The following is a 71812-nucleotide window of genomic DNA, read 5'->3' as shown; positions in this document are numbered from 1 at the left end:
CCACTGCTCCAGGACGTAAAGGGCTTCCCTCTTTAACACCAGAGGGTGCTGCTCCGCCAAGCAGTTGTGCTGTTCTGGCCTCTGTGGGGTTAATCGGGGCCAACCATTGCTCTGGGGAAAATGATGTCAGAAAGTCAGTGAGGGAGTCGGGTTCCACTTCCTCCTGACTCACTTCGAGCGAACCGTCTCCCGAATTGAAGGATCCCTGGCGCACATGGGCGTCCATCGGGCCCAAGACTCTAGGTAAGGATGGTAGAGGCAATGCTGCTCGCTCCCTGGCCTGATGCTTCCTGCCAGAGTGGGGCATATTTGTTGTGGTCCGGGTCCTGGGAGGAACACCTCAAGCGTGTCTCACACCGTCAGCCATCTTGGATCCTCAGTGGATCCTTATTTCTGTTTTGCAGTTACACCTGTTTCATTTGTATTGTGTCTTTAAAATCATAAATAAAGAGTAAAAAAAAAAATATATATATATATATACACAGCACTAAGCATCCAAGGGACAGAATTTAATAATGCCAGAAAGAAAAGTTACAAAACTTGGCTCCGCAGCAATTAGCTTTGCTGCTAAGAGGTTACATAAGGCATAGAGGAGTGTATGGTGAGTGTCTTCATAGGGAGATTATCCAAAAGATTTAGTGCCACTGAAAATGAGCAGATTTTATTGCATGGCTTTGTATGGTAAAATACAGAATATGCGAAATGTCCATCTTTGGCTTCTGTGTTTGTTTTCAGCCTTGCATCCATTCGTTTCTGTTTGTTTTTACTTCAGTAAAAGGAGGCTGATTACAGCCATTCCAGTCAGTATGCAGGTAAACTCTATAAGCCCAATATTCACACAAGGCTCATTGTCTGATTTAAGGCACCTTATTTAGGAACCTATGTTCAGCCATTTAAAAATTAGACTGAACATAAGCCCCTACAGTAAATTAATTTTAAAGTTCCTACACTCTGGTAGGTATAGACTATCCGAAATTTAGGTGCATTATATAGGCGCCCAGCACTAGGGATGTTTTGGTTTTTTTTTTGGGGGGGGGGGGGATTATTCATTTTTCATCTTCAGGGTTTTTTCTTTTTCTTTTTTTAATTCTTTTGTTTTTGGGGGTGGAAATGGTGCACCCTGTTTGCTAATAGTGCATCTTATTTGCTAGTAAAGCACACTATTTCCTGAAAATGAGAAATTCACAAAATATTTCATTATTTTTTAATTTTTGGTTTCATTTGAAACAAAGCAAAAATGGGTACAAACGAACACACATCCCTACCCAGCACTGGAAAATCAGTGCTGAGCACCTAAATTTGTGCCCACACTCCTGATCACCAGCCCCCTCTAAGGTGCCTAATCTTAAGCGCTGAGCCCAGGAATATTTTTATGTTCAAATTTCTTTTGTTAATTTTCAAACAACATATACAATCTAAACATCTCTGTTCTTGGGGCTTTTGAGTATTGTGATCCCTGTGTCAGCATTGGATGACACATCCTTCCAGGCGACCTCTTTATTTGGTCCCTGAATGAAGGACAATATGTGTTTGCAGAAGGTTTGAGATTTGTTTCACTGGACGTCTGTTTTCTTTCAGGACTGAGCAACTAATAAAGTGCAGTTTGGAACCGATGCCCCCCTCCCACCACCTGTATATGCTGGCATGGGAGGTAGACTGTTGGACATGCCCTCACCAACTTTAAGGGATGCTGAACGTTCCTACTAGAAGGAAAGCAGAATATCGTGCACCAAGGAGTGACGCTGAACATGCACAGTTACCACTCGTCACCATGTCTGCTGAGGCAGGAGGCCCTCTCCAAGTGAAGACACACATCCATCTGTGGAATTTATGCTGCCTTAATTGTGTACATAAAGGTTATTTTATTTGACTTTACTAATGTGATTATGAAGCGAAGGTATTAGTTTGAGAAAACCTTTCAATAACATTTTTTTCATTGATGACAACCTTTTTAAATTAGTGTGTTTAATATTTGTTCCAAGCTTCTGAATTTCTACTGACTGAGTCTACAGTCATTTTAGAAAATAGTATCGCAACCTCATTGAATAAGCTTTCGGTGTCAGGAAGCCGTCTCTGATAGGAACAGCACACTAGGGCTTGCAAGTGAAACTGATTAAATTTTTTTCTGTTAAATTCATGTTTTAAGAGTTGTGTTCACTTCGGTAATGAGCTATACTAATGAGAATTACTTTTGACCTCCATTACATGACCTTACCGTTGACTTGGAAATTCTCAAGACAGTCAGGATGAGTAATTAGCTTGTGCTAGTGTCACTGAAATGGTGACCCATGACAGTTCAAACAGCCATGCAGTGCCCTTCCCACAGATAAAATAGCTTACGTTCCACTTTGGAGCTGCACTTGGTTCTCTTAGGGTTGCCAGCTGGCTCCAGATTTTCAGGATAAGTTGATCCAGTCCTGGCATTACCCCGCTGAAAGCAGTGATTTGTAGTTCTGTAGTCCCTGAATTCAATGGGATAAAACCAGGACTGGATCAACCGGTCTTAAAAATCTGGAACCCTGCAATGAAGAGTCGTAAATCTGGACACTAGCTGTCACCATTGCACGATGACTGGGAGTCTCTCTTGGCAAGAGCTGTGAATGCTGTTTCTGCAAGATGCCCAACCCCCGCCAGCCCAGGAAATGGGAAACCTAAGCCAGGAATCAAACCCAGGTCTCATCACACCGAGAAGCTGGGCCAGCCCTCCAAACTGATGCTTTCTCTTCCAGAGGGAGTGCTGACTGCAGAACCAAGGAAAGCATAACATCTTAAACACAAAAACAAAAAAGTCTTAAAGGGTTGAACTATTACTGTCTGTGTTTATTGTTTGTTAGTTTTAAAGGGTGGTAGTTGTTTGCTACTGTTAAGTATTGTGTGTGTTTAGAAATAGGACTTTGGATTATTTTATGAGCTTGTAGAAGTTAGTGCTTGCTTGTATTAGAATTGTGAGTTTGCAGAGGTCACTTACTAGATCTGAAAAGGTAAGAGTACAGGTTCATGGGCAATTATGTTTGATCCCCACCCATCACCCCCACCACATCTCCCACCAACCTCAGAACTCTTTTCCTGTTAAATAGGTCGTCCCCCCTCCAATTAGGAGGAAAATCTTGAGAATATGAGTCAATTACTGGTTTTGCAAAACATACAATTAACCCTAATTTTAGTGATTGATTAATTTTAGTCTTGTTGCTAGTCATTCACAAACTAACAACAGTCACCTAGTTATCAATTTAAAAACCTTAGGGCCCAATTTTCAAAAGCATTTACATGCTTAAAACTGGGTTTTATATATGTAAATGCACTTTACCCGAGTAAGCGGGCTTTTGAAAATTGCTACAATCTATGCCCTTGAATTGTCCATAGGATTTATTCACAGAAGTTCACTTTACTCAAGTAAATTACTTTTGAAAATTGGTACAATAATAGTTACATTAACACATGTAAATCATTTTGAAAATTACCCCAAAGATTTTAAAAGACACCAAATTATTTAAAACACCTTAAATTGAGAGACATACCTACTCCATAATAAGCTTTAAAACTTCAGCAACTTAATAAAATGAAAATGCAGACAATAGTCCAGCAGCAAGTTGGGGGCTACCCAGATTTTTTCACAGTGCCACATGTACGATTATCTGCCTGCTGGTGAGATGTTGTATGTGTGAACTTGGTGCAAAGAGCTCCTGGCTGTCAGAGAATGAATCTGATCTCTGGAGGCCGGACAACTTGGAGGAGCTGGGGCAGGCAGATAGGTATATTGAGGAGACCTTCAGGGACATTGTAGAGCAATCCCTACTCCAATCAAGCAGCCCTTGTGCTGCTTTGGAGGAGCAAGGTCACCTGACAGGAAGTGATGTGGCAGGAAGTGATCCTGTAGCTAGGACCTGCTCTCCAGGTGATGCATTATCCTCTTGCACCAAGGATGTGTCTCCAGGGCATGTGCCCAGGAGGGAAGGTTTAGAATGGCTGGGGTGATTTGATCATTAAAAGTGTAAATAGCTGAGTGACTGGTGGGCATGAGCATCACTTGGTAATTTGCCTGCCTGGTGTGAAGGTAGCAGACCTCACATGCCACCTAGATAAGATTTTAGAGAGTGCTGGGGAGGAACTGACTGTCATGGTACATATGGGTACCAGTGGCATAGGAAAGTACAGAAGGGAGGCTCTGGAGGCTAAATGTAGGCTCTTAGGTAGGAAAATGAAGTCCAGAACTTCCAGGGTTGCATTCTCAGACATGCTTCCCGTTCCACACACAGGATCCAAGAGGCAGGCCGAGCTCCAGAGTTTAAATGCGTGGATGAGACGATGGTGGAGGGATTTTAGATTTTTTAGGACCTGGAGAACATTCAGAGAAAGGGGGGACTTATTCTGTTGGGATGGACTTCACCTTGTGGAACTAGGCTGCTGGCACTAACCTTTAAAAAAGAGATACAGCAGTTTTTAAAGTAGATGATGAGGAAAAGCCAACAGTAGATCAAAAGCGCATTGTTCGGAAGAATGCTAGCAAAACAGGGATGTTATGGCATCCTGATACAGAGATTTCAAAAAATGCTAAAAAAAAATCCATGTGCATTTAAGTAAAGAGCAGACGGAGCGGAAAGATTCCAAATTCAGCTGATTCCAAATTCAGCTGGTAAGCAGGTTGTTATTTCTTCTACTTTGAAATGTCTCCCTTCTGGAGGAGCTGATCATTAAAAGATTGCTAACTCCTTAACTCGAGAAGTAACAGATAGCTATCTCCACCCCTCGGGGGAGTTGATCGACATCAGATTGCTAACTCCTCCCCTCAGAGAGCTGATCTCTAACAGATTGCTAACTCCTCCCCTCAGGGAACTGGTCGATAACAGTGATTTAACTACTGTGAACAATTTTGTATCATCTGCAAATTTGATTACCTCACTTGTCGTATTTTTTTCCAGATCATTTATAAATATATTGAAAAGTACGGGTCCCAATACAGTATGCGCCGGGCAAAAAGCAATTTTTTGCATTCGGGGTAAAGGCTAATAGTCTCATCTACATGGCATTTACATGCGATGAGTGTTATTAGCTACACGTTTGTTTGGACGCACTAATTCCCTTATTGCATTGGGTGTTAGGTTAACCTGTGTGCTAGCCGAAGCGCATTTTATTGCATTGGCCTGCTAGAGAGTATACTGGTTTACTGAGGATTCGGGGGAGTTTTCTGAAGTATGCTATCATGTCCTGATGAGAAGAATGTTCAGAATATGCCGGGGCTGTGAAAAGATGATCTGAGAGAAGGAATTCCTTCGTTCAGACTGTGATAGCAGAAGAATCTTACAACAGGCCATGTACAATGTATGTCAATGGTTGACTCCAAGTGCAAGTTTGTGATTCAGGTTTCTAAAGCAATACTTTCTAGTGCTAACCACTGCATAATGACTCGCTGTTTCTGTGGCATGTTATTTATGTGCACAGAAGAAAGAATCCCCCATAGCCAATGATCTCATTCATATTTATGGAAATGAAGAATAACAAACAAAAGTGAGACCTTTTTATTGGACTTCATACATTTCTTGACCAGCTTTCGGAAGCAAGTCAAGAAATGGCTTACATTAGTTTTATAAAAAGGTATTTTTTTTGTTTGTTAATCTTTATTTCTGTGCATTTAATTGGAATAATAATTTATTCATATTTACAAAGTCATGTTCCTGGGGAATTAATCCCAAAGAGGAATGCTGGACCAATTACAAGTTAAGGTCAGGAACAACAAAATAACTTATAAAGTAAATGACAAGCAACTCTGACTAGTGGCTGTGATGTGCTTAAGGGGCTAGGATAATGCAGTCGCTGCGGCCTGGAGCTTGTCACTGCACAGTAAAAGTGCATGGTTATCCTTACTCTGTGCTCTCCCTGCTCAAGGCACTGGTAGCATGATTCGTAAGTCGTAGGGGGTTCTGGTACCGATCACAACACCCGTGGCTGAGTCCATGTTATTCCAACCTGCTTAACAAGCAAACTATGCAGGGGAAAAAATGTACCAAACCAATTTCGGTACGATAAAGAGCAAACAAATGGTATGTACTTATCTTTAGCACAGAGATTCTAATCACAAGGTAAGTCACTCACAGTCTTTTTCCACATTATCTTATCTCTCTCTTTTTTTTTTTTTTGCTCAGTGCTATTTTATCTTCCAGAGCCGGAGGACTGCTCTCTCCTGCTCCCCTAACTACCCCAGTAAGGTCTTATGGAGTAGGACAGAGGTGAGGGAGGGCAACCAGAGGTGAACTCTACTGGCCTGCAGGGACCTTTTGTTGGGGAGAGGCTTAGGGAAGAGTGGGACAGGAATGGGAGGCTAATTTGGCCTTTGACTGGACAGGGGGAGAGGGAGGATGTCAGGGAAGGGGAGAAGAGAGAGGCTGCTTTGGAGACCGTTTGCTGTCACTTGGGAAAGGGGGATTTGGGGGTCATCGTGTTCTGCATGGGACTTTGCATGGATTCACTTCCCAGAGGCTAATGCTGATGCTTTGTCAGCAATGGTAATGAGCGAGAGTTAACATGCCCTCATTATTTCCCAGATATCCCTAGATTTAAAACCTTTTACTGTATTGGGTGTTTAACGCGGAGCTTCACTGGAGGTAACATCAGCATCAAAAGGCAGTCATTAGTGTGCATTAACAGGGAGCTTTAACACAGTTTAGTATATTGGCCCTTAGTGACACATATTAAGGGGCAGTCCTCTATATAAACCAATTTCATTCTTTTAGTTTCTTCATGTGTTTAATCAACCTTCGTATCAAGGATTCCTACATTTTATAAAAATGGCACTGGCATTAGCAGAGCCAATGTGACTGGTGTGCAAAGCATGCATTTGCATAGGGCAGCAACTCCATGGGGGGGGGGGGTGGAAGAGTGTCATTGCACAGCTGGACCAGCTGTTGGAATGAGTGCATGCAGCAGCAGCAGAGGTACTGAGGATGCAGCCCGGTTTTCCTTCCAACATCCCTCCCTGCATGTACAGTGTCAACTCCCTTTGTCGCATAGTCTTGTGGTATGAGCCGTGGGATCTATGCGGCTCATCCTGTGAAACTGGTGACCTGTGGCACAGGAAGTTGACACTATTAAGCAATGCTCCTCCTGCTTGTTGGGGAGAAAGATTAGTAGGGTAGACCAGGCTGCACTAGGGATTGGGGGGGGGAGGGGTCCAGATTGCACTGGGGTTTGGAGGAGGGGAAGGCATATAGTATCAAAAAATCTGATCATGGAGAAGAGCTTTCCAGCGGTGAGACATGGGAAGAGCCTCATGAGAGAGAAAACTGAACCTGGAATGGAGAATGGGAAGAGACCACTGAAGATGGTGAGGGGTAGGGGCAACAGAGAAGGAGAGAGAGGGAGGACCCTGGATGGGTGGGATGAGGGAGAGAAGACCCAAGATGATAGCAGAGAGGTTTCATTATTGGGTAGAAGGAGAGGGGAGAAAGGACCCATTATGGGTGAGAGGAGGAGAGAGAATACTGGGGAGAGAGAAGTGGAGATGTGGAGTGAGGAGAGAAAAAGAGAGAAGATCCTGGATTAGGGAGAGGGGAAGGAAACCAGGAAGATAATGGAGGAAGAAGGAGATGGATGGAAGAGAAAGCACAGGAGAAACAGAAAGGGGAGGAGGCATGGGGGAGAGTAACCCTACAGGAAGAGGGAGAATAGACAGAGGAGGCAAGGAAGAAGAAATTAAAATATCCACTATGAAGGAAAGAGACAGAAGAAAGAGAAATGAAAGGGAAAAGAGAGAAAACAAAAGGCAATGAGATGCACAAGCCAGAGACACTAAAAGCTGGCACTTGTATTGCCATCCTGGGGCCACTTCCAAGTCCCCGACACAGACTTCATATCTTGGTATCAGCTGGATTTTGCTGGCTGATTTGACCTTTTCTGGCGCACATTGAATTCTCTTGTAGGCAGACTTTGTTACTGGGTCCAAAATATTTTGTGGTAGCAAAGCTTAGAATGTGCTTTTAGGTACATTTTTGGAGTAGATTACCTCAGTTTTCCATGGGGACCCTTCCCTCTCCCCACCCCCAATTAAACTGCTTGGCTCACTGCTGAGAGTACAAGGGATGAGTGTCCCAGATTTAGGTAAGAGAAATCTGTACGCTCACCCCAAGCCCGCTGCACCCGTCCTCCGGAAGGGATGCTCCAACACTCAGGGTTATTGTCATGAGGAGAGGAAGAGGCGGGGGCCTTTGAAACGGAGAGCGCCAGCCCTTGGCATTTCGCATTAATGCAGCCGAGAAGACCCACATGAGAAGTGCTCATTCTTTCTCTGAATGTCTGGATCCTTGCTTTCTTTCTCTGCTCCAAATTTGGAGCCAGTGTCAGGCTAAACCTTGGCTTGATCGGTAGGGACTTTTCATAACAGTTTTCCAATGAGATTAGTATATTAGTTTCATTTAGTACTTTAGAGAAAAATTCTTAGCACTCTTTTCAACAAGCACGATCGAGCTTACGAGCTATGTGGGGTATCTTATCCTGGCCCAAAAGGTTCAACCTGATTAGGTGAAGTAGCAGGCATCCTGGTCTCTGCGTTTCTGTGCCAATTGACATTCCAAGAACACACTTCCCCTCGCCATGGATTATTCTCAAGGCGCACATAGCTTTCTGCTCTGTGCAGAACGCAAAGGAAAATGCCAGTGACTCAATCTTTCTTCTGTACTGTCTCTACTTCATAGGCAACACTGATTTTTTTTTCTCCTGTTTTGGTAAAAAAGCACTCATTAAGTCACAGAATGTAGCTTATCGTCTCCATAAATGGTATTTCTTGTGCACCGATTTCTGGCTTGATACAGTTTGTTGCCCATGAATCGATTTTTGTTGCCAGTCTTTTCAGATTTTTTTTTTATTGATTCATTAAATAATCTCCACTATTAAAGGTAATACAATAGAGCATCCTGTAATATCTCCCAGGACCTATCTTGATGACAACAGACAACTTCAGTGTCAACAAAAGTATTACATATGGTTGAAGTCATCCATTTGTACCATTAACAGTATATAGCGTTGGATTATTAGAAGGTTTTTCCATAGACACCAAATGATAGATGACCCTTGTGTGTGTTTTTTTTATATAATTGTATTTAATTAAGTTAGCCCCCTTCCCGGTGCAAGCGGTTAGCTGGGGGGCATACTCAATACCAGGTCTCAGTCCCGACAGTCCTACAACCCTGGCATGGATTCTCTGTAAGGGGGAGAGGATTAACCTCCAGTGCTCAAGGCATTTAGATGGTGAAACACCAAGAAGACTTAACACAGGTATGGTATTCCAAACTAAAAGTCTAGTGAAATAGTTGAAAAATAGAAAGTTGCAAATTGTACAGTCTTTAAGCATGGAAATTCAGAATGCAGATACTGAAATTCACAAGGGGCCTTACTGGTGCACTCTCCTGGGATCTCCTCAGTCTTTTTGGGCAGGGAGGGGATTAACGCTCCCGTGAATAGATTCTGTGCTCCCTGCATCCCAGGTACTCTGATGTACCTGATTCTCCCAATGCATTAATCTATCTGCATGCTTCTCCCAGACTCCTTTGGACCCTCTTCTCCCATACGACCGGTTACTTCCAGATAGGCACCTGACTCACTTCTCACTGGATCCTCTGGAGATCTTTGCCGTGAACTCCATCTGGTGAAAACTTCTCTGTTCATGAAAGCCTTTGCTGAAATTTGATTAATTTGGATGATTTTTTTTATGACTTAAAATTTTGTTTTATTTTTTATTATGTCTTTGTATTATTTTAAGAACATAAGAACTTCCCAGACTGGGTCAGACCAATGGTCCATCAAGCCCAGTGTCCTGTTTCCAACAGTGGCCAATCCACGCTACAAGTCCCTGGCAAGTATCCAAACACTAAGAAGATCCCATGCTACTAATACCAGAAAAAGCAGAGGCCATTGAATTAGCTGAAAAGGTACAGAACCTCGGTGTGATAATCGACACGGAACTTAGCCTCAAACAACACGTATCGCTAAAAGTAAAAGAAGGATACGCTAAACTTATGGTTCTCAGGAAACTAAAACCTTTACTATCACCTGAAAACTTTAGAACAGTTCTACAAGCACTAATATTTGCAAGCACCGATTACTGCAACGCCCTCTTTCTAGGTTTACCGTACACAACATTAAGACCACTCCAAATATTACAGAACTCCGCTGCAAGGATACTTACCGGTAAAAATAAAAGAGATCACATTACTGAAACTCTAGCAGAATTACACTGGCTACCTGTTACCGAGCACGCGGAGCGCGGTCGCTTCTATAGCAGGTGGTGAGCCCTTGGGCCATGACAAGACTCAAGGAGGAGCCCCAAGCCACACCGTGGGAGGTGAGCCGGTGCAGGCATGGTGAGGCAGGCAGGAACAGAAGCAGGGGGTAAGGAGCGGAGTCTGACCCTCAGCCGGACCTGCACGCCCATAGCAACCAACACTGGGAAGTTGATTGATGAACGGTCCTCCGACTGTTCCAAGCCCTTTCGGACCTGCCACTGGGTACGGCATAGGGCGGCAGGCTGGACAGAGGCAAGGGCAGACAGAGTCCTTAACATACTGAAGACATCAGACGGGGGCTGAAGCAAGACATCCAAGACAGGGCTGAAGCAAGACATCAAGGCAAGGGCTGAAGCAAGATACGGGCACTGTCTCTCAGGGCGCCCCTACACAGCCAGCACGGCTGGACTGGTCACGGACCACCCTGTCCTACAATCGCGGGAGCGGACACGTGCAGGGAAGAGGAAGCGGTGGGTTACTGCACTCCTGGCAGTCAAGACAGGGTAGGTTGCTGCACTCCTGGCAGCCTAAAGCAGGTTTTGCTGCACTCCTGGCAGCCTAAAGCAGGAAGGAAAGGCGGGAACTGGATCAGGCAGTGGATCAGGAACAGACATCAGGCAACATCAGGAACAGACATCAAGGCAGAGACAGGACAAGGAGCCATCAAAGCAAGCAAGACCACAGAGGACCTGGATCGAGGAAGAGGTACAGACGACTGTAATGCTCAATCCAAAGGCCCACTGGAACTGAAGAGGAAGTCCTTTTATACAGCTGATGTGGGCAACTCCCTGGGAGGAGTTCACTTGGACCGCCCCTCGCTGGCCCTATAAGTGAGGTGGAGAGCTGCGGGCCGGCCCCTAGGGAGAAGGGCGTGGCCGGAACCAGGAAGTCCAAGCGAGCACAAGCAAGCCACAGGCAGGTCTCAGGAACAGCTAGGCCTCCCAGGCCCTGGAGCAAATCCTGGATGGAACACAGGCGAGGCCCTGGCTTCGAAGCGGCCTCCAGTGGAAGGTGAGATACCTCCTGTAGCGCAGCAACAGGGGGGATCGTAACACTACCAATCGAACACAGGGTACAATTCGAAACACTATGCACAATACATAAACTAATTCATGACGAAAAAGCAGAGTGGCTGAACACAGCACTGCGTGTCCATGTCCCACATAGAAATCTGAGATCGGCTAACAAAGCCCTCCTAACCATCCCTTCTGTTAGGACAGCTAGACTAACCCAAGTTAGAGAACGGGCATTGTCCTTAGCAGGACCTACACTATGGAACACCATGCCCTTAGAGATTAGATTACAGACAGATTTCAAACTTTTTAAAAAGGGTCTAAAGACTTGGCTTTTTAAACAAGCATTTTACAAAGAGAACGGAGAATAGTACAGAAGGGTTAAAACAGGCAGTAGAACATCAGCACGAAGCACTTAGCTCAAATGAGCAGATTTTATTATTTACTTCAACGCTAACATAAGAGAAATTATACAGTTCTAAGAGAAATATACATGTAAATAAAACTGATACATATAGAAAAGGACAAGATCTATTATATTCATCAAATAGCCTATTTATGAAATTATGTAACCAAAACTTAATGGCACTCTTACAAAACGTATTAACATATTCAAGTCCTGTCATTACTATTTGTGCCTGTTTGTAAACCGTTGTGATGGTATATAACCGAATGACGGAATAGAAACGCTTTTAAATAAATCAACTTGATTAATAGCAGCTAATGGACTTCTCTTCCAATAATTTATCCAAACCTTTTTTAAACTCAGCTACACTAACTGCACTAACCACAACCTCTGGCAGCAAATTCCAGAACTTAGTTGTACATTGATGAAAAAGAATTTTCTCCGATTAGTTTTAAATGTGCTACTTGCTAACTTCATGGAGTGCTGCCTAGTCCTTCTATTATCCGAAAGAGTAAATAACCGATTCACATCTACTCATTCTAACCTTCTCATGATCTTAAAGACCTCGATCATATCCCCCCTCAGCCGTGTCTTCTCCAAGCTAAACAGCCCTAACCTCTTTAGCCTTTCCTCATAGGGGAGCTGTTCCTCATAGGGTCACCCTTCTCTGGGCCTTCTCCATATCAGAGTTAGCTGGATAACTTGTCTGGCTAATGTAACTCCTCCCTGGAATGCTCTTAAGTTATCTGGCTAACATTTTGCCAGTTAAGTGTCCAAATATTCATTTCAGAGCCATAGCCAGGCAATTTGGCATCTATGGCCAATTGAAAAATTGCCCTCACCCATTACACAACATATGACACCATGAATTGGGAGACTGTTAGATGTTTGCATAGCAATGCCCATGGCCAGTGTAAGGGTATTAAGTGCCCTAGGAAAACTTTACAGCCTTGCACCCCTCACCCCTCACCCTCCTCACACACAATTACAAATTATGCATTTATAATACAGATTTTACATGGAAAAGAACATTCAAAGCACAGTCTTCTGAGATAAAAATATCACTTACAATATGTACATTACATTTATATGCACTGCTATCCTGCCAAGCAGAAAACCCTGCAAAAAAGCAAGAGATACTTGGAACCTGTATGGTATTGGGCCTACTGTAATGCATCTTAGGCATGGGCATGACCTTCAGAGAGCCACTCAAATAGCAACAACCCTACCTATGAAAGTTAATACTACAAATATTACACCAGGCCTAAAATAGTAATACACCCCCTATTAGGGAAGCAGAACAATCCAAGGGGCTCTAGATCCCTACATAGAAAATACACACTAATGGAATAACTCACTTCACTCACACATGCAAAACACAGATAGACCCTCAAATACAGAATAAAGAGACCACACAGTATAAACAGAAATGTACAGACAAAAACTAAACTGGTAACCGCAACAAGCCAAATTCTGTATGCACTGCAACAATGTAAAAACAGAAACATTACCATTCCTCATAAAACAAAATTAGTAAAACCATACCAATAAAAAGAAAAACTCAATACAATTAATGAATAGAATAGCATTCAATAATTAAAAAGTCATATAAAAATCTTCCAAACATCAATAAAATATTTCAAAAACAGACATTTTACATCAAATAACACCCAACAATTAAAATAAGGATTTTAAAAAATTCCCAGTTATCCATAACTTGGACCTTCTTATTTCCAGATGCCCTGAAATTGTCATGGATTAGCAGGCAGAGAGTAACTGTGGTAGTTGTGTACCCACATGCTCCCTCACACACACACACACACACATGCTCTCTGTCACTCCCCCACATACATACACACATGCTCTCTCTTACTCTCCCACACACATGCACACCTGCTGTCTCTCACTATCCCACATACATGCTCTCACTCTCACACACGTTCGCACATGCTCTCTCAATTTCCCATTCACAAGCACACATGCTCTCTCATTCTCCCACACACAAGCACACATGCTTTCTCATTCTTCCACACACAAGCACACATTGTCTCACTCTCCCACATACATGCTCTCTCTCACTGTCCCACACATATGCACACATGCTCCCTTTCACACACACACACACACACACATGCTCTCTCTTACTCTCCCACACACTTGCACACCTGCTGTCTCTCACTCTCCCACATATATGCTTTCACTCTCTCTCACACACATGCGCACATGCTCTCTCTCTCAATTTCTCATACACAAGCACACATACTCTCTCATTCTTCCACACACAAGCACACATGCTTTCTCATTCTTCCACAATATGCACACATGCTGCCTCTCACTCTCCCACACACTTGCACACATGTTCTCTTTCACTTTCCCATAACATGCACACATGCTGTCTCTCACTTTCCCACACACTTGCACACATGCTCTCTTTCACTTTCCCATAACATGCACACATGCTGTCTCTCACTTTCCCACACACTTGTACACATGCTCTCTCTCACTTCCTCTTTGACGTAGCAGGTAGCAGCAGTCTCTTTCTTCAGCCCCGTGGTCAATGGAATGAGTTCCGGCCACGGGACCGAACCAGCTCTAGCATTGGACTAATTCCTGCAGGGCAGGGTGCGCTTCTCCTTCTGCTTTGAAGCATTGTGGCCATGCCAAACTTGACGGAGTCTTAAGTGCATTATTTAAGTGGAAAAGCAGTGTGGCCCCACCAGAATCAGCAGGGTCACACCGACCGTGCTGTCGATTTTGATGGGGCCATGCTGCTTTTTCTCTTGTTGAGGACCCACCGGCCGCACTGCTTTCGTTGAAGCATGGCAGTGCTATGGCGCCTTTTGGTAGCGGTGGCTATGACTGAGGCCATATTGACCATAGGCACGCTATGGCTCTGATTCATTTAGCCATATAACTTCAGAGTTTTCCAGCTAAATGCTTCTGAATATGGACCTCAATGTTTTCAATCTCTTTGTCAATCCTCCATGTCTCCTTATTTTTATTTATTGTATTTATTTAATTTATATTCTTCCTGTCAGGCACTTCAAAGCAGATTACATTCAGGTACTATATTTTCCCCTCCTCTCCCCATTCTCTTCCATCCCACCATTCCCTTTCTGTTCTATCCCTCCATCTTCCCTTTATCTGCTCATAATCCTACATCTCAAGTCTTCACCTCCCCCTTCTATGATTCACTCTTCCAACTCCCAATCCATCCTTTAACCTATATTTTCTTTCGCCCTTCAATGTTTGCTCCTTTGTCTTCCTGTTTGTCACAACCACTCCATTTTCCTTCCATCTATATTCCCTTTCTGCATCATCTCTCTGTCCCCTTTTACCCTTGTACTGAACTCTCTATTTCACCCTCTTCCCCTTCCTTCTTCCATTTTTCATCTGTCTCATCACATCTCCTTTGCTGTCAAATCTTTCCATTCAGCTTTCTTACCTCTCAAACCTTCCCTCTTCTTCATTATCCCCTTGTATTACTTCTCCTCTTCCCTTCTCTCCATGCTCCTGTCTCTTTCATAGAGACATAGAAACATAACGGCAGAAAAAGACTGTAGGGCCCATCCATCCAATTTATTTAGCATCACTTCCTTAGACATCCCCTGTATTTATCCCATGCTTTCTTGAATTCAGATACAATTTTTGTCTCCACTACCTCCACTGGCAGGCTGTTCCATGCATCCACCACCTCCCTTTAAAGAAATATTTTCTAAGATTACCCCTTTCACCCTCATCTCATGACCCCTTGTTCTAGAGCCTCCTTTCCACTGAAAAAGGCTCACCCCCTGTGCAAGGAAATCTTTGATATATTTGAATGTCGCCTTTCCTCTATGGTGTATATGTTTAGATCTTTAAGTCTATCCCCATATACTTTAGAAGGAAGACCACTGCCCATATTAGTAACGACCCTATGGACTGACTCCATCCTGTTTATATCCTTTAGAAGGTGAGGTCTCCAGCATTGTACTCAGTATTGCAAGTGAGGTCTCACCAGGGACCTATACAGGGGCAATATCACCTCCCTTTTTCTGCTGACCATTCCTCTCCCTGTGCAGCCAAGCATCTTTCTGGCTTTTACGGTCATGATTCGCTTTATCCACCTGTTGTCCACCTTAAGATCATCAGCTGCAATTACCCCAGATCCCACTTAGTAGAATTTCACCTCCAATACTGCACCTCTCCCTTGGGTTGTTGCATCCTAAATGCATTGCTCTGCATTTTTTAGTATTAAATGTTAGTTACCAGACCTTAGACCATTCCTCGAGCTGAGCCAGCTCCCTCCTCATGTTTTCCACTTCTTTCTGGCTGTCCACCCTATTACTCATTTCGTATCATCAGCAAAAAGACAAACCTTTCCTGACAACCTTCTGTTATGCCGCTCACAAAAATGTTGAAAAGAACCGGTCCAAGGACTGATCCCCCAGGCACAGCACTAGTAACAACTCTCTCCTGAGAAAAAATTCCATTTATCACTACCCTTTGTCGCCTCTCAGGCAGAAAAAGATTAATTGACCCATCCAGTCTGCCCATTTAATCCTGTCCTCACTGAAAGGATATATCACACCTGCCTGCCATAGATTTTGACCACTTGTAAGATATCTCTTGTTTCTCAAGGTGATTTTTGTTGTCTTTCTTATAGTACTCCATCATCTGAAGCAGATGAAAGTACCAGTACCATCCCAAGGCTATCCACAAAGCTTTCTAATGATCTAAATAGCTACAAGAACTAGTGTGCATGTTGCATGAGCATTTGGCGTCCTAATTCTCCTGCATAGCCTGCCAGACAGACCCAGCTACCTGAATGCCTACGTTTCTGCTAGGACTTTTAATTTTTATTGTGCTTGTAGCCTGCTAGACAAATCCAACTGTCAGTTTAATTCTATTATCACAGCCTAATAACTGTTGCTTGAACATTTGTGCTCCTAGATCCCTTCTGTAGCTTGCCAGACAGACCTGGCTACATGAGCATCTGCCTTTTTGCTAGGACTGTTATTCATACAAGATCCCTTACTTAATCCGATCCCCAGTCCCACTGTGTCTTATCACCAACTTGGTAACAGTTTGAACAGCTACAAAACACTAGTGAGGCTGTTGCCTGAACAACTGGCTTCTTGGGTCCCATGGTCTTGCCGGACGGTGCCTTCTGGGGAGTTGTAGCCTACTAGTACCAACCCAGTAACTCTAAGTTGTTCTCCTTTCTAGGGTCATCGGAAGAAGCAAGCAAGATGCCTTCCAGCTAGTTCTCCTCTGCTTGTCTACAATCTGTATAGTCTCATACTTGTTCACCTTATCAACTCTGGAGTTCGAGGATAAGATTGTGAGATCCCCACTTTTGGGTTTCTCACCACTAGTTGTATTTGTTCCCTGGCGGTGACGGTCCACATCAACTGGCTTACCTCTGCCACCCTGATCCACTGGCTGAAACACCTGCCAATGTATTAAGTTCATTTCTTACCTAAGATCCTTTTTCTTCTCACAGACAGATGTAGACCATCAGCATAGTGTGGCTTTTCATTGTTCCATGTACAGCCGTAAGTCCCAATGTAATTATAGCTCTTTGAACCGTGTTTTGAAATAGCTGATAAAACATAGCCTTTTATCCTTTGTGCATCCTCTCCACTCCTCCATCCCCCTCTTTGTCAGATCTCTCCATATTCATCCCTTCTGTTTCATCCCTCCATACCAGCTCTGTCACATCTCTACATTCCCCTCCTTTCCATCATCCTGTCTTACCTTTTTATTCTTGTTTGCTCTTCTCTGATCCGTACATCATGCACGCCCTCTTCATCATTTTATAATGTTGAATGATTTGAAGTACCTAATTTTATTATGCTTGGAGTCTTTTGCAGTTCAAGCAGATTATAAATTTGTCAAATAAACTCAGATCAGGGTCTTGTTCCCCCCAGGGTGAGAGGTTTACCCATCAGGATGAGGAGCAGTTACTTACAGCACTGAAGATACAGGCCCGTACTGACTCAGGTCGAGAAAATGCTCCTGCTCTCTGTGTTCCCTTTCAGATTCTTCTAAACCTAAAGCCTTGCCTGCTATAAAAATGGACCAAAAATATATGATAACTTGGTCATGTCATTACATGTTATAAAGTCGCCTTAAACTTTAACAATTTTATAATTATTGTGCATTGCACAAGGTTGAAATTATCACACATATTCAATAATTGTCATAGATCTCACAGCATTGGGAAGGAGTTCAAAGAAAATATTGTGAATCTGGGCTGTTTTGTGTGGAAAGCTTTTAGTGTAGCTGCATTGAACAATGGTTTGGACAAGTCCCTGGAGGAAAAGTCCATAAACCATTATTAAGGTGGAGTTGCAGAAATCCACTTCTTATCCCTGAGATAAGCACTAGCATGAAATCTGTCTACCCCTTGGGATCCTGCCAGGTACTTGTGACCTGGATTTGCCATTGTTGGAAACAGGACGCAGGGCTTGATGGACCTTGGTGTGACCCATATGGAAAATCTTAAGTACTTATATAAAGACATTTCACCATTGTAAACTCTATGATTCCTCACGCACTGACTGATGATAGACCCCAGCATTCAGAACAGGACTGTATAATCTAGCCTCTGGGAGACGATAGGATTGCTGAGCAGTGGATGTGCACAGAGCGAAATGGCTGAGAGAAATGCCACTCGGAGGTTGTACATGGCTTCCAATGCAATTGGGATCTGGAAGTCTCCCCAATCCACGTGCGTGTTTAACAATAAAGTCTTAGGATTTGCAGAAGCGGCAATCGGTAGCTGGTGGAAATCTTTACAACTAATGCTTAACGGGTATATAAAAAATTTCCCCCAGGCTTAGATTCTTCTCCTACTTAACATTTCTACAGCGCTACACGACATAGCAGTGCTGCCGGCATGTAAGAAATAGGAGAAGAGGGGACTTACCCAACCCTGGGATCCTACACATTTCTATAGCTTTGAAGTTTTACAGGAGAGCTTTGCAGCTACTGGAGGGGGAGAGATTTAATTATCTGGAGATGGCAGAGATCAAGAGGGCTTTGCTTAAGGAAGCACATTAACAAGGGGTTTATTTCTGAGATTTGCACCGAGGGTTTAGAAGACATCCCATCGATTAAGAATGCGCACTTGGGTGAGATTAGAGATTGTGCCTTTTCTATGGTGGGACCTAATGCCTGGAACAAGATGCCAGAGCAACTAAGATTGCTAACAGGTTAAACAGGCGTCCAAACTGGAGCAGAGTCACCTCTCCTGGGCACTCAATGCAATAAGTAAATGAGCCTCCACGCTAAATTGGACGCGCTAGAGATAAATTGTGCACCCCTAGCATGTGCATGGCATCGGGCAGGCTCAGTTTTAATGAGCATCCATTTTCCTAACCCGCTCATAGCCACGGGTCAGGAAAACGGACGCTCAATTAATGGGCCTCTGTTTTCCTAACCTGACTGCCGGCAAGATTTGGGGGTTTTTTTCCATTCTGCTTCCTGTGGTTCCTCCTACTTAGTATCGGCCATTTTCAAACTAGGAGCCGGCAGGGCAGGAGCGACTGGGGATAGGTAGCTCCTGGCTCTTTGTACATCGGAGACCTCTGCAGAGGGGGTAAGCGTGGTCCGAGGACGGTGGGGAGGCTTAGGGGAAGTGTGTGGAGGCAGAAAATTTGCATCTTTTAAGCTTTTTCTTCAATGATTTTCACAAATGAAAGTCAAGGGGGAAAAAAAAGAATTTGAAGGAGAAGGGGGTTGTTTTTAAATGAAACGTGGTTTATTATGTTTTTCATAAAAGAAAACAAAGAATGCAGAACCCTAACAGCCCAGCTTGACTTCCAGAGGAGGTGAAGGACTGTGCCAGTCCTGCCTGAAAGCCCTTAGGGGCAGGCCACCCTCTATGCCTTCCAGGTGATGCCTTTGTGCTGGTTTGCCAGTTTCCTGGATGCAGCATTCTGTCACACAAGAGTGCAGGAGGCTTCTGGGAGCTGGCTTACGGCCTGGTGTCCTTTGTATGATCAGCCTGTACATGGCCTGACATGACACGCTGCACTTCACAAACAGATCTGGCGGGGGACCGTTTCTTTTTGAGTGAAGGGGGCTGTTAATTTAATATTTATTGCTAATGTAAGAAAACGAAATAAGCATTAAACAAACGGAAATCGAAACCCGTGTTTCTGTGCACATCCCTAAAAGCGGTAAACAACGAATCCCACGAAAGCCCCTGACTTAGCAGTCAGTGCTCTGTTACTCCTACTACTTGTCTATGGATTGTTTCCAAAGACACGCAGGTGGGGAGTGAGCCAAGACACTTGGAGGTTCCTCCCCTTTACCAGGTACCACGCCATGCTCTGCATGGAGGCAGTGTCCGTCCAGGCCTGCCACAAGCTTACGCTATCAGTGATAGGCCTGAGGAGGTTTCTTCAAAACAGCTGTAGAAATTTCAGTATGGATTTGTTTATACAAATATTTATCATCCACCTATAACAAAACTGTGCTATGCAAATAACAATAAAATAAAACATAAAGCAATCAACAAAATACAATTAAAATACAAATAAAACAAACCTAACAAACTGACATTTGGTAGCAGCGCTGTAAACCGACATCATGATCACTTGTGATATTTCTTTTATCAATAACGTGGGGTTTTTTTTTATACAGAGGGCCAGGTTCAAAGCCATTTATCCTGAAAAAGAGTGTTTTACACGAGTAAACTTGCCTGCCTGTAAATTACCCTCCTCTGCCCCGACATAGGCACATGCGGGCTTCCAAAGTGCACACACTTTCAGCCGAGTGAAGAGGAGGTGTGGCTAGAGCCATGTTCAGATCAGGAAAGGAAGACAGTGCAAATGTGTGGGGCTAATTTACCCCACTCAGCCCCCTACACAGACAGCAGGGGCTGAGCTCACAGGCACTTTTAACGCTCACTAATTCTCAAAGGGAGACCACGCAAGCAAGTTCCCTTTGAAGACTGGCTGCAATATCTGCAAGCTAAGGAGTCGATGCAATAAGACGTGCATAGAAACGTTCAGCCAAACTGGGCGCCTGTATTTTTAACGCGCACCCAGCCACGTCTCCTAGACGCCTGATGCAATATTTAAATGAGCTGTTACATGAAAAAGGACATGCCAGGAAAGATTTGGGCAGCCCTAGTATTCAAATGCATCGGGCGCCAGGAAACGTGGCTGGGTACCCACAATTGAAACAGGTTCATTTTATCCCACCTCAGTAGCCTTCGCCCAATATACACGCACAATATGTACACCTGTAGTGTGTATATTGTGCATCCAGAACTTTTTCTTTTTTAGATCAGGTCTTACATTATTCCTTAAATCTTAAACACCACAAGCAGTAGATCAAATATCACAACGATACTTAGAAGGAACCACACAGAACAGTATTTTTTGCATTTCTCATGAGTCCTTGACCTGCGGAATGACTTAATGTCAACTCCGAGGCTGGTGTTAAATTTGCCACGTTAAAAAGTGTGCATTGGGCACCTGGTGATTTACTGAATCGGGGTAATAGCTAATAGTCTCATCTACATGGAATTTACATGTGATGAGCACTATGGGCTGCACGTTTGTTTGGGCTTGCTAATCCCCTTATTGCATCGGGTCTAACAAATCCAAAACATGCGTCCAGCCACGTGTTAACCTGTGCGGACTCATCAGCATCGCCCTTATACAAAAAATGAATGGGCTACACAAGCATTGTTTGTCCTTGACCTTATCATGTAAAACTGGGGTTTTAACTCCTCAAGATCTCAATACAGTGGAAGAGTTTTTCTGTTCATTTGGTTTACTGCTGTGCAAATGTTGAGGTTAGATGCTTCCCTGTGGATGAAGGGAGGGGGAGGCATAGATTGGCCTTCACTTTGTAATATTTCAGGATTCAAAAGGCCAACGGAGGGGCCTGAGAAAGATGTATTCTAGCAGGTGACACCTTCGTCAGTTACCTTTACTTCTAAGTCCTCACCAATAAAAATAGCCCAGACCCAATATTCCGCCATGCGTTCTCCTACACCAGACAGTTGTGTATGTAAAAACCAAGTCCTTACCCAAGCACCCCTTTAGCATATTTCCATAGCAATCTAATTGCATGTGACTGGGCAGACTGGATGGATCATTTGGGTCTTTATCTGCTGTCAATTACCTTGGCACTATGCCTCCGGTTAGCCTTAAACAGTTATGATTTAACCGGCCTGATATGAATACCATTCATGAAGTCCGGTATAGAAATATTTTTAAATAAAATAAATAAATGATGGTTATCCAGAATTTGTTAAGGCAGAGGTTCCCAAACCTGTCCTGGAGGACCCCCAGCGAGTCGGGGTTTCAGAATACCCACAATGAATATGCATGAGACAAATCTGCATGCACTAACCTCCATTATATGCAGATTTTATCTCATGCATATTCATTGTGCTGATCCTGAAAACGTCCCTGGCTGGGGGTCTTGAAGGACAAGTTTGGGAACCTAGGTGTTAATGTTACCTCATCAGTGTTGGCATGGAAACAAAAGACATGATCTAAAAGCAAAATCCTGTCTAGTGAGGACTTGGATGGGAGAGCACCCAGGAAGACCAGGTGCCGCAGGAAATGCTCAGGAGGGAGCATTCTCCCTTCTGATCCAATGGTGAAGGAAGACGATCCTCCTGTTGGGCACACTGACGTTTTCTTCTTTTAGAGAAGACATTAAAGGCCCAGGCTTTTCTCCCATTCAGTGTCTAATAGTGGATCAGGACCTCAAGCAAAGTACTGTACATAGGCATTAAGGATCCCGGGGCACTCTTGGTTTGAGGTTCCTAATGCAGGGGTCATACAGTCCCAGGGCCACACTCACCGTCTGGAACCTCACAGTTACTCTGCAGTAGTCAGCCACGGGGAAGCTGGGGTCCAACTGGCGGGGAGGAGAACAAGCCTCCAGGGCCCCTAGGCTCTTGGGGGTGGGAACCCAACACAGTCTCGCTAGACTCACAGTCACCCTCTTTGCAGAACTCATCCTTGTAGGTCTCTTCACACTTCTCAAGCAAAAAGTAACAAAACATGGGAGTAGTGTTCACACAAAAACAGTTCACTGCAAGTTAAAATCCATGCAAGAATGGCAAAAGTCATCATCATAAAACTAAAATGATAGCTTCCAGTATTACAGTCTCTTTATCCATCTCCAAACTTGAATCTGTGTCCAAAGTCCTAATCCCTTCCCAATGATAGGAAAGAAAAGCTCACTTCTTGAAAAATACAGATAAGGACAATTATCTACCCCCCAGCATGAGCAAAAACCTCTCCCACACCCCGTTCTTACTCCTGGGACATCACAAACCCAGTTTGGGTGGAGGGTGATGCAGCACCCTGCATCCTGATGGCTCTGCTTTAACCCAGCACAGCGTTCAGGAGCCAAAATCCGGTCCCCTCAGACGTGCGGTTTTGCCCTTCTGAGCTGGAAGCCGGTCCAAAACATAGCCAATTCTTTTTTTCTCTTCTGTGCAGGCTCTAGTAAGGCTTCGGTGCTTGAATTGTCTCACTGGTGCAGGTTGTGGGGCCTACAGGGATCCACCAAGATAGAAACAACAGAATGTAATTTCAAGCACAGAAAACCTCCAAGCACTCTCTGAGCCTGACCAGTCCCAAACCAGGGGAATGGCCTGAGGAGGATCTGAAAATGCAAAAATCTCACAGCAGGTGTAAACAGGAAATATGTTTGGTAAGGGTGTGAAACCACTGTTACACAGAATTAAATGTGTTAACCACCATGGCATTAGCCAATATTCAAACCCCCCACAATATCTGTTGGCCAAAGTATGATTTCATTTGCCATCCTCTATCATTCCTCGTCAATGGTTATTAATAACGAGGGTCACCCATTGGCACCATTTTTTCTGGGACATGTTGACTAATCTTGGTTGTATCCCATTGAATCCATGCACCTGCGGCTCTGATTTCCCTATCAATTCCCAAAAGAAAAGTAGGACAATGTACGCCGTGGAGTAAACCCAGGAATGGCTCAGCGTCCTGGAAAAACTGGAGCCAGTTGGCATCCCAAACAATGTACTTTCCCTAGCACATCTTGTCCATTGTCTCATCTAATAATAACCCTGCTCTCTTGAAAATCTGTTCTTCCCTTTCGATTCAATCTAAAAGGAATTGCAACTTTCATGAGCGAAAACATCACTCATTGCACCTAACTTGAGTCTGTGGTGCCATTTTAGCTAAAGATTAACCTGTGTCTTTCCACCCGTTCATTTGGATTACACCGGGTAACAGCTTGCATGACATTCTGTGGGCAAGGATGAGCAGTTCCAGCCATTAGCTTGCAATGTAAGGATGCTCCCAAGAACTAATTAGCAGGAGACAGCGCTCACCTCACCATCTGTCCCTTTACTGAACACGCAGACTGATGGACAGATGGCTTCAGCACAGGAGACGTATTGCTCCTCTCCCATTGACTTAAGTCATTATTCTATGGATCTCTGAGGCTGGATGCATTATACAGCTTCTTCTACTTTATTTAAATAAAAAAAAACTGAAGAAAATATGGTGAGGAAAATTCACTGAGGGCAATAGAGGCGCATCTATCAGACTTGACCACGAAAAAGTGTTTAATAAGGATGAATCTAAGTAATTTTGTGGCAGTGATGTGGCATCTTTCGGGGCTCAGATTCCATGAAATGCCCAGTGTGCACAAATCCCAGATTGCTGGGTGCCGATAAAAGTGTATACATTACCAGATGGAAGTCTGTGTCTTTGGCAGCAGTGGACGTGGTTTTGTATGAACCTTAGAAGCGCGAGTGCTACAGGCACCCCGTCACCTCTGAGGGCAACCAGAAGAGTGGTGGGAGTGATCACACAGTGTCAGAGCAGATCTTTCCCCGGAGCAGCTTTTCGACAGGTGACGTGATTCTGCAAGTGCTCAGCGGCCCCGTGAGGCTTGCAAGCAGCATGCCCCGTTTCATGCTGTGGGACAGGCAGACTGGCTGGGCTCTAGCACTGGTGCTGGGCTATTTTTTGTACCTCTTCCTGGGAGCAATGGTGTTCCAGCTGCTAGAGAAACAGGCAGAGGCTCAATCAAGGAACCAATTCAAGTTGGACAAACTCAAATTCCTGCAAAATTACACTTGCTTGGATGGGCCAGCCCTGGAACAGTTTGTACTGGTAAGTGGGATCCTTACATATCATGCTAGTAAGTGGGACCCCATGTACAGCTGTAGTATTGCGGAGTACTGCAGGGAATGTGGGACCCTCACCTAGGGCTGTAGTACTGGAAAGCACTGCAGGGAGAGTGGGACACTCAGGGCTGTAGTACTGGGGAGCACTGCAGGGAGAGTGGGACACTCAGGGCTGTAGTACTGGGGAGCACTGCAGGGAGAGTGGGACACTCAGGGCTGTAGTACTGGGGAGCACTGCAGGGAGAGTGGGACACTCAGGGCTGTAGTACTGGGGAGCACTGCAGGGAGAGTGGGACCCATACCTAAGGCTGTAATACTGGGGAGCACTGCAGGGAATGTGGGACCCTCACCTAGGGCTGTAGTACTGGAAAGCACTGCAGGGAGAGTGGGACCCATACCTAAGGCTGTAATACTGGGGAGCACTGCAGGGAATGTGGGACCCTCACCTAGGGCTGTAACATTGGGGAGCACTGCAGGGAGAGTGGGACACTCAGGGCTGTAATACTGGGGAGCACTGCAGGGAGAGTGGGACCCATACCTAAGGCTGTAATACTGGGGAGCACTGCAGGGAATGTGGGACCCTCACCTAGGGCTGTAATACTGGAAAGCACTGCAGGGACAGTGGGACACTCACCTAGGGCTGTAACATTGGGGAGCACTGCACGGAATGTGGGACCCTCACCTAGGGCTGTAATACTGGGGAGCACTGCAGGGAATGTGGGACCCTCACCTAGGGCTGTAACATTGGGGAGCACTGCAGGGAATGTGGGACCCTCACCTAGGGCTGTAATACTGGAAAGCACTGCAGGGAGAGTGGGACACTCAGGGCTGTAATACTGGGGAGCACTGCAGGGAGAGTGGGACACTCAGGGCTGTAATACTGGGGAGCACTGCAGGGAGAGTGGGACACTCAGGGCTGTAATACTGGGGAGCACTGCAGGGAGAGTGGGACCCATACCTAAGGCTGTAATACTGGGGAGCACTGCAGGGAATGTGGGACCCTCATCTAGGGCTGTAATACTGGGGAGCACTGCAGGGAGAGTGGGACCCTCACCTAGGGCTGTAATACTGGAGAGCACTGCAGGGAGAGTGGGACCCTCACCTAGGGCTGTAATACTGGAGAGCACTGCAGGGAGAGTGGGACCCTCACCTAGGGCTGTAGTACTGGAGAGCACTGCAGGGAGAGTGGGACCCTCACCTAGGGCTGTAATACTGAGGAGCACTGCAGGGAGAGTGGGACCCTCACCTAGGGCTGTAATACTGGGGAGCACTGCAGGGAGAGTGGGACCCTCATCTAGGGCTGTAGTACTGGAGAGCACTGCAGGGAGAGTGGGACCCTCACCTAGGGCTGTAATACTGAGGAGCACTGCAGGGAGAGTGGGACCCTCACCTAGGGCTGTAATACTGGGGAGCACTGCAGGGAGAGTGGGACCCTCATCTAGGGCTGTAGTACTGGGGAGCACTGCAGGGAGAGTGGGACACTCAGGGCTGTAGTACTGGGGAGCACTGCAGGGAGAGTGGGACCCATACCTAAGGCTGTAATACTGGGGAGCACTGCAGGGAATGTGGGACCCTCACCTAGGGCTGTAGTACTGGAAAGCACTGCAGGGAGAGTGGGACACTCAGGGCTGTAATACTGGGGAGCACTGCAGGGAGAGTGGGACCCATACCTAAGGCTGTAATACTGGGGAGCACTGCAGGGAATGTGGGACCCTCACCTAGGGCTGTAACATTGGGGAGCACTGCAGGGAGAGTGGGACACTCAGGGCTGTAATACTGGGGAGCACTGCAGGGAGAGTGGGACCCATACCTAAGGCTGTAATACTGGGGAGCACTGCAGGGAATGTGGGACCCTCACCTAGGGCTGTAATACTGGAAAGCACTGCAGGGAGAGTGGGACACTCACCTAGGGCTGTAACATTGGGGAGCACTGCAGGGAATGTGGGACCCTCACCTAGGGCTGTAATACTGGGGAGCACTGCAGGGAGAGTGGGACCCATACCTAAGGCTGTAATACTGGGGAGCACTGCAGGGAATGTGGGACCCTCACCTAGGGCTGTAACATTGGGGAGCACTGCAGGGAATGTGGGACCCTCACCTAGGGCTGTAATACTGGAAAGCACTGCAGGGAGAGTGGGACACTCAGGGCTGTAATACTGGGGAGCACTGCAGGGAGAGTGGGACACTCAGGGCTGTAACATTGGGGAGCACTGCAGGGAGAGTGGGACACTCAGGGCTGTAATACTGGGGAGCACTGCAGGGAGAGTGGGACCCATATCTAAGGCTGTAATACTGGGGAGCACTGCAGGGAATGTGGGACCCTCATCTAGGGCTGTAATACTGGGGAGCACTGCAGGGAGAGTGGGACCCTCACCTAGGGCTGTAATACTGGGGAGCACTGCAGGGAGAGTGGGACCCTTACCTACGGCTGTAATACTGGGGAGCACTGCAGGGAGAGTGGGACCCTCATCTAGGGCTGTAGTACTGGAGAGCACTGCAGGGAGAGTGGGACCCTCACCTAGGGCTGTAATACTGAGGAGCACTGCAGGGAGAGTGGGACCCTCATCTAGGGCTGTAGTACTGGAGAGCACTGCAGGGAGAGTGGGACCCTCACCTAGGGCTGTAATACTGGAGAGCACTGCAGGGAGAGTGGGACCCTCACCTAGGGCTGTAGTACTGGAGAGCACTGCAGGGAGAGTGGGACCCTCACCTAGGGCTGTAATACTGAGGAGCACTGCAGGGAGAGTGGGACCCTCACCTAGGGCTGTAATACTGGGGAGCACTGCAGGGAGAGTGGGACCCTCACCTAGGGCTGTAATACTGGAGAGCACTGCAGGGAGAGTGGGACCCTCACCTAGGGCTGTAGTACTGGGGAGCACTGAAGGGAGTGTGGGACCCTCACCCAGGGCTGTAGTACTGGGGAGCACTGCAGGGAGAGTGGGACCCTCACCTAGCGCTGTAGTACTGGGGAGCACTGCAGGGAGAGTGGGACCCTCATCTAGGGCTGAGGAACTGGGGAGCACTGCAGGGAGTGTGGGATCCTCACCTAGGGCTGTAGTACTGGGGAGCACTGCAGGGAGAGTGGGAACCTCACCTAGGGCTGTAGCATTGGGGAGCACTGCAGGGAGAGTGGGACCCTCACCTAGGGCTGTAGTACTGGGGAGCACTGCAGGGAGAGTGGGATCCTCACCTAGGGCTGTAGTACTGGGGAGCACTGCAGGGTGTGTGGGGTCCTCACCTAGGGCTGTAGTACTGGGGAGCACTGCAGGGTGTGTGGGACCCTCACCCAGGGCTGTAGTACTGGGGAGCACTGCAGGGTGTGTGGGACCCTCACCCAGGGCTGTAGTACTGGGGAGCACTGCAGGGAGAGTGGGACCCTCATCTAGGGCTGAGGAACTGGGGAGCACTGCAGGGAGAGTGGGATCCTCACCTAGGGCTGTAGTACTGGGGAGCACTGCAGGGAGTGTGGGATCCTCACCTAGGGCTGTAGTACTGGGGAGCACTGCAGGGTGTGTGGGACCCTCACCCAGGGCTGTAGTACTGGGGAGCACTGCAGGGAGAGTGGGACCCTCATCTAGGGCTGAGGAACTGGAGAGCACTGCAGGGAGTGTGGGACCCTCACCTAGGGCTGTAGAACTGGGAAGCACTGCAGGGAGTGGGACCCTCACCTAGAGCTGAAGTACTGGGGAGCACTGCAGGGAGTGTAGGACCCTCATCTAGGGCTGAAGTACTGGGGAGCACTGCAGGGAGTGTGGGACCCTCACCTACGGCTGTAATACTGGGGAGCACTGCAGGGAGAGTGGGACCCTCACCTAGGGCTGTACCACTAGGGAGCACTGCAGGGAGTGTGGGACCCTCACCTAGGGCTGTGATACTGGGGAGCACTGCAGGGAGTGTGGGACCCTCACCTAGGGCTGTACCACTAGGGAGCACTGCAGGGAGAGTGGGACCCTCACCTAGGGCTGTACCACTAGGGAGCACTGCAGGGAGAGTGGGACCCTCACCTAGGGCTGTGATACTGGGAGCACTGCAGGGAGTGTAGGACCCTCATCTAGGGCTGAAGTACTGGGGAGCACTGCAGGGAGTGTAGGACCCTCATCTAGGGCTGAAGTACTGGGGAGCACTGCAGGGAGAGTGGGACACTCAGGGCTGTAGTACTGGGGAGCACTGCAGGGAGAGTGGGACCCTCACCTAGGGTTGTAATACTGAGGAGCACTGCAGGGAGAGTGGGACCCTCATCTAGGGCTGTAGTACTGGAGAGCACTACAGGGAGAGTGGGACCCTCACCTAGGGCTGTAATACTGGGGAGCACTGCAGGGAGAGTGGGACCCTCATCTAGGGCTGTAGTACTGGAGAGCACTGCAGGGAGAGTGAGACCCTCACCTAGGGCTGTAGTACTAGAGAGCACTGCAGGGAGTGTGGGACCCTCACCTAGGGCTGTAATACTGGAGAGCACTGCAGGGAGAGTGGGACCCTCACCTATGGCTGTAATACTGGGGAGCACTGCAGGGAGAGTGGGACCCTCACCTAGGGCTGTACCACTAGGGAGCACTGCAGGGAGTGTGGGACCCTCACCTAGGGCTGTGATACTGGGGAGCACTGCAGGGAGTGTGGGACCCTCACCTAGGGCTGTACCACTAGGGAGCACTGCAGGGAGAGTGGGACCCTCACCTAGGGCTGTACCACTAGGGAGCACTGCAGGGAGAGTGGGACCCTCACCTAGGGCTGTGATACTGGGAGCACTGCAGGGAGTGTAGGACCCTCATCTAGGGCTGAAGTACTGGGGAGCACTGCAGGGAGTGTAGGACCCTCATCTAGGGCTGAAGTACTGGGGAGCACTGCAGGGAGTGTAGGACCCTCATCTAGGGCTGAAGTACTGGGGAGCACTGCAGGGAGTGTGGGACCCTCACCAACGGCTGTAATACTGGGGAGCACTGCAGGGAGAGTGGGACTCTCACCTAGGGCTGTACCACTAGGGAGCACTGCAGGGAGTGTGGGACCCTCACCTAGGGCTGTGATACTGGGGAGCACTGCAGGGAGTGTGGGACCCTCACCTAGGGCTGTACCACTAGGGAGCACTGCAGGGAGTGTGGGACCCTCACCTAGGGCTGTACCACTAGGGAGCACTGCAGGGAGAGTGGGACCCTCACCTAGGGCTGTGATACTGGGAGCACTGCAGGGAGAGTGGGACCCTCACCTAGGGCTGTGATACTGGGGAGCACTGCAGGGAGAGTGGGACCCTCACCTAGGGCTGTGATACTGGGAGCACTGCAGGGAGAGTGGGACCCTCACCTAGGGCTGTGATACTGGGGAGCACTGCAGGGAGAGTGGAACCCTCACCTAGGGCTGTGATACTGGGGAGCACTGCAGGGAGTGTGGGACCCTCACCTAGGGGTGAAACACTGGGGAGCACTGCAGGGAGAGTGGGACCCTCACCTAGGGCTGTAATACTGGGGAGCACTGCAGGGAGAGTGGGACCCTCACCTAGGGCTGTAGTACTGGGGAGCACTGAAGGGAGTTTGGGACCCTCACCTAGGGCTGTAATACTGGGAAGCACTGCAGGGAGAGTGGGACCCTCATTTAGAGCTCTAGAACTAGGGAGCACTGCAGGGAGAGTGAGACCCTCACCTAGGGCTGTAATACTGGGAAGCACTGCAGGGAGAGTGGGACCCTCATCTAGGGCTGTACAACTGGGGAGCACTGCAGGGAGTGTGGGACCCTCAACTAGGGCTGTAATACTGGGGAGCACTGCAGGGAGTGTGGGACCCTCAACTAGGGCTCTAGTAATGGAGAGCACTGCAGGGAGAGTGGGACCCTCACCTAGGGCTGTGATACTGGGGAGCACTGCAGGGAGTGTGGGACCCTCACCTAGGGGTGAAACACTGGGGAGCATTGCAGGGAGAGTGGGACCCTTACCTAGGGCTGTAGTACTGGGGAGCACTGCAGGGAGTGTGGGACCCTCATCTAGGACTGTAGTACTGAGGAGCACTGCAGGGAGTGTGGGACCCTCATCTAGGACTGTAGTACTGGGGAGCCCTGCAGAGAGAGTGAGACCCTCACCTACAGCTGAAGTACTGGAGAGCACTTCAGGGAGTGTGGGGCCCTCATCTAGGGTTGTAGAACTGGGGAGCACTGCAAGGAGTGTGGGACCCTCACAGAGCTGTAGTACTGGGGAGCACTGCAGGGCGTGTAGGACCCTCACCTAGGGCTGTAGTACTGGGGAGCACTGCAGGGCGTGTGGGACACTCTCCTAGGGCTGTAATACTGGGGAGCACTGCACAGAGTGTGGGACCCTCAACTAGGGCTGTAGTACTGGGGAGCACTGCAGGGAGTGTGGGACCCTCACCTAGGGCTGTAGTACTGGGGAGCACTGCAGGGAGTGTGGGACCCTCACCTAGGGCTGTAGTACTGGGCAGCACTGCAGGGAGTGTGGGACCCTCATCTAGGGCTGTAGAAGTTGGGAGAACTGCAGGGAGTGATGGACCCTCACCTAGGGCTGTAGAACTTGGGAGAACTGCAGGGAGTGATGGACCCTCACCTAGGGCTGTAGAACTGGAAAGCACTGCAGGGAGTGTGGGACCCTCACCTAGGGCTGTAGAACTGGGGAGCACTGCAGGGAGAGTGGGACCCTCACCTAGGGCTGTAGTACTGGAGAGCACTGCAGGGAGTGTGGGACCCTCACCTAGGGCTGTAGAACTGGGGAGCACTGCAGGGAGTGTGGGACCCTCACCTAGGGCTGTAGAACTGGGGAGCACTGCAGGGAGAGTGGGACCCTCACCTAGGGCTGTAGTACTGGAAAGCACTGCAGGGAGTGTGGGACCCTCACCTAGGGCTGTAGAACTGGGGAGCACTGCAGGGAGAGTGGGACCCTCACCTAGGGCTGTAGTACTGGAGAGCACTGCAGGGAGAGTGGGACCCTCACCTAGGGCTATGATACTGGGGAGCACTGCAGGAAGTGTGGGACCCTCATCTAGGGGTGAAACACTGGGGAACACTGCAGGGAGAGTGGGACCCTCACCTAGGGCTGTAGTACTGGAGAGCACTGCAGGGAGAGTGGGACCCTCACCTAGGGCTATGATACTGGGGAGCACTGCAGGAAGTGTGGGACCCTCATCTAGGGGTGAAACACTAGGGAGCACTGCAGGGAGTGTGGGACCCTCACCTACGGCTGTAATACTGGGGAGCACTGCAGGGAGTGTGGGACCCTCACCTAGATCTCTAATACTGGGGAGCACTGCAGGGAGAGTGGGACCCTCACCTAGGGCTGTAATACTGGGGAGCCCTGCAGGGAGAGTGGGACCCTCACCTAGGTCTATAGTACTGGGAGCACTGCAGGGAGATTGGGACCCTCACCTAGGGCTGTAATACTGGGGAGCACTGCAGGGAGATTGGGACCCTCACCTAGGGCTGTGATACTGGGAGCACTGCAGGGAGAGTGGGACCCTCACCTAGGGCTGTGATACTGGGAGCACTGCAGGGAGAGTGGGACCCTCACCTAGGGCTGTGATACTGGGGAGCACTGCAGGGAGAGTGGGACCCTCACCTAGGGCTGTGATACTGGGGAGCACTGCAGGGAGAGTGGGACCCTCACCTAGGGCTGTAATACTGGGGAGCACTGCAGGGAGAGTGGGACCCTCACCTAGGGCTGTAATACTGGGGAGCACTGCAGGGAGAGTGGGACCCTTACCTAGGGCTGTAATACTGGGGAGCACTGCAGGGAGAGTGGGACCCTCACCTAGGGCTGTAATACTGGGGAGCACTGCAGGGAGAGTGGGACCCTTACCTAGGGCTGTAATACTGGGGAGCACTGCAGGGAGAGTGGGACCCTCAACTAGGGCTGTGATACTGGGGAGCCTGCAGGGAGAGTGGGACCCTCACCTTGGGGTGTAGTACTGGGGAGCACTGCAGGGAGTGTGGGACCCTCACCTAGGGCTGTAATACTGGGGAGCACTGCAGGGAGAGTGGGACTCTCACCTAGGGCTGTAATACTGGGGAGCACTGCAGGGAGAGTGGGACCCTCACACAGGGCTGTAATACTGGGGAGCACTGCAGGGAGAGTGGGACCCTCACCTTGGGGTGTAGTACTGGGGAGCACTGCAGGGAGTGTGGGACCCTCACCTAGGGCTGTACCACTAGGGAGCACTGCAGGGAGTGTGGGACCCTCACCTACGGCTGTAATACTGGGGAGCACTGCAGGGAGAGTGGGACTCTCACCTAGGGCTGTACCACTAGGGAGCACTGCAGGGAGTGTGGGACCCTCACCTACGGCTGTAATACTGGGTAGCACTGCAGGGAGAGTGGGATCCTCACCTAGGGCTGTGATACTGGGGAGCACTGCAGGGAGAGTGGGACCCTCACCTAGGGCTGTAATACTGGGGAGCACTGCAGGGAGAGTGGGATCCTCACCTAGGGCTGTGATACTGGGGAGCACTGCAGGGAGAGTGGGACCCTCACCTACGGCTGTAATACTGGGGAGCACTGCAGGGAGAGTGGGACCCTCACCTACGGCTGTAATACTGGGGAGCACTGCAGGGAGAGTGGGACCCTCACCTACGGCTGTAATACTGGGGAGCACTGCAGGGAGAGTGGGATCCTCACCTACGGCTGTAATACTGGGGAGCACTGCAGGGAGAGTGGGACCCTCACCTACGGCTGTAATACTGGGGAGCACTGCAGGGAGAGTGGGACCCTCACCTACGGCTGTAATACTGGGGAGCACTGCAGGGAGAGTGGGATCCTCACCTAGGGCTGTGATACTGGGGAGCACTGCAGGGAGAGTGGGATCCTCACCTAGGGCTGTGATACTGGGGAGCACTGCAGGGAGAGTGGGATCCTCACCTAGGGCTGTGATACTGGGGAGCACTGCAGGGAGAGTGGGATCCTCACCTAGGGCTGTGATACTGGGGAGCACTGCAGGGAGAGTGGGATCCTCACCTAGGGCTGTGATACTGGGGAGCACTGCAGGGAGAGTGGGATCCTCACCTAGGGCTGTGATACTGGGGAGCACTGCAGGGAGAGTGGGATCCTCACCTAGGGCTGTGATACTGGGGAGCACTGCATGGAGAGTGGGACCCTCACCTAGGGCTGTGATACTGGGGAGCACTGCAGGGAGAGTGGGACCCTCACCTACGGCTGTGATACTGGGGAGCACTGCAGGGAGAGTGGGACCCTCACCTACGGCTGTGATACTGGGGAGCACTGCAGGGAGAATGGGACCCTCACCTACGGCTGTAATACTGGGGAGCACTGCAGGGAGAGTGGGATCCTCACCTAGGGCTGTAATACTGGGGAGCACTGCAGGGAGAGTGGGATCCTCACCTAGGGCTGTGATACTGGGGAGCACTGCAGGGAGAGTGGGATCCTCACCTAGGGCTGTAATACTGGGGAGCACTGCAGGGAGAGTGGGACCCTCACCTACGGCTGTAATACTGGGGAGCACTGCAGGGAGAGTGGGACCCTCACCTAGGGCTGTGATACTGGGGAGCACTGCAGGGAGAGTGGGACCCTCACCTAAGGACCCTCCTAGTGTTGTTCTTGAGTATTCACCTTGGTGTTGCAGACCACGACCCCTAGTTTTACAGTTTGCTTTCCATTGGAAAAGGTTTGATTGTTGTGCATCATTAATTCCTTTCCGGTATTTGGAAGTCCGTATCATCTCCCCTGTCTCTTCTCTCCTCCTGGGAGCACTTACTTAGGTCCTTCTGTCTCCTCTCATAAGTTTTCCGTTTAGTTACCTTTCTCTGGACCACTCCCACCCTGCCCTTAACCTTTTTTTAGATACGGTCTCCAAAACTGAACGCAGCACTCATGGTGGGGCCTCACCATGGACCTCTAGAGGGGCATTATCACCTCCTTTTTCCTGCTGCTTATGCCTCTCTCTATACAGCCCCTAATCGCTCTGGCCTAGGCCACCACCTTATCACTTTGCTTCGCTCCCTTCACACCATCAGACACCATCACCCCTGGGCTTTCACCTCCCATCACGTGCGGCTCCTTTGCATTGCCGTACCCCTAATGCATGGTGACGGACTTTCTGGAGATTTTTCCACCACTCTCCTCACCTTCCTCCTCAACTCTCCAGATATCATCTGCCTTCCAGCTTTCTCACTCTCCCACAGATGCACATTCAGAAAGCTTTATTGGCATGACAGTTTTACATGGGTTGCTAAGATAATACATGGAATGACTGAAATAAATAGGAGAAATGTAAAATAGTTACAAACTAATAATAACAGTAAAGGTTCAGCTTACAAAAAGGATAGTAACAAGGACAAGTCCTGGCTTCTGGTGCTGGTCCATATTGTCTCTGGTCAGACTGCATTTCTATCTTGGGAGCAGGATGCCACATATTTTGCTCCTTTAGCTGCTGTTTCTCCTCTTCCTCCCAGGATTAGGAGGAAGAGTTTTTCCTGCTCATTCATTTGGGGGAAAGTCTTGGATTTTCTCTCTCGGCTCTGGGAAATGTGCATCTCTGATCTCTTTGGAGTTTGCACAGCACAGGGGGGAACGCATTTCTGGCTCTGTTCCTCCAGCGCTGCACTGCATGCAGGGTTCGGCTTCTCCGGAGGCTTCCTGTTCAGTTTTCCTCTGCGTCTTTCTATTTCTCATCTGTGATCACTTATCCTGTATTTGGTGAGCGTCTGCTTGTTTTTTGTATTTGTGACTCGGTGAGGCATTATCTGTAGGAATTTGTAGCAGTCCAGCTTGTTCTGTTTTCCAATTTGCTCCTCCCAATAGGAGGTGTATTGGTGTTCTAGGGCATGTTGAAATATTTGTATTACTATAAACCACTTCCTCTTATTTATGGATGAGATGAGTGGACTGCTGTATAGCTTCAAGATCTATTCCTACACTACCTTAATGCCTCAGAGTATACATCTCTCTCTATATAGTGACCATCATAGCAGGCATCATCAAACATGTAGTACACATTTATATCTCTGCCTTATATATAATCATAGGTCAGGGTATATTATTGCTTCAATATTATGCCACTAACACTTATCTTGTTTGAAAAATTACCTTCTTTGTTCTCATTTGTTTAATATTATGTCTTTTGTGTGCCTCCTAAGTCTTCATAATATGCCTCTTAAACCCATGTTTTGGACAAATGTCCTTCATCAGAGAATGGCCATTGGAATTTTTCTACAAAAAATATAATGCATTAATGTACTGTTAAAATCACTTCAAAACATATATCTATGGGTACGCTATATAGATGACATTTTTATCTTGTGCATATCTGATGAGGTATCCCTGAAGAGTTTTGTTGCTTGGCTCAACACACAGGATAGAAATTTGTCGTTTACTATGACTTATGACTTCCGAGTCATTTCATATTTGGACATTAACATTTTTGAGGAAGATACTATATTGCAAACATCAATATTTAGAAAACCCAGCAACAGAAATACTCTCCTACACTTTAGTAGTTATCATCCCTTTAGGCTACAGAGCAATTTACCAACGGACCAGATTTTGCACCTTCGGAGAATTTGTTCATTAAAAGTGGATTGTCTCACCTGTTGCCCTGAGTTTTTACATTCCTTATCAAACTAGGCTGTTGTAGATGTGCTCTGATCTCATTTTTGAATTCTGGTTTCCTGCTTAGTGATTCCCTTCCTATTCTGTGGAAAACTGCATTTATATCAATAACTGCATGGTCTGCGACTTGTGTGTGACTGTAGGTCTTAGGAAAGTGTTACTCTGCTGATTTACTGCTGGTATTTCTAAGGATGTCTGATAATTTGCATTACTTTGGTGTCCCCACATGTATTTTGGAGATGATCTGTGAACATTTGCTTAGATCTATTGATGTATAGGACTATCTGGCTGTGGTCTGATAGTTAAAGATTGTGCTCTGACTGTCAAGGTGTTAATCTTATTGATACCTAGGTCTGCTGTCCCCCGTATTGAGTGGCGAGAAAATCTACTCAGGGTCTCCCATAGGCCAGGACATTTCCTGCAGGCACCTCTTCGGAAGCCTCACTGACAGCTGGGCGCAACTGAGCACGCGGTTTGGGAGCGCCATGGGAGCAATAGCATTCCCTGCCTGGTCCGGTGGAGGCCTCGTGGATCCGGCAGTGCGGGACAAAAGCCGTAAATGTTGCCTGAGATTCCCTATGTCCCCCTCCAACTCACCAGCTCTGGAGCTAAACCTCATGTGACCCGACTGCGTGCCTAAAGTCAATTAAATAAATAAATAGTAATAAATGAATAAAAAAAGTAAGGAGAAGAACCATTTTTTAAGCCGGGGGGGGGGGGGGGGCTAATTCAAATAACTGAGGCAACACACAACCTGCCCTCCGGGGATGGGTTCGAGCCAACCAGGCAGATGATTCCTGTCTGTGACTGGGGAGGGGAAGACTGAATTGCAGCGTGGGAGAAAGGGGCTGACTGGGCAGGCGGTCCCTGTGGAGTGGAGGGTGGGAAGAAGGAAAAATCACAATGCGCGAGAAAGCCCAAGCAGCAGATGAAGGATTCCAGCAGTCAACTAGAGGGGGCATCACATGGGAGGCGCACTGACGCACGCATTCCCCGTTGGTGGGATGCCGATGAATAAACATCACCCGTTCATCCTGAGAGTGAGTCAGTGTGTAGCCAGCAGCAGGATCTCCCCCCCTCACCCACCGCCGTATGGGCTCCAGTTCATATGAGCTCCTACGTGAGACCTTACAGGAACGCACAGCCACAAAGCATCCAGACTGTGCCGCTGACGCCGCAGCGTGAAGTCCTCATCGAGGGTTCAATGGTGCGGATGTCCTCAGGGCTCATCCCAGCCACCAACCTGAACGATGGGGGCATTTCAAGCAAGGCCAATGCCGGGGCAAACCAAGCGGGGCAGTAAGGACCTCTGAGGAGACTGCCAATTCAACCATTTTGGCAGCAAGGGGCAAACTGGCAGTAGGCGGCAAGCTGGCCCCTCGGTCCTCTTCATCCTGCAGGTTGGTGAACCAGCTTCTGGCCCCCCCACCCCACCCCATGGGGCTACTTGTTGGAATTTTTTCACCATTTCCCACTTACACCAATGCTTATGCTCATCCCCCGCATCCCTGAGGGTGCTGGCCCATGCAAACACCGGAGCTGTTATGCGCCAAACACGCTTATGGCGCTTCTCCATGGGGTCAAGAACACTATACTTAGATTTTGTAGAAATTATAATTTTTTATTAAGCAATATAAGTATTCTTGGGTGCTGCTGGATGCCATTTCTCTGACAAACTGCCCAATCAGTATCTCGTCTGTATACATGAACCGATCCTTCTTTTATAGGTAAAATACAATACAGTACTATGTCAGAAATTCTTAAGTTGCGTGACCACCTGGAGTATCATTTTCGTAGGTTGTCATGTCAACAGCATGATAAATTATCCATAAATTGCCCTGATCAATTCTCCAAGTTGGGGCCCATTTACCATCACTCTTTAGATAATCCTTTGTTCTGTTAAAATCTGGCTGCTCAGGGCAATCTTCATATCTTAGGCTGTGTTTACAAATGCTCCTGCTACCGATGCCCCTGTAATCGACATTCTAGCCTGAGATTCTGACCATTAGGGATGTGAATCGTTTTAGGACGATTAAAATTATCGTCCGATAATTTTAATATCGTCTTAAACCGTTATGGAACACAATACAATACAGATTCTAACGATTTATCGTTATAAATCGTTAGAATCGTGAGCCGGCACACTAAAACCCCCTAAAACCCACCCCCGACCCTTTAAATTAAATCCCCCACCCTCCCGAACCCCCCCCAATAACTTAAATAACCTGCGGGTCCAGCGGCGGTCCGGAACGGCAGCGGTCCGGAACGGGCTCCTGCTCCTGAATCTTGTCGTCTTCAGCCGGCGCCATTTTCCAAAATGGCGCCGAAAAATGGCGGCGGCCATAGACGAAAAAGATTGGACGGCAGGAGGTCCTTCCGGACCCCCGCTGGACTTTTGGCAAGTCTCGTGGGGGTCAGGAGGCCCCCCACAAGCTGGCCAAAAGTTCCTGGAGGTCCAGCGGGGGTCAGGGAGCGATTTCCCGCCGCAAATCGTTTTCGTACGGAAAATGGCGCCGGCCATAGATCGACTGCAGGAGGTCGTTCAGCGAGGGAACGACCTCCTGCAGTCGATCTCCTGCCGGCGCCATTTTCCGTACGAAAACGATTCGCGGCGGGAAATCGCTCCCTGACCCCCGCTGGACCTCCAGGAACTTTTGGCCAGCTTGTGGGGGGCCTCCTGACCCCCACGAGACTTGCCAAAAGTCCAGCGGGGGTCCGGAAGGACCTCCTGCCGTCCAATCTTTTTCGTCTATGGCCGCCGCCATTTTTCGGTGCCATTTTGGAAAATGGCGCCGGCTGAAGACGACAAGATTCAGGAGCAGGAGCCCGTTCCGGACCGCTGCCGTTCCGGACCGCCGCTGGACCCGCAGGTTATTTAAGTTATTTGGGGGGGGTTCGGGAGGGTGGGGGATTTAATTTAAAGGGTCGGGGGTGGGTTTTAGGGGGTTTTAATGTGCCGGTTTTTCGATTTTTCGATTTTTAACGACCCGCAGGTTATTTAAGTTATTTGGGGGGGGTTCGGGAGGGTGGGGGATTTAATTTAAAGGGTCGGGGGTGGGTTTTAGGGGGTTTTAATGTGCCGGTTTTTCGATTTTTCGATTTTTAACGATTTTTCACGATATTTTACCCCCCCAAACGGCAACAATACGATTCCCTCCCCCTCCCAGCCGAAATCGATCGTTAAGACGATCGAGGACACGATTCACATCCCTACTGACCATTGCCTTCTGCTCTTGTGACCCTATAATTAGGCATTACAAATTGTCACCAGCTTCACTGCGGTCCAGATGTCCTTGGAATTCCTCCAGGTCAGGCTCAATAGGGTATTTAAAGTTCATAGAGCCAGAAAGCCTAAGATAGCAGAGGAGTTTGGGTCAGTTGCCGTCTCCATGTTGATCTCAAGCTCAGGCACACATATCAGAGCACAAACTGAATCAGTGATGTCTGCAAGCAGCAACAGGGATGCAGTGGCAGAGGTTAACGCTTCGGTGCCACAGATACCTCTAGTCACCCAAGAGCAACCTGCACCTGCGGACACAGTTCCAGACATTCCTGCCCCGCACAGCAATGCGGGAAGGCAACAGCGAAGTGAGATGACTGCACCAGATAGACCAGCAGCCAGTGGGACAGCCGATGGTGAGTATCAAGCAGGCATTGGGGGTGGTGTATGTACTGAAAAAGAGCAAGAGGTTCCTTCGCTGGTGATTAAAAGTAAGGGCAAGCAAAAATGCAAGCATAGGGACAGCCCTAGTGCGAGCAGTAGCTCTTCTGACACATCCCATTCTGACTCCTCCTCTGAACACAGCACACTCCGCCCATCAGCAGAGGTTGGCAAAGTGTCCAGGGGCCCCCCGGCCCTGACTAACTAATCCCAGCTATGGGAATGTGTGCCTAGAAGGAAGATCAAAACATGCTCATACAACAATATATTTAGTGTCATGGAAGGAAGGCATGGGTGGTCAGCACAGAAGAAGAAGAACGGGGATGCGCTATCCAATGCAAAGTTCACAGGAATATCATCAATTGGACTCGTGCATTCCTCCTGATGATGAACCTCATTGGACAAGACGACCCTTCGCAGTATGGTCCTATGTTGAGTTATGCGGACACCATACTCAAAGCTTACAAAGAATATGATGGCTAGGCCTGGTTAAACTATGATGAGAGTTTTCAGGACAAAATGGAGGAGAACCATTTCATGTCTTGGGGAACACAGGATGTCAACTTATGGCTGACACAAATGACTAACAAGGCAAGCGATGCGGGTGAAAGCACATGGCCATTTCAAAATTCTCTTTCAGCATGCAGATCAACAGGTCAGCCCTGTCGTTTACCAAGGAATGCTGACAATACAACAGATCCTCATGCAGCTTTCAGGACTGCAAGTTCAAGCTTGTTTGCTCCGTCTGTGCCATGCACCATCCAGTGAACAAATGTATCAAGAAACTGGTTGAGGGGAGTGGTGGTAGAGTCAAATAAGAGTCTTGTCTTTGACAAAGTGCCTTCCTTCATAATCTTGGCCACTGTGTCACCATGGCTGGACAGATACCACCAGCGAAGAGATGCTTTGCGGATTATACAAGGCTTTCGGGATGGATTTCCTATTCCTTCAGGGGGCAAGTTAGCAAGATGAGTGCATCCATCTATAGTGAATTATGCAGACATCGTACAGTAGAAATTGGACTCAGAGCTGGCATTGGGATGGATGACGGGCTCATTTTCTGTTCCCCCTTTTAAGAGAATGTTCTTTTCACCATTGGCCATGGTCCTGAAGGAGTTTGGCAAGTTCTGGCTTAAACAGAACCTTTCATACTCTCATGGCTCATCAATCAATGATCATCTACCTCCATTGCATGGTACAATATGCATCCTTCGATTACGCTATAGACCAGCTGTGGAAATGCGGTCGGGGTGCTCTAATGGCCAAGACAAAGAGTCAGCTTTCAGACTGCTTCCCTTTCACTCGGTCAGCTTCCCACTGTTAGGATTTCACTTTCGGGACCAATATTGCTTTGACAAGTGCATGCCAATGAGATGCTAGATGTCATGCACTTACTTCGAGCTCTTCAGCTGCTTCCTACACTAGGTGACAGCAGAACAAGCCGAGATGAGCAACATCATTTACTACCTTGATGATTTTTTATTTGTCAATCCAGATGAGTCCAGCACATGCACCCATTTATTGCACAAATTACAATCCGTCACTAAGAATTTTGATGTTCCTCTCACACCCGAGAAGACAGACTGTCCATCGACAATCATTAGATTCCTGGGCATCAAACTGGATTCAGTTAACATGGTGTCTCATTTGCCAGAGGACAAAGTGGCAGCACTGAGAGTCTTGCTACGCCAGGCTTCAAGGACAAAGAAGCCGACTCTTCACACTGTATGCAGGCTATCTTGGGCACATTGTACGTTGCCTGCAGAGTGATCCCCATGAGGTGGGTTTACCTGAGGAGGCTTACTGCTGCTACAGCGGGTATCAGTTGGCCCCATCACTTCATCAGAGTATTAAGACATCCAGACTGACCTCATGGTTTGGCTATCATTTCTTGATGATTTCAATGTCGTGTCCATGTGGCAGGAACCTCCACTCTCCAGTCGGGATCTAGACATACATTCAGATGCTTCTGGCGGATGGGGTTTTGGAGTACTCTATCAGGTGCATTGCGCCCTGGCATGACACCTGGGTTTAGGTGGGATTGACTTGGACTATCACCTTCCTTAAATTGTTCCCTATATTGGTAGCCTTGGTGCTCTGAAGAGAAAAGTTGCAGAACAAGCACATAATACTTTGGTGCGATAACTAAGCTGTGGTCCAAGTTCTAAATAGACAGTCTGCGAAATGCCCCAACATTGTTGAGTTATTGAGAGAGATGGTTCTAGCAAGCCTGCGCATTAACACCACCATCAGAGCATGCCACGTGTCAGGGGTTGATAATAGTATTGCTGACGCATTATCATGTGCTAAGTGGGATGTATTTCACAAGAGGTGCCCTCGGTGAACAAAACAGGAGTCCCAGTCCCAAACTGTTTATGGACGATTGATCTCCAGTCAGCAGGGACTTACTGCGAGGAGCATTAGTGCTAGCACACCTTGGCAGCCTATTGCATAAGTTATGAACACATGAGAGGAGTCTTGAGTTAGTATGGCTGGGTCACAGGGCCAGTGCCAGAGGATTTGCTTGTCCCTACATTTCTAAAGCAAAGGATATAGACGTATCTGTGGTCAAACACCTAGTGGGGCTTACTTTCTTAACAAAAGCACAAGGATGGTGTTATCCTACTAAGTCCTTTCTACTCAAAAAGATGTTTGCTGCTTGGGCAAAAAAGATTGGATCTACAAACGACACATGGTTGCCAATCAAGCATATGGTGGTGAACTGGTTTCTATTATATCAAACTTCGAAACCAGACTGTTTTGTGTGGCGTTCTCTTTGGCATTCTTCAACACTCTACACATGAGTGAGCTGGTGGCCTCTGCTAAGAACGATCCGGGCTCTAATGGCATACTGAAGAGAAATGTCTCATGTTCAAGTCAAGATATCCATATACGAATACAGAAGTCAAAAACTGACCAGGATGGTAAGTGCATAACTCTCTGTGCCTAGCCAGGAGACTGTTAGTGATCTGATAGCGATTTGCTAGGGAGTTAGCAATCTGATGTATATCTGCTGCTCAAGCTAGCAATCTGTTATGGAGAAGATGCTTGATGGGAGGAGCAATCAGATAGGAGGAGCAATCTGTTATGGACAAGATGCTTGATGGGAGGAGCAATCAGATAGGAGGAGCAATCTGTAGAGAAAGCTCTGTGTAGCGGGCTCCTGGAGAAGGAGGAGTCAGCAATCTTGTAGTGTCTCAGATATCGTCCTGCTAAGGAGTAGCAATCTGTAATGAATCTGATGTGGGTGGATCCCTGGGCCGATGGCAGCTGACCACGCTATCGGGAGGATACCCCGAGAGGGACCACCGGCTAGGCTGGAATATGGAGACAGACATACCTTAGTTTTTTTATTAAACAAGTTATTAGAAACCACCAGAGGTGGCAGTAGTGAGCTGATATGCCCGGCAGGGCTGTAGTCCCTCAGGTACTGGAACAACAATCCCAGGATGGCTGAGCTGTTGAGAAACTGTAGAAAGTGAGTAGGCAGAGTAGGTAGAGTTCATGAATAGAACTAGATGACAAAACTCACATAATGTCTCAAGTAAGCTCAGGAGCTGGAAAGGATTAGGCCCTTGAGGAGCGAGTACCTGGTTCCAGGGAAATCCTGAGAGAGCAATGGTAACTCACATTTGTTTGTAGCAGTGATAGCTTCCAGGCAGTAGAGAATCTTCAGAGTGTTCAGGAACATGGGCCCTCGAGGAGCGAGTACCGGTTCCTATCTGTAATCTGAAAATAGAGAAAAGAGCGAGGCCCCAGAGGAGCGGGTACCTTTGGTAAGTCCGAGGAGGCAGAGTAGCTTGGAACGAATCCCTTTGCATTTCCTTGCTAACTCGATTTGTTAGCATTTTCAAAGATCTATAAATATTGGAAGCAGATGACGTCATTTCAGGGGGATGTCCCTGAGGTTTGCGCCCTTGCTGGTACAAGAGGCGGGACACGCGCGCACACCCTAGGCATCAGGACAAGATGGCGGAGTTGCAGCATCAAGCCGGTCCGGGGATGCCGGAGAGAGACGGCATGGAGACGCCGTGATAGCCAGCCGTCCATCAGACCCGGAGGGAGTCGCCACAGAGGTAAAGAGGGCGGAGTGAGGGCATCGAGCAGCGACGGACGCAACAGAGACAGACTCTGTTCAAGTATCCAACTAAACAGCTAAGGAATAACTCTTATTAATTTCTACTTATTTCAGAGTGCTTTTGTGATAGAATATATTGCTGTCTGTCCTTTCATTATATTCTCTCTCTCTCTCTCTCTCTAGTTCTAGATATTGATATTGTATATTAATTTGCTGTGAGTTAATTAAGTTTCAAGACAGAAAAAACCCCCCAAAAAAGAAAAACCTCTTGAGATACTCCTGTCACTATAATCACTCTCTTCACTATAATCTCTCTTTAATTGCATATAGCTGTCATTAAAAATCACTGTTTCTCTAGATATTAATATTGGGGCATAAAATTGCTGTGGAGTTAATTTAAAGCAAAACTGAAAGCATTCCAGAAACAGTCTTGCTCTAACCAGCTTGGGCTGCTGACTCACAGAGCCAGCAGGGGGGCAATTAGATCCTTTGAGGGCTGTGCTCAGCCAGAATACAGGAAATACTAAAGCTTCTTGTGTCCAGCTAAGTAGAAAGTTTAATTTAGTAAACCAATCAGGGGGAGGGTCTTTTCAAACTCAATAGCAGATACAGGGTCCCGAGAACAACCTTGACCAAGGGTTAACTGTTTAACTCCCTCCCACCCTGCCCCTCTATCCACCCACCCCTGGGGTTGGGTTTCTGATATAATCTGCCTGAATACATAATTGTCAACAGTATAAGCTGGCAATTTGGTAATTCCTCAGGTGTTATCCATCAAATTTACCAAAATGAGGACTATCCAATGCAACTGTTGTGGAGCCTTTATATTGAGGGAAATCATATGGAAACTTAAGGCTTGTCCCATTTGTTCAGAACTCTGTTCCCTCAAAAAGGAGCTGGCTAAAGCTAAAACTGAAATGGCTGCAATTAAGAAAGTTTCACCCACTTCACATTATTCCGAAATTAATTCCTCATTACCGAAGAAAAAACAAAACTCAAGAAAAAAGAGGTTTACAGTGGGCTCAGGTAGAATAAGTCCTGTGACCCACAGACACCCATTCTACACAATTGCGCAGTCCACATGTTTCCCCCCCCCCCCCCCCCCCCCCAACTACACAGGGCGACAAGAAACCCAAAATCAACAGGATTACTGTGGGCTCTGGTAGACTAAGACTGGTGATGCGGAAACACACGCTCTTTCAAGTGACACAAGTACAAAACGCCTTATCGGCATCACATAAGGATAAAGCTCTGGTGAAAGAGAGTGAAGTGGGATCTGAAAAGAAAAAAGAAACCCAATGTAAGAAAGAAGAAATTCCAAAATACAAACAATAACCAAAGGAAAAAGCTCAAGGTGCTGGGGGACTCAGTCATCAGAGGCACTATTTTGGGAACTCTTCTAGAGGGAAACACTACAGTTAAATGCCTTCCAGGATCATCGGCCGGCAGAAATGCTATTCAAATAGTCAAAACGATAAAAGAAGAAAGCAAAGACTCTAAAGCTGATATTATCATCCATCTGGGAACCAACGACCTTGCTAGTAACAGCATCCAAGCAATACAGAGAGATTTCCAGTCTCTAGCGAAGCAGACTGGTCACATGGTGACAACCATCGCCTTTTCAGAAGTGTTACCTGTTCATGGAAAGGGGAAGGAGAGGCTAAGCCATATGGATAACTTCAATATATGGCTCAAATCCTGGTGTAAAAAAAAATGTTTTGGATATATTGGGGGCTGGGGCCGTGTATGGAACAGAAAAAGCTCTTTGTCAAAGATGGCTTACATCTGTCTGTGGCAGGAAAAAGGATCCTAAGAGATAAATTCAAATCCTATGTCATAAGGCATTTAAACTAAATGATGGGGGTGACAGTAGGACATAAGAATGTCACCCCCAAAATTCAAATGAAATGAAAAAGGACAAAGTGGATAACAAAAGTCAGCTAAATAAGTCACAAAGAAAGTCCAAGAAAAGCATTAACCTGTACCAGAATAGCTGGAAATCTATGACCACAAATGCTCGTATTCTGGGCAATAAAATCCCAGACCGGCAAGCCCTGTTGGTGGCAGCAGACTTGGACATTGTTGCTGTCACGGAGACGTGGTTCACGGATTCACATGATTGGGATGCTACCATATAACTTATTAAGGAAGGACAGAGAGGACAGAAAAAGGGAAGGAGTGGCTCTTTATGTCAAAAACAATATCCAAGCATCCGAGCTGCAAGGAAGCTGGGGCAAAGAAGAAGCTTTATGGGCCGTCCTAAAAAAAGATGATGGGGCATCCCTTTTTATAGGCGTGGTTTACAGGCCTCCAAATCAAATGGAAGTACTAGACAGACATCTGGTTGAAGACATCCAAAAGATGGGTAAGAAGGGAGAAGTGGTGCTTGATGGAGATTTTAATCTGCCGGACGTGGACTGGAGAATCCCTTCTGCGGAATCTAACAGAAGTAGAGAGATAGTGGATGAACTGCAAGGGGCTCTGTTCAAACAAATGGTAATGGAGTCTACGAGGGAGGGAGCTATACTCGATTTAGTGCTCACTAATGGGGATAATGTCTCTGATGTCCGAGTGGGTGCCCACCTCAGCACCGGTGATCATCAAATGGTATGAGGTAGATTTTCAAAGAGTTACGAGTGGCAGCGCGCGCGTGTTATAAAATTGGGTGTTCATTTGTGCACGTCAGGTAGCACGCACAAATGTACCCCGCCCACACTGGTTTAAAAATCTGCCCCTATGGTTTCATATCACTAATACGATAAGGAGACGTCGCACAAAGACCCGGGTTTTGAGTTTCAAAAACACTGACTTTGTTGAAATGGGGAAGTACCTGGAGGAAGAACTAGAAGGCTGGAAGAAAACGAAAGATGTGGAACAACAGTGGGCCAAACTAAAAGGAGCAATTAGCAAGGCAGCTAATCTATATGTTAGAAAAGTAAAGAAAAGCAAGAAAAGAATGAAACCTATCTGGTTCACAAAGGAGGTGGCTGACAAAATAAAAGATAAAAGAACAGCGTTTAAGAAATATAAAGGATCCCAAAGGGAGGATCACAAGGTAGAATATCTGGTAAAACTGAGGGAAATGAAGAAAGAAATCAAGAAAGTGAAAAGTCAAGCGGAAGAAAGGATTGCCAAAGAGGTAAAGTGAGGTGACAAAACATTTTTCAGATACATCAGTGAAAGGAGAAAAGTCCAAAGTGGTATAGTGAAACTGAAAGGTGGAAAGGATCAATGGGTGGAAACAGATGAAGAAATGGCAGAAATATTAAATAAATACTTCAGTTTGGTGTTCACTAAAGAAGACCCAGGAGAAGGACCATCGCTAGTAAACAAGAAACTGGAGGGGAGTGGAATGGATGAAACTCCGTTCATGGAATAGAATGTATGGGAAGAGCTAGGAAAACTGAAAGTGGACAAAGCCATGGGGCCGGATGAGGTTCATCCCAGGATACTGAGGGAGCTCAGAGATGTGCTGGCAGCTCCACTGCATGACCTGTTCATTAGATCCCTGGAAATGGGAGCAATTCCAAGTGACTGGAGAAGAGCGGTGGTTGTCCCTCTTCACAAAAGTGGGAGCAGAGAGGAGGCTGGAAACTACAGACCGGTTAGCTTCACCTCTGTGGTGGTAAAAGTATTGGAAGCGCTGCTGAAAGAAAGAATAGTGAGCTATCTACAAGCAGCAGAATTGCTGGACCAGAGGCAGCATGGTTTCACCAAGGGAAGGTCCTGTCAGATGAATCTCATTGAAGTTTTTGATTGGGTGACTAAGGAATTGGATCAAGGAAGAGCGCTCGATGTCATCTACTTGGATTTTAGCAAAGCTTTTGATACGGTCCCGCAAAGGAGGCTTGTGAATAAAATGAGAAGCTTGGGAGTGAGTGCCAAGGTGATGGCCTGGATAACAAACTGGTTGAAGGACAGAAGACAATGTGTGATGGTAAATGGAACTTACTCGGAAGAGAGAGCGGTGATGAGTGGAGTGCCGCAAGGCTCGGTGTTGGGACCAGTCCTTACAATATCTTTGTGAGCAGCGGCGGATTCACGATGTCGGACCGGCCTGGGTATTCGCCACCCAGCTGACCCAGGACACATCACATGGTCTGCTGAGCGCGGCTCTGTCACGGCCGCGCACGGCAGACCACATGACTGGAGCAATCGGCCCACCGGGGGATGCCCGATCCCCCGATGGGCCAATCTGCCCCTGTTTGTGAGCGACATCGTGGGCAGGATAGAAGGTTTGTCTGTTTGTAGATGATACTAAGATCTGCAACAGAGTGGACACACCGGAAGGAGTAGAGAGAATGAGACGGGATTTAAGGAAGCTGGAAGAGTGGTCGAAGATATGGCAGCTGAGATTCAATACCAAGAAGTGCAAAGTCATGCATATGGGGTGTGGAAATCCGAAATAAATGTACTCGATGGGGGGGGGTGAAGGGCTGATGTGCATGGAGCAGGAGAGAGACCTTGGGGTGATAGTGTCTGATGATCTGAAGTCAGCGAAACAATGTGACAAGGCAATAGCTAAAGGCAGAAGAATGCTGGGCTGCATAGAGAGAGGAATATCGAGTAAGAAAAGGGAAATGATTATCCCCTTATACAGGTCCTTGGTGAGGCCTCACCTGGAGTACAGTGTTCAGTTCTGGAGACCGTATCTCCAAAGGGACAGAGACAGGATGGAGGCAGTCCAGAGAAGGGCACCCAAAAAGGTGGCTGGTCTTCATCGAATGACTTATGAGGAGAGATTGAAGAACCTAAATATGTACACCCTGGAGGAAAGGAGAAGCAGGGGTGATATGATACAGACTTTCAGATACTTGAAAGGTTTTAATGATCCAAAGTCAACGACAAACCTTTTCCGTCGGAAAAAAATCAGCAGAACCAGGGGTCACGATTTAAAACTCCAGGGAGAAAGACTCAGAACCAATGTCAGGAAGTATTTCTTCACAGAGAGGGTAGTGGGCGCCTGGAATGCTCTTCCGGAGGAAGTGGTGAACACCAAAACTGTGAAGGATTTCAAAGGGGGCATGGGATAAACATTGTGGATCCATAAAATCTAGAGGATATGAATGAGGAGAAGAGGCATGGGGGTGGCTTGCGGGAATGACGGCTACAACCTGGTGATTAATATCCTTATTCAATAAACATACACATGGTTAATGCGGCTCCAATGTGGAAAAAAGGATTTGCATTCACAAATAAGCAGGGGAGTAGCTTGCTTGTTGCGGCAGTTACTACTCCAAACCAAATAAGCCTGATACTTCTCTTGGAAGACATATCCAGCGCAGCTCTCTGCTTCACCGGCGGGGGGGGGGGGGGGGGGGGGGGGGGGGGGGGTAGCGGAATGAAGATAAAAGGATTTACATTAACAACAACCAACAAGGACTGAATTGCATAGTCTGGGTAAACAAATAGGAGTGGGAGTAGCTTGCTTATTATGGCAGTTACTACCCCCGAATCAATTAAGCCTGATACTTCACTTGGAATACATATCCAGCACAGCTCACTGCTTCAATGGCAGGGGGAATTAAGAAAATAGGATTTATATTCAGACAACAACCAACAAGGACTGAATTGCACAGACTGGGTAAACAAATTTGTTATGTTATATTATCCAAGTTGTTCACTCCCTTGTTCATTGTAAGACATATGTTGTCATTGTTTTCCACTTGTTATAATGTAAACCGGAGTGATAAGTAATTCTGTTACCTGAACTTCGGTATAAAAAAAGTTATAAATAAATAAATAAATAAATAAATAGGAGTGGGAGTAGCTTGCTTATTGCGGCGGTTACTACCCCTAATCAATTAAGCTGGATACTTTACTTTGATGCAGCTCCAGCACTGCTCTCTGCATCAATGGCAGGGGGGAAGGAAATTAGAACCAAAAAGTTACCAATAAGAGCCAAGAGTAACAGATAAGTATGAGAAAAATAAGAGTGAAAGCTTGCTGGGCAGACTGGACGGGCCATTTGGTCTTCTGCCGTCATTTCTATGTTTCTAGTTGAAGTGCATCGACTCGCAAGTCACATGCCTGGTGCAGAACTTGGAAAGCTACCTAGCCATTCGGCCCTCTGGCAGGGCTCATTTGCTGGTGCATGCCGATTTAGTTCCTCTGACCAGATACCAGTTCTCCGCCATCCTCTGGCTGGCAGTGAATAAGATGAACTTCGATGCAGGGAAATTCACCACGCATGCATTCAGGATTGGAGCGGTGCAGTTGGGATTACAAATAAATACAATATAGCAGATAGGAAGATGGAGGTCTGCTGCTGTTAATTCCTATGTTAGATTGGATTGGGCAAACTCAGCCACTCACAACAATTAAATGTCATTACAGATATACCTCAGCTTCGGTGAACTGCATGGATTGTTGGCCATTCCTTTGTGCACCGGGCTGCCAGAAGGGCTCTCATTTGCCCAAATAGACAACACCTCAGCTTAGCACCTCGTTGCATTCATATGACCTGGATGGGCAAGCGGAATAAGTTGGGAACAGGTATTTCCATTGTTGCATCATTTGAAGGAATCGTCAGCCGCTCCTGACACTTTGATAATTCATCTAGGTGGCAATGATCTAGGAGATCTCTCTGCTAAGCAACTGACCAACAGGATCAAGGCGGAGGGGCCACATTCACTGTCTTGTTTCCACTGACTCGCTTTTTATGGTCCAATATCATCCCATGCCTGAAATGAAGCAACTCAAAGTTGTTGAGGAATCTCTAGAAGGTGAATTGTTAGATCGATGTGTGGACCGGTTTGGGAGTCGACAAATCAAGCACAGTTGGGTGGATGTGCAATGCGAGGGCATGTTCAGGCCCGACAAAGTACACTTGTCTGACATAGGATATGACTCGTTTAACAATGCTCTGCAGGAGGCTTTAGAAGATCGATTTTGGGAATAGATGTGTTGGCCACAGCTGAATAGTGGTAGGGGGGGGGGGGGCATAAGACAAGGGCTCATGCCAGTGGCAGATACCCAAGCCACTTGAAAGCCTTACCGCATAACTTCTACCTTGCACGAACACGTAACCCCTCCTCCCCCTCTCTATCCTCCCTTTTTCCCTGTCCCCCACCCTACTCGTAACCAAGTCATATTGTACATATTGTATATAGACTATATGCCACTTCTATATACCCACATTTAATATTTAATTTTAATTTTATTCAAATGTTACAATGTTCCTTATATTAATTGTTTAATCAACTGTTATCTTGTTACAATGTAAAATAGGGCAGTTCCGACTCCATTCAATCTGTTATCTGGAAACCGATGTGATATCTCGATCGAATGTCGGTATACAAAAGAAATAAATAAATAAATAAATAAGCCAGTTTTGGGGGTTTCAGATGTGGTGCAGGGGTGCATCATGGTAAAAACAGTACCAGGCTGGCACCTTACAGCTAATGGCGAGACATTGGTATGCTTCGGGGGTTGCGGCCCCCTTGCTTGGGGATAAGGTGGGGGGCCCAATAGAAGGCTGCCTTGCTTGGTACGAGGCAGGCAGTGGAGGCAGGGAGTAGCCCATTTGGCTATTACGGGTCGGGTCTGATACAGGTTGTTTGAGATTGATATCTATTGTCTAATAAAGCTGCAGCCTTTACATTTCATCTAATGCTTACGTCTTAATTGTTTATGCTACATTATATGTATGGCTGGGGGGATGCAGACAGAATGGCAACATTGTCGCGGCTGCTCGAGTTAATATGTGGGCCCGTGTCCATGCCCAGAGCTTACCAGTAACCGGGCGCCACACATCACGGTCCGATGTGGTCCGCTGCTCCAGAGGATTACGGGGTGTTGGCAATGGCGTCTTTCACTGCTGCCCTTCAGCCTTCCACCCCACCCCACCCCCAGTCATGTTCCCAATTGTGCCTCAGGGCCGGGTGGTGCAGCGATGATGTGGCAGAGAAGGAGAGGGCAGGGGGATGAGCAGGTTTGCAAGATGATGACATCAAGGCGCCATCATAAGGGATGAGCCGAGGATCGGCCGCCCTTTTTTGTAAAGAGCCAGCACTTGCTCACCCTCCCACCCCGTGAAACATTCCACACACTCGGGACCTCCTCTTGGAATGCTCTTTGGGGCTACCCGAGTGTTATACGTCATTTAGTGTTAGATAGCTTGACATGCTAGCTAGTTGTTACTGATACACTGTACATGGGATAGTCTTCATGGCTATTACGGGTCAGCTCAGGTACGGATTGTTTAAAGTTGATATCTATTGTCTAATAAAGCGTCAGCCTTTACATCCCATCTAATGCTCATGTCTTAAATGTGTGGTTTGCGAATGTTTATGCTACATTATATGTATGGGTGGGGGAACGCAGTTGAATGGCTGTTAGGGTTATAGATTTACATAGTCTCTTCCCATTTGTCTTAATTACATTGTCATAGCTGTTCCTTTTATTTTTCTGATATACTAACATAAGGTATCTTGTCCTCAGCTATGGGCTTGTTCCCTGGTTGGAAGTAAAGTTTAGGCTGTGCAGGACTTAGAGCAGTGACCTGATGCACACCCTCGGAGGATTTAATCTGCAAACCGTTCAGGACTGAACCACTAGAGGGCAGCAAATCCCCACACAATGACAGAGGTACTGAAGTGATCCACCTCCAGTGGCCTTGTGAGTCCTCACAATAGCTGTGGAATAAACTCTGGCTCCTGTCGCACAGATTAAACACAAAATGTTTCAGAGCGTTATGGAGCACTCAAAAAGCAAAGCGACAGTCCTACGTCCAGGTACTTTCAGTGACTCCATATTCAGCCTCTCACTTTCACACAGTTTTACAGCCGAGTGCCAGATTCGCTCTGTAAATCATCCTGGTAAGCAGTGAGATTGCAGGTCTGCAGCCGCTTCCCCCTCAGCCTTGTCTGACTGCTCCACTGCTGGGATCCCTCCCCCTCCTGTCCCAGTCCATACTCCCAGCTTACTGACCGCTGCGCAGAAGAGTCAGGGTAACTTGTCTGGACGGCTTCTTCTCTGCGGCCCATAACAGTGCTGGGATCACCCCTCCCTGGCTCTCTGGCAGCCTGAGGAAGGGGGGGTCTTGGTTAGGTCCAAACGTTTGCCTTGTCCCTTAACATTATAATGGCACCATCTCTTATTTACGCAGCTGGTGGCTCACTTTATCTTCTTTTTTCTGTAGCCCCACATTTCCTCGGGTTTGACATCTTACCACTTAGGCGCCCTTAACTTTAGGCCTGGCGCTGCACTCAGCTCGTTAAGTGCCCACTTGCCAGAGGCGCTCGCGGAAAGAAAACGTCCCAGGAAAGCTCCATCTCTCAGGAGGCGCTGCAGGACGCCACATTCCTCACATGATGTCCACCTCTTAGGTCGTTACGGGTGTGCGGTGCCTGCGAGATCAGCAGGAAAAACCCTGAGCACCCTTACGCTGCTCTATGCTGTGCTCAGACTCCAGAGCAAGGCCGACCGAATCCTCCCTGGGGCAGCTCACCTTTTGCAATAGTCAGGAACTGGATTTACGGCAGCCAGCACCAGGCCTCGGAAGCCACGCTCCTATTAGCAGCGCCGTTCTCCCCCCAGGGTTCTGCACGCATCATGACAGATGTGAACCTCAGCTCTAAGCCAGAGCTCGTTAGGTGCAAGCTCGGTCTCTCAGATTCACTGCTATTGCCCCTCTGAATGCCTTCCTTATACCTGTAGCAAGGCCCAGCTTCCTTCTGCAGTTTTCTCCTCGGGGTGCATGTGCTTTGCGCGGTGTGTGTGTGTGTGTGTGTGTGTGTGTGAGAGATGTATGGTAGGGTGACCAGTTGTCCTGCTTCACACCGGACACTCCTGTTTTGTAATTGCCCTGCTTAAGCAAGAACACAATTGAGTTATTTTTCACTTTGGCCTTACATGGAAAATAGACCTGTGCCAGAATTTCATGCATGGGCCACAGAAGCAGAGCTAGAGGGTGTGGGGCATCATCATCATCCTCCTACGTCCTGCTTTTCGCACTCATCCTCCTCTCTGTGGCTTCTTTCCCTCCCCCACTCCCTCTATCCCTTTCGCTGGTCCAAGGTTCATCTCTCCCTACCCCTCAGGTTCTTCTCCATCTCCACCTCCTCTCAGTTTTTTGGAGCACAGAAGCTACAGGCAGGGCAGGGACACAGTAAGCGTGCGCTCCTTGTCCCTCCGAGTGCTCTTCCCTCATGTCGCACCCTTCCTTTGTAATCAGGACATAGGTGTGGGTGGAAGAGCAGCCTCAGAGACTGGGAGCTCATGCTGAATGTGTCTTCCCTCTTGCCAGCCTGCCATCACTGCCACTGATCGGATGGCAAAGGGGACAGGCTGGCCTTTTTAAACCTGGTGATGCTTGTTACAGCTCTCTCCTAAGGGACGTCCTGTATTCTGAGGTTACATCAGTGGCCACCCTAGGCGTGGCGTGCACAGCTCTCACTGTTCTTGGCTTGCTCTCTTCTAGATCATCATGGAAGCCTGGGAGAAAGGGGTGAACCCGAAAGGCAACTCTACCAACCCCAGCAACTGGGACTTCAGTAATGCCCTCTTCTTCGCAGGAACCGTGGTTACAACCATCGGTAAGGGCCCCTTGCATTTGGCTGCCTGCCCCCCAAGATGGAGCAGATTCGCCTACCACCCTGCCCTGCATGAAGAGCCAGGAGCCCCAAGGAGCTACTACTACTACTACTTAACTTATCTATAGTGCTACACAACATACGCAGTGCTGTACAAATACCCCATAAGAAAGAGTTCCTACTCAATAGAGCTTACAATCTAATCAAGACAAACAAACAAGTCAAGAGACTTGGGGAGCGTCATTTAATAAGACAATGGTTAAAATTAGTTACTTAATGAGGCAGAGGACGGACAATCAGTCATAAGATTTAAAAGCTGCCTCAGAAAGGTGAGTCTTTAGATGGGATTTAAACACAGCAAGAGAGAGAGCAGGATGCACCAGCTCAGGAAGACTACTCCAAGCACCTGGTGCAGCCAGGTGGAAAGCACGGAGTCGGGAATTATTGGGAGAGGAGAAGGGCAGGGATAGGAGGGACTTGTCTGATGTGCAGAATGCACAAGGAGGAGAGGGTTAGAGAGAGATAAGAGAGGAGAGATAGTGAGGAGCTGCAGAGTGAAGGCTCTTGTAGCAGGGAGTCAGGAATTGGTGGTAGAGGAGAAGGGCAGAGATAGGAGTGACTTGTCTGATGAGAGGAGAGGGTTAGAGAGAGATAAGAGAGGAGAGGTAGTGAGGAGCTGCAGAGTGAAGGCTGTTGTAGCAGGGAGTCAGGAATTGGTGGTAGAGGAGAAGGGCACAGATAGGAGGGACTTGTCTGATGAGAGGAGTGCAGGAGGAGAGGGTTAGAGAGAGATAAGAGAGGAGAGGTAGTGAGGAGCTGCAGAGTGAAGGCTGTTGTAGCAGGGAGTCAGGAATTGGTGGTAGAGGAGAAGGGCACAGATAGGAGGGACTTGTCTGATGAGAGGAGTGCAGGAGGAGGGTGTAGAGAGAGATAAGAGAGGAGAGGTAGTGAGGAGCTGCAGAGTGAAGGCTCTTGTAGCAGGGAGTCAGGAATTGGTGGTAGAGGAGAAGGGCACAGATAGGAGTGACTTGTCTGAGGAGAGGAGTGCAGGAGGAGGAGTCAGAGAGATAAGAGAGGAGAGGCAGTGAGGAGCTGCAGAGTGAAGGCTCTTGTAGCAGGGAGTCAGGAATTGGTGGTAGAGGAGAAGGGCACAGATAGGAGGGACTTGTCTGATGAGAGGAGTGCAGGAGAGGGTTAGAGAGAGATAAGAGAGGAGAGGTAGTGAGGAGCTGCAGAGTGAAGGCTCTTGTAGCAGGGAGTCAGGAATTGGTGGTAGAGGAGAAGGGCACAGATAGGAGTGACTTGTCTGATGAGAGGAGTGCAGGAGGAGGGTGTAGAGAGAGATAAGAGAGGAGAGGCAGTGAGGAGCTGCTGAGTGAAGGCATTTGTAGGTGAGAAAGAGGAGATTGAACTGTATGCGGGAGCAGAGAGGGAGCCAATGCAGTGACTTCAGAAGAGGGGTTACGTGAGCAGAGGGACTCTGGCAACAGATAAGTCTTGCAGCTGAATTTAGGACAGAGTGCAGTGGAGAGAGATGTCTTACCGGCAGACCTGTGAGGAGCAGGTTGTAATAGTCTAAGCGGGAGGAGATGAGAGAGTAGATAAAGGTTCTGGTAGTGCGTTCAGAAAGGAAGGGACGGATGTTGGCAATGTTATAAAGAAATGACACGTTTTAGCAGTGTTTTGGTTATGCATAGAGAAGGACAGAGAGGAATTGAAGAGGATGCCAAGGTTACAGATTGATGGGACTGGGATGACGACGTGTTATCCACAGAAATAGAGGAGGAGGCTTGAGGGAAAGATAAGGAGCTCCACTTGCCATGTTAAGGTGGCAGCGGGACATCCAGGCAGCAATGTCAGACAGGCAGGCCAAGATCTGGCACTGGATTTCTGGTGTAGAAAGGTAGCTCTGGGAGTCATCAGTATAAAAATGGTATTGAAAACCATGAGAGGAAATCAGAGTCCAAGCGAATTAGTATATAGTGAGAAGTGAAGAGGGCCAGGACAGAGCCCTAAGGCGCACCAGTTGATAGTGGAATGGCAGTAGAGGAGGATCCAGCAGAGGAAATGCTAAAAGTGCGATGGGAGAGGTAAGAAGAGAACCAAGACAGGACAGAGTCCCGAAATCCAAGTGAGGATAGAGTATCAAGGTGTAGGTGACGATCAATAGTGTCAAAGGCAGCAGATAGGTCAAGGAGGATAAGGACTGAGGAAAGACCTTTGACTTTAGCCATAAACAGATAATTGGAGGCTTTGGCAAGGACTGTTTCTGTGGAATATAGAGGGTGAAAACCAGACTGGAATGGATCAAGAATGGCTTGAGATGTAAGAACGTAAAGACAGCGGCGGTGAACAGCACATTCAAGTAGTTTGGAGGAAAGGGGAGAAGGGATATGGACAATAGTAGGCAGGAAAGGTAGGATCCAGTGAGGGTTTTTTAAGGAGTGGTAGGATTACAGCACGTTTGAAGGCAGCAGGGTGATAGATTGAGGATGTGACAGATGCAAGGGGTGACTGCAGTGGAGATGGAGCTGAGGAATCAGGTGGGGACAGGGTCAGAGGAACAGGTAATGAGCAGTTTCCTCCACTATGACTTCAGGTGAGGGGAGGAGAGTGGTGGAGGCCAGGGAAAGAGTAGAGGAAAGAAGTGGGAGAGAGGCAGGTAAAAGTGACCTGGTTGAGAACTCAAGACTAATTTTGTCAATCTTGTCATGGAAGTAGCCATAGTCTGGGCAGAAAGTGAAGGGGAGGCAGGAGGCACTGGAAGTTTGAGGAGGATATTGAGTGTGGCAAAGAGACGGTGAGGGTTGGAAGTAAGAGAGTTTGTCAGATGGACACAGTAGTTTGGCAAATGCAATAGCAGACTAGAAAGTGTTGAGCGTGAATTTGAAGTGTATGAAGTCTGCATGGGATTTTAGCCAGAGACGTTCTGCAGAGCGAGCGCAGGAACGTAGGTAGCGAATTCTGGGGGTGAGCCAAGGCTGGGGTTTCAGGACGGATAAGAGGAGAGGCAAGAGTGTCCTAGGCTGAAGAGAGCATAGTGTTATAAGAAGAAACCGCTTCATCAACAGAATCAGACAAAGTTGTGGAGGAAAGGGGAGATGAAACAGCAGTGGAGAAGATGCAAGGGTCAACAGCTGGGAGCTTCCTAAAGGTGTAAGTGGTGACTGGATGAGTCTAGGGAGAGGGTGGTTTAATGTGAAAGTTATCAGGTGATGATTTGAGATCGGAAGAACTGAGGTGGCAAAGTCTGAGGGAGAGCAGTTGGAAGCAAAGATTAGGTCAAGGCAGTGGCCATGCTGGTGAGTAGAGGTGGTAGAGCAGAGTCGGAGATCAAATGAAGAGGTTAAAGGAAGGAGTTTTGAGGCATAAGAGTTAGAGGGTCCTCAACATGGAAGTTAAAGTCATCAAGGATAAGGGAAGGGTAAGATGGGTCAATGAAGAAGGAAAGCCAAGAATCAGTCAGTGAGAAAGGAGGAGGGAGACTTATCAGGATGACAGCTACCCGGAGAGGTAGTGGAGTGAATAGGCGGATGGCAGGACGGGCTTCAAAGGAAGAAAAAGAGTGGGATTGAGGTGGGAGAAGGGGTTGAAATCTGCAGGAGAGGGAGAGCAGCAGTCCAACACCACCACCACGGCCTACCGGGCGAGGTGTGTGGGAGAGAAGGTAACCTCCATGACAGGGAGCGGCAACGTAAGCAGAGTCCTCAGGGGAGAGCCAGGTCTCAGTCAGGGTAAGGAGATGAGCAGGTCAGGAATAAAGGAGATAGTTTGCATTCCGCAGGGAGCAAGCGAAGGGGAATAGTGATAAGACTGGAGGGGCTACGGCTTGGTGGGAGACGATGGAGTGAAAATTGCCTCGAAGGGCCAGGACTGGGATTGACGTCCCCAGCTGAAAGTAAGAGGAGGAGCAGCAGGAGAATACGGAGACGCTAGGCAGAGGTGTGATGATAGTGACCGAGGTGAGACGGCGTCAGGAAGAGTGGGAACGGCAGGATGAGGGGAAGAAAGCTGTGAATTTCAAGAGCCCGTGATCCTACCCCCATGCCTCGCTCTGCCGCTGGCTCCTAACCGCTCACAGAAATGAATAAGTGCTGGAAGGGAATGGGCGTGGCTGCTGGACTGTGGGCCGAGGCCTCCGCGCGCCGGAGGCCGCCTCGCACACCGCACATAACCTCTCTCTCTCCCTTCTCTTTCCCTGCAGGCTACGGGAACCTGTCCCCCAGCACCATCGCCGGCCAGGCCTTCTGTGTCTTCTACGCCCTGGGCGGGATCCCCCTGAACCTGGCATTCCTGAAACAGCTGGGCAAAGGGCTCAGCCTCTACCTGCTCAGGCTGGAGCGATGCCTGCAGCGGCCGGGCCACTCTATGGTACTCGCTGGCAATAATCCCGTGTCCCGTCCCTTCGCAGAGAGTCTGAGCAGGGTGGCGGCGGCGGGGAAAGGGCCGCTCTCCGAGTGACGCCCCAGCGCTCATCTGCTCGGCTTTACCGCAGGCACGCAAATGATCGCTCCTGGGGGGGGCAGTCCTGCCTCTTCCTGCTCTGATTCCTAAATTATTTTTCCTGCCAGTTACAGCTTACCGCTTAGCTTATTTTTCTAGGCGTTTTGGAATAAAAGATGAGCGCGTTTTCTTTCTCATCACCTTCCCCCAGCCATGCTGTTGTAAATCTCCTTCCTTCAGCAGTCCGTGCTGTATTCATGCTGTATGTGTGTCAGTGTGATGACTGCATGGGACTCTGATGCAAATCTGTTTTTCAGCTGTCTGTGCTGTATTCATGCTTTATGTGTGTCAGTGTGATGCCTGCATGAGTCTTTGATGCAAATCTGTTTTTCAGCTGTCCGTGCTGTATTCATGCTTTATGCGTGTCAGTGTCATGCCTGCATGGAGCTCTGATGAAGATTTGCTCTTCAGCTGTCCGTGCTGTATTCATGCTTTACATGTATCAGTATGACGCCTCCATGGGGCTCTGATGCAGATGTTTTTCAGCTGCCCATGCTGTATTCATGCTTTATGTGTGTCAGTGTGATGACTGCATGGGACTCTGATGCACATCCATTATTAAAACTGTCTGTGCTGTATTCATTCCTTATGTGTGTCAGTGTGATGCCTGCATGAGTCTTTGATGCAAATCTGTTTTTCAGCTGTCCGTGCTGTATTCATGCTTTATGCGTGTCAGTGTCATGCCTGCATGAGGCTCTGATGCAGATGTTTTTCAGCTGTCCATGCCGTGTTGATGCTTCTCATGTATCCTTGTTATGCCTGCTACATTGGGTTCTGATGAAGATTTTTTATTTTATTTATTTATTTATTTAAGGTTTTTATATACCGGCAATCATGAGCACATATCTTGCTGGTTTACATGGAACGGGAGTGCATTAAATACAACAACTAGAACTGTGGTGATCGAAGGAGCAGTTACAAATAACAAGGGTAGCAGAACTTGGATAAGAAGGAAGAGATAGGAAAGAATAAACGGTTGAACGGTATACAAATAAATTAAATGCTATGTAAAAATGGCATGATTAATGGCTGAATATTTGAAGTCCTTGGTTTGTATCTATAACGTGATATTAGATTGTGTCTGGGAAAGCTTGCTTGAATAACCAAGTCTTAAGTCCTTTCCTAAAAGTTAAGAGGCAGGGTTCCAGTCTGAGATCTGTGGGAATGGAATTCCACAGAGAAGGGCCAGCAGTGGAGGTGGCACGATCTCTTAAGGTGATGTGTTTGGTCATTTTCGCAGGGGGAACTTTGAGGGCGCCTCGGTAGACATTTCTGGTAGGTCTTGTCGAGTTGTATGCTTGGAGGGGGATTTGTAGATCGAGGGAGATGTGCTGATGAATAGTTTTGAAGATGACACAAATGGCTTTGTACATGATACGGAAGTGTACGGGTAGCCAATGTAACTCTTTCAGAATGGGGGATATGTGGTCTCTCTTTCTTGCGCCTGTTAGTAATCGAGCTGCTGAGTTTTGAACCATCTGTAGTGGTTTGGAGTAGGAAGAGGGCAGACCTAGCAATAGGGAATTGCAGTAGTCTAATTTTGCAAAAATGACTGCTTGGATGATCGTTCTGAAGTCTTGGGCATGGAAAAGACGTCTTATCCTCTTCAGAACCTGGAGTTTATAGAAGCAGTCTTTGGTTGTTTTGTTGATATGGGCCTTGAAGTTTAGCCGGTTGTCTATTATCACTCCTAAGTCTCGAACTTGTGTGGTAGGTGGGTTGGTGGGAAGAGTAGTGTTGGAGATGTTGGTTTCCGGAGAAATGAGAAGGATTTCTGTCTTAGAAGAGTTTAAGATGAGGTGTAGGTTGTTTAGTAGTTGTTTGATTTTCAGGTGGCATGATTCCCAGTAGTCAAGAGTTTCAGAGTATGTATCTTTGATGGGGATGATGATTTGGATATCGTCTGCATAAAGGAAGTACTTTAGATTGAGGTTGGTGAGAAGTTGGCAGAGAGGAAGAAGATAGATATTAAACAGGGTCGGAGATAATGAAGAACCTTGAGGGACTCCTATGACAGAGTCAAATCTAGAGGATTCCTTGTTTTGGATTTTAACTTTGTAACCTCTGTTATTGAGAAACGTTTTGAACCAGGATAGGACGGTGCCGCTGATTCCTATAGATGAGAGTTGGTTTAGGAGGATGGCGTGGTTGACCGTGTCGAACGCTGCTGAGAGGTCTAACAGGACCTCTCAGCAGCGTTCCATTCAGGATCCATTCAGGATCCATTCAGGATCCATTCAGCGTTCCATTCAGGATCCATTCGCCAGTGTGAATGCAGTGTCCCTGGTTTACCTGCTTCAGTGGGGCTCTGATGCAGATCAGCTGTCCATGCTGTGTTCATGCTCTGCATATGTCAGTGTGATGCCTGCATGTAGCTCTTATGAAGACCCGTTTTTCAGCCATCCGTGCTGCATTCATGCTTTATGCGTGTCAGTATAACACCTGCATGGGGCTCTGATGGGGACCAGCAGGGCAGCACCTGATTTTTTGTTACATTCATAATGTTCAGAGAGAGTAAGAAAAGGTTTTGTAAGCACTGAACAGTTCTCGCTGCTGTGAAATGCATTATAAATCAGAAGGTAAGGGGGGAGGGGGCTCGTGATGATTTTGTTTAAGGTCCTCTTCAATTGTCACCTTATGATCACACTTCCTTCCCTAAACTGGAAAATGCTTCCTCTGTGACATTGACCTCAGGCTGCGAGGCTTTTCTTTTCCTCTTCATTTTCGTTAAGGTCACAGACCCACCCCCCACCCTTGGGTTTACACTGCGGGCAGACATAGCTAGTGCCATCCGGGGCATCGCTGGCACACAGGGTGCCGCTCTCCCCGCCAGGGTTAGATATTATGATGAGGTACAAAATTTGGGAAAGTGAGCAGGCTGCTCATGGAGCTGGTGCTGCAGGGCACAGTTACAGCCAGAGCTGCTCCTAAACCTTGGGATGGTGTTCTTTGGTCAGCTTAAGTCCTTCCCACAGCTGAGCGGTAATTGTAGATTTCCAGAGCTGGCAGCGCCACTGGAGTGGGACTCTCAGTCCCCAGGGGCCGGGGAGGGAGAGATCCAAGTACCCTGCTCATGGTGATGCTCGTGCCAGGCCCGAGAGCAGCCCTGCAAGCTGCAGGCATCCCCAAGGTCTCTGTAACATGTGGATTTGTGCCAGGAAGAACCGGCAGGCCGGCCGTGGTAATGCAAGGATAGCCAGCAGTTTAATTTAGCTTATTTACTTTATAATAAACTGCCTATCGTTAAGGACATCAAAATGATTTGCAAACAATAATGCCCAGTAAAAATCTAATAACTTACAATATGCATAATAAAACCAGCAAGGCATTGTCAAAGAGATTAAAACAAATACAGTGTATGGATAGACTTTAGGAAACACCTGGCTTTTACTGCCTGCCTGAATCTGAGATAGCAACTCTCCTAATCTGACTTCTAATGACAAAATGTTCCAAAAAGAAGGGGCTACATAGCGAGGATGGAGGCAGATTAAATCCAGCGGGAGAGGAGTCCCTAGGGAAGCTCCTAAAAAGCATCGTAAAAGTCTGAGATTTTACTCTCTGCCACATAGGAGAGCCAAGAGCCGACTTGACCCCTGCACAGGTAGAAAATACAAGCATGGTGTTCGCTTACAAAATATAAGGCCCAGTTCAATGCATCTCCTGGGATCTTTCATGCATCTCATTATTCTAAAATGCTCCTAGAAAGAGCATCTGAGGGTGATCTTCCTGAGCAGTCACTGTGCCTGCTCCTCGCTCTGCAGTCTGCATCCTCTAAATCCGGCCAAGGAGCCAGAAGACCTGGACCGGGCTGTTAGCTCCTAGGGCTTATCGTGTCCAGCGTGGTCCTCTCAGAGGCACTAAATCTCTCTCTCTCTCTGTCTTTGCAGGTGGTACAGGTGCTCACCATGTGCTTCTTTCTAGTGGCCGGCACCCTGCTCTTCCTCATCTTCCCCCCAATGATCTTCAGCTATGTGGAGGGCTGGACCTACGGCGAGGGTTTCTACTTTGCCTTCATCTCCCTCAGCACCATCGGCTTTGGGGACTACGTGATAGGTAAAGAAGCAAGGGGGAGGGGACCGGGCGAGGGCTGGGCAGGCTTGGGGATCTCCCATGGCGGCAGAAACTGGGGATGGACGGATGGCAGTAGCCTCAACGACCAACAAATGTACCTGGCAGGGCCCCCTCGGCGTCTCTTTCCCAGGCACTGAATTTAAAAGAATTTTCTTAGCAGACCAATGAAAAAAAAAACAAAAACGTAATACAGTTAAATGAGAATAATGATGACCTGACTTCCCGTCCGTGTGGTTCTGTGAGGTCGGAGGACTGAACGGCTCCAGCTCTGTACTCCAGCACCTCCTCCGGGCTTGTAAGTGCAGGAAGCAGTGATTGCTTTGCACACTGGCGCTCCAGCCCTTGGGGTAACCAACGCCGTGTGCACCCCTGCACAGATACCAGCCTGGGAGCCCCCTTTCTCCTCCCAAAATTCCCTCATGGCGACGCGTTCCAAGCGAGATGGATGCCGCCTTCCTTCTGAAAGGCTCTCAGGGGATGGGCGTTGCAGCCTTGATAAAGCAGAGCAGGGGGAAGGTCTCCAAAAAAAAAAAAAAGCATCGCCAGTCAATACAGGGACGGCCAAAATGCCACGGCACGGAGGGGACGGGCGCTGCATTCATTGCGCCATGCAGGCTGAGGTCTGCAGGCCCTGAGGAGGAGGCTCTGGTGTGTGACACAAGGAGTGAAACCCCAAACCCCAATGACATGCATTGGACGAGGAATCTTTCAAAGCAGAGAGTTGGGGAAATGGTTCGTGGTAAGTTGGAGTTTTTTTGCTGAGGAATTTTCTGTCTTTTCAGGCTGTTGTTCCTTCTCTCCACATTTATTCTTTCTCCAGTATAATTACTTGTATAGCTGTGCTTTTAAGCAGACTAAGAACTGTGTCCAAGGCTGCTTCTCCCCCCTCTTCTTTCAGGCACAGACCCCAACAAACATTACATCTCAGTGTATCGCAGCCTGGCCGCCATATGGATCATCTTCGGCCTGGCCTGGCTGGGGCTGGTCTTCAACCTGGGCACCGAGCTGATGGAAAAGCTCTTCCAGCTGAAGTGGCACAAGGCAGGCCGAATGACAGTGGAGGACAGCGTCACCAAGTTAGAAGATCAGCTGGACCAGTCCAGGGATCAGGGAAGCAGCTGAGGCCGGGCTGGTGAAAGCGGGAGGCTTAAAATGAGGCCTACCAGTCAAAGGCTCAGCTTCTGGGTGCAGGGTGCTGTCCCTCTGCCAGGCCTAGCAGGGACTCCACAGCTCTGGGGGGGGGGGGGGGGGGGGGGGGGGGAACTACAAAAGTATATCGTAGCTTTAACCCCTTATTGCCGGAAATCCCACTGTTAATATAGAGAATAAGACATTCATGGCTCCTTGCCTTAGGAAGAAATGTTACCTACCAGGAGAGAGCCGAACGTTATTATAGCTCCCTACAATGAACTTAATGTACACAGCTCCTCCATTCAAGAGAAGGGAGTCATGCTGACACAGCAATGTATAGAATGACTTGGGCTATTATTATTCACCCCAAATGGTGAAAACAAGCTGATCAGCCATTGTAGAGATTGAGTTCGTGCCCTCCACCTCCCACCGTCACGCCTTTGCCTTTCCTTGGGGTTTCACATGGTCAGGGTGCATGTTTGCTTTCGGGCCCCTCCTGTTATGCTTTTTTCATCGGTTGGACAAAGCTTAGTGCCTTCCAGTTGAAGTTGGGTTTTGTGAGGCCCCTCTTGGGATAAGGGAACCGTAGTGGTTTTCGTGTGGCGGGGGCCATCTCCCCCAGCTTTAAATAGATATTGGCCAAGTTATCCATCAATGACAGATATCACAGATTCACAAGTGGCGCACGGCTGTGGCGCTCCCTGAACCTCCTCCTCTGGTGGTTGTGAGATAGGAAGTTCCTATTACTTCAGTTACTGCAAACTATGTCCTTCCAGTCCCTGAGGATACAATGGCAGAGTAATGCAGGATCTTTCTCTCCTGCACCCATGGGCGAGTGAAAGCTTCTATAATTCAGCTGCAGGGAGCTTGGGCCATGAAAGGAGGTGTAGAAGCTGAATGTGAACTCCCGCCACAGGAGATGAGGCTGTGCTGCGTGCCAGCCTTGACTTCTCGTGGCTGGGAACACCACCCAGCCTTCACCGTGCTTTTTGTTAATGTAAGTCCGTGAGTTAAGAGCATTTATTACTTTAAAATTGTTTCTTCCTCTGTCTAGCTAAGGTTTAAATTCATTTAATAACAAATGAGGACATTCTGAAAAGGTCCTTGCAACCTTGTCTTCTATAGAAGCAGGAAATACTTCATGGTAGGCAGTGAACAAATGTCCTTTTGAAAGACATGAAACAAAGACAGTCAGCTCTTATTTTTGACTGACAATTCAGGTTTATCCCCTTTTCTTTGGAAACTTAATAAGTGGAGAAAAGAGGGACTTTTATGACTTGTAACTTCAAACGATGCCAGGAGGAAGCGAGTAATCCTATTGGCTGGAAGCCATTTGCTGGACGATAGTGACATCACATGGACATAACATATAATGAAATAATATTATATAATAATTAACGTTCCTTTCTGGGAGACTGTCAGGCACTGTTGAAATTAAAACTGATAACTAGCAGAATTTTGCCTAAGAATTGTGGTTGCCATGTTAGTCCACTTGGATGTGTGGAATTAAGGGCCAACTAACGAACTGTAAGTGAACCTTTTTATTGGATTAATTTAATTCATCTGGGATGAGCTTTTGAGAGTTATTCTTTTTTGCATCAGGTCAGAGAAGAAACATACTTTTGCCTAAAAGTTTAGTTAAGCAATATGAGGTCCATGTTCAGCAGCTATGCGGCTGTGCTAGTTAGCCGGCTAACTAGCAGGGTATATTCAGTGGCATGGTCACACCACTGAGTATATCTGGCTATCTTATGTATAACCGGATAACTTTAGGACAGCCCTATGGCCCAAGTGTTAGCCACTGAAGGTTACCGACTAACTCTGAATATTGGAGTTAACTTAAGTGGCTAACTCCACCCCTGCCCAAAATGTAGCCGGATAAGGACTGAACATAGCCGGGTAAGCTATTGAGATGGATAACTATTACGTTATCCATCTAAATGGCATTTGAATATGGACCTCTACATTATCTATTCATCTCTGTGACCGATAACAGGCAAGGGCCTAAGTATAAACGAAACTTTGTAACCAGTCATCGTGACCTCCATGAAGGCTGGAAATAGAAAAAAAGGGGTTTCTTTGTTTCTATCAGGCAGAGATTAAAATGAAAGGGAGCTTTTATTTGTTTAATAAGTGTTTTAACCCACTCTAAGGCCAATGAAGAAAGGACATGGAAAGTTCAACTGATGTCCAAAAAGTTGAAAGTTTTATTTGTATTCTAAGCAAGCGAAACATTCGGGTTGTCAGCATCCAGCCAAATATATCCATATCAGAAATTTCACGGGCCTCCCCACACAGGCCGTGTTTTGAAAAGACTGAGGGAGCCAACAGAAAGCTGAATACTTAAAAACAGAGAGAGGGAAATGGTGGTTTGAGCATGAAATCCCCCGAAACAGGAATTCTAAGATAAACTAAAGAAAGAACAGCTTAATTCTTGCAGAAAGGTATAAGTGCAATCGAGCAGGCGTGAAGTCAGTGTAGTGTTAGTGATGCAGGACCACCCGTCAGAGAACGGGCAAAGCTGCCTTCAAAGATTGCTCGGGGAATATAACGAGTTCGGGTTCACAGCCAAGGAGAGGCAGCGCTGACAGGGCCCCAAGCCAAATTCAAGGTAGGCAGTAATGAAACAAGCATTAAAAAAAAAGAGCAAAGAGGACCCAGTGACATACAAACGAATGTTTCTGCAAAGCACTAGGCTTGTCCTCAGCCGTAAGCACAGTGCCTAACCTAGCTGACAAGTATGAACTTGACCTTGCATGAAGCGGCTCCTACGCCTTATGGCCGAGTGGAAAAAGAGGAAAGGGGGTCTTACTGCCTGCAGGGAGTTTGCTGCTGCGCTGCCCTGGTAAGAAATCCCTTATTGTAAACTAAAACAAGCCCAGCAGCCTTTCCTTCTTTTGCAGATGATTTTTAGATACATGAAGGTTTGATTTTATTTATAGCTAGACAAGCCGTAAAGCCCGTTAAAACGGGCTACATCCCTCTGTCTCTCACCTCCCCCTCATTCTCTCTCCCCTCACTCTTCACCACCCCCCTCCCCACTCCTCTCCACCCTCCCTCTCCTCCTCACTCAGTCCCCCTCTCCCTCACTCCCTCCCACTCAGTCCCCCTCTCCCTCCCTCCCACTCACTCAGTCCCCCCTCTCCCTCCCTCCCTCCCTTCACCCACCTCCATTTCCTCCCGGCGCCGTAAGCGCGACTTCCCGCAACCCTCACCCGGCTCCACTAACTCCTCCCGCCCCTGCCGGCAGATCTCGGGGGGGGTCACTCCCGCGCGCGCGGCAGTGACCCCCCCCGAGATCTGCCGGCAGATCTGGGGAGGAGAAGTAGCGGCACCGCGCGCGCGCGGTGCCGCTACTTCTCCTCCCGCTCCTGCCGGCAGATCTCGGGGGGGGGGGCGCGGGAGTGACACCCCCCCCCCCGAGATCTGCCGGCAGATCTCGGTGGGGGGGGCGCGGGAGTGACACCCCCCCCCCCCCGAGATCTGCCGGCAGATCTCGGGGGGGGGGGCGCGGGAGTGACACCCCCCCCCCCCCCGAGATCTGCCGGCAGATCTGGGGAGGAGAAGCAGCGGCACCGCGCGCGCGCGCGGCGCCGCTGCTTCTCCTCCCGCTCCTGCGGCCCCACCGCCATTTTTTTTTTCTGATCGACATCCTTGCCCGCACATGCGCAGTAGAGCTGCGCTCTACTGCGCATTTGCGGGCCGTCGGTCACAGGCCATTTATAAGGTAGATGAACAGCACTAGGATAGTTCCTTACATCCTATTGAGTTTTAGGGAATAAGTGGCAGATTGGTTGCAATTTTATTCAGAACAGAGAGGGAATTTTTCAAAACTTATAGGGGCACAGTTTCAAAGGGGGGTTACGTGTGCAGGGCCCATTTTCAAAAGGCCCAGCGGCGCGCGTAAAGCCCCGGGACGCGTGTGAGTCCCGGGGCTTAAAAATTGGGCGGTCCAGGGGCAGGGCGGGGGCATGGCCAGAGGCCTCTGCAAGGCCGCTGGGCCGGGGGATCACACACCAGCAGTTGGCCTCTGGCAGGCGTAACTTGTGAGATAAAGGTACAGGCTTTGTTTTTTTTTCGGGCTAGGGGTGGGACAGGTAGGGGAAGGGAGGGGAAGATGGGGGGGGGGGGGGAAGGAACGGGGAAAGCCAGCTGGTGTCCCCGAGGGCTCGGCGCGCGCAAGGTGCACTAGCGTGCAGCCCCTTGCGCGCGCCGACCCCTGATTTTATAACATGCGTGTGGCTGCGTGCCCATGTTATAAAATCCGGCGTACCTTTTAAAATCTGCCCCATAGTGAGCTTACTGTGACATTTTGTCTGCAAGGCAACGTGATTGCTGGAAATAATGACGGCTTCCCCCAAGCATCATCACCCCAGGACCGCAGAGACGTTCATCTAAAGCCTTTGGCAGCCCCGTGAACCTGAGCTGAGAAATCATATTCATGCGCCACTGCTCTGGCCAGCATTTAGATGGGGACTTTAGAAACTCCTTTTTAATTTGTTTCATCGGAGAACTGAAAGGGGCAATGGGGTTTGTGGTTTTCTGTCTATCTTGCAAAGAGCTTTTATTGTTTCCAATGCTAATAAATTCTTTTATTATAATGCGATGGGTCTCTGTCTCCCATGGAACATAAGTGTCCAAATGTGATATGTAAAGGTGCATGCACTGCTTTTGCTTGTATTACTAGTAACAATGATAGTTGGTTTTCATTTCATTTTATTTTATTTTTATTCTGCTTCAGCCTCTCTTCCCCATCCCTGGTTGGGTTGGCCTGCTACACATGCTCCTTCTAACCTCACAGCTGAAAGGTGGCGTTATTTATGTAGCCCCCTCCCATTCATATTACTCCCTGTGCTCCTAGTGCTGTCTGCCTCTCCTTCTCAAATGGTCTTACCTGGGCTACGCAGGAAACTCTTGTCGGCCCTAGGGCTGGAGGCGCACCACTGTTTGCCCCGTAGCAGCAGCCATTTTCTCTCCCCAGGCTTGGGCTCAGGTCCCACCAGCCCTACTGGGTTGTAGAGATCTCAGTTTACTCCAGGTCAACCAAACAAACTGATCCAGTCCTGCATTTGCCCCCTTGCATGCACGCATGGAGTTCTGGTGCCGAATTCTAATTTTTCTTTCTAGGTGGGGTTGTGGGATTTGGCCATTTTTTTGTTTTCTGTCTTTGTGCTACCACTTAACTGGATCACTTTTGATTATATCTGTTCTGTCCCCAGCAGTGGGTACATTTTGGTATCTGTATAAACATTGCAGTTTAACTGTGTCTAGTGCAGTCCTTATTTGTAACCCATGATAAAAGCCTGTGAGCCCTGCCTTTAAGGGGAGTTTGCCTTTAAGAGAAACTCCCGCCACCCTGCTTCTCTCATTGGGAAGGGTCTGCATGCCCTCTCAATCAAACTTGAGTCTTCTTAAGTGCCTTATTGGCTCAAGGAACTGCCCTTCATGGGCCCCCCCCCCCCCCACGTCACATGGATCCTAGGCTCGCTACCATTGGATCTCGCCCTCTAGCCCCAGCTTGTGGGGACGTTTCCTGTAATCACTCTCCGTTAGTCTCAAGCATGCTGCCTCAAAGCTAGAAGTGCCTGCAGCCTCTGTAATACAATTAGCTTTTTTACATTTCTTCTTACTGCTTTAATTCTAAAGATTAATCAGCTTCAGAACCCCTTGCCCTCTCGCCCTGAATCCCAAGAAACTCCATCTCCCTTCTCCTGCCTATCTCCAGCTGCAAAGATCTCTGCCTGGGGCATATACTTTGGAATGCGACAATTGTAAGTAATGGAAAATTATCTGTACAATAAATAATTTCAAACTTAAAAGATCTTTGTCTTGAGGACTGATTGGAAGGAATGTTAGCTGAGTGGAAGAGGGAAACCCGGGTGTTTCTTACTGAGCCAGCACAATATCTGTTTAAGCGGGAACCTATCTGGCTACATGCAGCTGGATACATTTAAAACCTAACTGGCTATATTTAAACATAGTTTCGTTACATTTTCAAGTTATCCGGCTAACTTTAGCCAGAAAACTTGTCCGCTCACCATCTTACTGAATATTGGCCTCTCAGATTTTCCTTGAACCTTGGAAATCAGGGTTCAAGGAGATCATCTAACCAGTGACTTCTGGAGCCGGCTGGATGGCTGAATTTTCCAAGCAAGCAGGAGACCTATCTCTGATCTCCAACTCAGGCCTCTGCTCCCGGGTGCAAGGACTAAGACTGCATGAAATGTAAAAAGTCCCTTTCATAGTTTTGTGAATAAAATGTATGTATTCTTGATATCTTGGTTTGTTTTGAAAATTAAAAAAAAAAAAAAAGACACCCATTGGACCTAGGCCCAAGGCCAGAGCCTCGCCTAGGGAATAGGCCAAGACCCAAGGCAGGAGTTGCGGTCTATGCCCGAGTGCAATACAGGGGTCTCGGCTGAGGCTCGAACAAAGGCCCAGGCCTGAAAAATGTTGCCAGGGTCAGGAAATTTCCTGCCCCCCCCCCCCCCCCACTTACCTTCTCCATTGGGGATCTGAGGCTGCGACCAGGCCCAGGCCCGACATGAGGGCCCAGCCCAGAAGCCTAGGCCTGGTCAGTGGATCGCCCCCCCCCCCCCCCCCCCCAGAACAGGTAAGTGGGATCCGAGGAGGATCCCGGCTCCAGCATTTTTCTGAATGGGAGGAGTGGATGATGGGGATGGGAAGCTCCATTTCTTTTTTTATCCCATCTTTAAATGTTTCTTTCTTTTTTTTTTAAACTAAAGAAAACAAATAAACATTAAACGAAGCAAAATTTGTGGGGAAAAATCTCTCCAAAAACGAAATGAAATTTCTATCTCTGAACACCCCTGATTTGTAGCAAAATCTTAAGATGGTGAAACCCTTTTCTCTTTTGGCGCACTCTTCCGCAGCTGTGTAAAGCCCAGTGAGGGATTTAGGTATTTTCCATGCCCAGGCGTGCATGGGGGGAGAGGAGGAGCTGATTAAGGAGTGGAGCAGCTTTCCTCCAATCCTACCTCCTCCCCTCCTGTTCTCTGCAGGCTGCCTGGGAGGAGAGGGGGCTGAAGCAGGGGGCTGTTTTCTGCAGAGAAGACTCAGGGAAGCTTTCTGCCATCCTAGACCCAGGCCTAACGTGCCTGCTGACAAATCCAGGCCTGTTTGTGCCCCCCCCCCGCCAGCCGGGGACGATGGCGACAGAGTTGCTTGGAGTCCCCGGGAGAAGGCGAGACAAACGCTGCTTCTGCTGTGACCCCTCCCCCCCCCCCCAAGCGGCCAGCAAATGAACAGAACGGGCAGCAGCTCAAGGGAAAGCCCCAGCTGCCCTTTTCACCTCAGGATGACCACTGCGAGCCCTTGCTCCCTTGGGAAGTGGAAAGGCTTTTCCTTATCGTCTCCTTGGAGCTATTTCAGCACCGGCGCCATCAGCCAAAGGCTTGGAAGGCAAAGAGAGAGCTTTGGTGCTAGGAGGACTGAGAT

The 71812-nt window shown here is 48.2% G+C and overlaps 2 protein-coding genes across 3 annotated transcripts in view; both read left to right on the top strand.

Moving 5' to 3' along the window:
- KIF6 (kinesin family member 6) overlaps positions 1 to 2137 on the top strand; it is an 811696-nt gene extending 809559 nt beyond the window's left edge. For both annotated transcript variants that reach the window (XM_029592929.1, XM_029592928.1), the window contains exon 22: positions 1579 to 2137. In XM_029592929.1, coding sequence (XP_029448789.1) covers positions 1579 to 1592 — 14 coding nt within the window. In that variant the 3' untranslated portion in view covers positions 1593 to 2137. The remainder of the gene's footprint in view (positions 1 to 1578) is intronic.
- A 22467-nt stretch (positions 2138 to 24604) lies between these two features.
- Positions 24605 to 64430, top strand: LOC115088471 (potassium channel subfamily K member 16-like). Its single transcript, XM_029596744.1, has 5 exons — positions 24605 to 24817; positions 54538 to 54652; positions 58854 to 59020; positions 63040 to 63205; positions 64122 to 64430. Exons 1-5 carry the CDS (start codon positions 24605 to 24607, stop codon positions 64343 to 64345), a joined length of 885 nt encoding a protein of 294 aa, XP_029452604.1. The 3' UTR covers positions 64346 to 64430.
- Positions 64431 to 71812: the final 7382 nt, after the last annotated feature.

Source organism: Rhinatrema bivittatum, chromosome 3 (assembly GCF_901001135.1).
Source record: "Rhinatrema bivittatum chromosome 3, aRhiBiv1.1, whole genome shotgun sequence".
Classification (NCBI taxonomy): Eukaryota; Metazoa; Chordata; class Amphibia; order Gymnophiona; family Rhinatrematidae; genus Rhinatrema; species Rhinatrema bivittatum.
The sequence above is the reverse complement of the archived record's forward strand: the minus strand, read 5'-3'. Positions and strand labels throughout refer to the sequence as shown.

Coding starts and splice junctions, on each gene's coding strand:
- LOC115088471 (XM_029596744.1), top strand. CDS start 24,605: ATGCCCCGTTTCATGCTGTGGGACAGGCAGACTGGCTGGGCTCTAGCA. Junction 24,818..54,537: donor CCCTGGAACAGTTTGTACTG/GTAAGTGGGATC, acceptor GCTCTCTTCTAG/ATCATCATGGAAGCCTGGGA. Junction 63,206..64,121: donor CTTTGGGGACTACGTGATAG/GTAAAGAAGCAA, acceptor CTCTTCTTTCAG/GCACAGACCCCAACAAACAT.